The sequence below is a fragment of the Coturnix japonica genome, chromosome 8 (genome assembly GCF_001577835.2).
Source record: "Coturnix japonica isolate 7356 chromosome 8, Coturnix japonica 2.1, whole genome shotgun sequence".
Lineage (NCBI taxonomy): Eukaryota > Metazoa > Chordata > Aves > Galliformes > Phasianidae > Coturnix > Coturnix japonica.
Window position 1 is genome coordinate 8,404,089 of NC_029523.1, and position 72,089 is coordinate 8,476,177.

General features: G+C 37.8%; 1 long non-coding RNA gene across 1 annotated transcript; it reads right to left on the reverse strand.

The window, feature by feature from the left end:
* Positions 1–34,641: 34,641 nt before the first annotated feature.
* Positions 34,642–58,460, reverse strand: LOC107317315. The gene is made up of 5 exons (XR_001556818.2): positions 58,096–58,460; positions 39,061–39,152; positions 36,515–36,848; positions 36,240–36,334; positions 34,642–35,066 (listed from the first exon to the last, which is right to left on the reverse strand). It is a non-coding gene; the product is annotated as an uncharacterized LOC107317315 (long non-coding RNA).
* Positions 58,461–72,089: the final 13,629 nt, after the last annotated feature.

A 72,089-nucleotide genomic window follows, 5' to 3' on the forward strand; every position in this document is an offset into this window, starting at 1 on the left:
TGGAGACTGGAGAGGGGGTTCACATGTGGGTTAAAATTTCCAATAAAGAAAAAGAGAAAAGGAAAATTTCATTTGCTTCTTTTTCCTCCATGCCACTGGGAAACAGCTTAATGGTTCTGTACATGAGATTTTGTGTATTGGAACTTCATATAATGACATCAGCAGCATTGTTCTGTATGTGTGAAGTCTAGAACTGTTTTCATACAGTGTATCATCTGAAAGGCATTTTGGGTTATATATATATATATATATGTATATAGACATACAATTTTTTGATAGAAGAGATGATGCATTTTCTTAGAAAAGAAAAGCAAAACCATATAATGTGGTAATAAAATGGTGAAATTATTCTGCAGACTGCATTCTGTTCTTCCTTCCTTCTTTAGTGAGGATATTAGCTGAAAATACCTGAGTTTTGGGAGGATTATGGCAATTTGTATATGCAAGACATATTCTCTAACTTATTTTTTGTGCTGTGGATTTGAATATGTATTGGAGATGTAGTTACTACTTTATATTTGTCATAGAATTTTATACTGCAGGTAGCATTCAGATGTATTTCTTTAACATTTGCAACTGACCTGGAAACATCCATTTAAGGATTTAAGTTATTGCTAACATTCTTGTCCTTCAGAAGGGAAACAGTTCAATAATAGTATGGTCTTTTGTCTTGTTTAGGATGTATGCTGTTCACAGCAGTCTTAACAAATGCAGAGATTAACATTTCCAGTGCTGTAACATTTATAACTACAAGCACTATTCCCCAAAGATGAATATTAATTTTTATAATCATATGAAAATATTAAGCTTTTCAGTTTGAATAGCTTCCTTGAATTTTAACACAAATCCTGTTTTTTGTTTTTCCTAACGAGACTGCAACAAATATGGTACCCAAGGCTCTCCAGCAATGAACTGTTTTTTCCTCTTGGGCCATGGAGCTTTTTAATTTCTCCTTCTAATTGTATGTGGTCTCAACTTGTTTAGTTCTCCTACACTAAGAGAACTTCATTTTCCCCAAAGGTAAAGAATAATTTTAATTTCAGTAGTGAATATCCTTAAAAATCTGTGTTCTTGCATCAGTGAATCTCTGTGAAACCAAATCTAATAAAAACAGTACAAAAAACTGTTCACAAAAAACAAATGTGTTCCAGCCCACACACACTAATTGTACACAGTTCACTTCTCCACTTAAGGAAATGGGTGTAGTTTGATATTTGCACTGGACTGAAACTGGAAAAAATATCTGAAGAATTAAATGAGCAAAAGAACTGAGCTTTGATATTGCAAAGCACACTGTTGGAGTGGATTGAAAGTGCAATAAAAAGTGAGACCAAAGACCAGAGGGCAGGGGCTGATCTGCTTAAAAACATGCCACTTGGAAAATATCATATGAAAATGTGGACATAAAACATAAAGAGTAATTTTAAATGCCAGAATTATGATGGTGAGATTCTTTTTAATCCTGGTCATTTCCACATTCCTGATGACTGATACCTCCTCCACTGATATGACCTGCAGAGATGTGGACATGCCACTCTTACAACTTTTCTGTTTGGACAGAGTGGAGCTAGACTGAAATCCTGTCACTTCTGCTACACCTTAGTGAATCGGAAAAAAAATTTGATCTTCCCTCTCTGGTAGACAATATGAATCACCTTGCTACAGTCCAAAAAGACATTTTCCTGGAATGAAGCAATTCATAATAATCAATATGTTTCACCTCAGGACAGTGACTAGCAGTACTATGAAGGAAAGTATCCAAAGGAATTTTATTAGAATCAAGGAGCAGGACAAGCCAAAGTAATATGCTTTATACCAAAGAAAATGATTAAATAGTAATTACAGTAGTAATTGTTACTAGCAACTGCTATTTCATTTTGGTTGGAGTTGTTCCCATTATTTCACTGCTGTAGTGTACTTTGGAATAGGTTTTTCAAGGTGTATGTTTGTGGCCAAACACAGATATTTCCAAAAAATAAATGCTGATTTTAGTGGAGATATGAAATGAACATGAATATGATATGAAAAAATAAAATTATAAGAATTTGATATGAAAAAGAGTGTTTAAATTCATACATAATGTGGCATTTTCACAACGACTAACTAAATATTCTGCTCTTCCTAGGCACCGCCTGTGGTCAGTGCTGTAGATAATTCAGAAAAGAAGCTAAGTTTCAGCTATCAAGAAGGTGATTAGCACAATTCATCCTCTACATTTACTGTGGAGGACACAAAGAAAGATAAGCTTTGTCAGACAAAAGTTGGCCTTCAGGAATACTTTCTTAGCATATTTGCATGCATAAATTAAATTAACTCAGAAAGTTGCATGAATCTGAAATTTTCAATTATTAAAATGATGACTATGCCAAAAAGACAAGAAATTTCAGGAAACTGCAGCACAGGCTACTAGTATTTTGTAGGTTAAATGCAGGCTATTGAGCACCTTCCCATTTTTGCCACATGTCTGTCCATAAAATAGATGCTCCTAATTATTATAATAAACTTAGATAATGGAGGCCTTATTCCTACTTTTCAAATAATAAACAGTGTGGAAGAAAGGCAGTCAGAAAGCAAACACTGACAGCTCTGTACACATCAAGGCAGTTATAGTGACTGACCTGGATCTTATTTATTTAGTATTTATGATTCATATGCTGTACTTTCTACACATCCTTACAGAACTAAAAAATTATCAGTGCAAGTATAAATTTTAAGAGGAAAACACATAAAAACACTAATATTCAACGTATCAAAACCCAGAGATGTTGTATAAACTGCATAGACAATAACACAACATGGTACACTGAAAAAAGAAGGGCATTTCTGGAGATAGGTGATATTTAACATGTAAAAGGAAAGCAGAATTGGAAATAAAGGGTGATTTTCATGGGCACTCTTTCGTCAGGATCATTATTTTAGTGGCTGTATTTGTCTACTTGTATATCTTTGTCTATGAAAACAAAATAGAACTGGAAAATAACTAACATCAGTAGTGAAAACCCTTTATTTTTCAGATGTGGTCCTTCTTTTAGAATCTAGTTCATAGAAAATAATTTAAATTTTAATGAAATACCAACAATAAAAATATCAGCAGATAGATCACGGGGGAAAAGAAAATGGCTGGTACTTTCAAAATAGGATATAAATTGTTCCCATTTACAGCTTCATTTTTGCTGACACTATGTATTTTCTTAATGCAACTTATAAATGAACCAAATGCACATTTGTGGATATCTACAAAGTTTTGTGCAGCTAGATGGAGTTGGATGATTTTTAAGTTCAGTTAGTGTTAACCTTATTGCACAGAGTAGAACTAATGGTTATTCTCCATGCAGAATTTAAAGTTCATTAACTGTAGCAGCAAAATAATATGCCACTACAATTGCTGCTATGTTGGTAAAAATGCTAATATAAAGTGAGTATCTCATACCTGATGAATGATAGAAAAAAAAAAAGAACTGTGCATTGGATGACTCGTATTTGCAGCATTTTTACAGAGAAAAATGCACAAAGAAAAATCTCAGAAGCTTGTGGTATGTTATCTATATGCTTATAAGGCTACACATATGTGCCTCAGAGTTACTTAATTCCATAGTGATTCCTTGAACATGACAATGTGTAACAACTTCATTACAAGATGACCAAGTGGATAAATTTAGCAGAAGAAGGTGTTCATTTCCCCCAGGAAGCAGCTATAAATGCTTAGAATCTGTGGGTTATCTACTTAACCTTGTTCTCAAGGACATTTCAGACCTGGAAATAATACTTGATGTTGAATGTTATATAAAATTTTAAAGACATATGCTACTCGTTATAATTTAGCTCTCCCTTTAAAACTGCAAGATATCTTCAAGGCCCAGAGCTCTGCAGAATGTTGAAATCAATTGGATAATTACAGTGATCCATGAGTTGTCATAGTAAAGACTAAACAAAGATTAATTTCCTCTTCCTCAGTAAAGAAACACATACCTTGAAAGGGATAATGGATTTTCAACCTTCAGGGTGTAAGCTGCTGCTAACTAATAGGGTTTGGGAAGAAATATTCAGAGAGATACACTGCATCTTGGATAGTTACTGGCTCAATGCAGGAATTACAAGTTGCTTAGCCATTAGGAAAGCAGTTTGTGTAGCCACCTCTGCAATGTTTTTGCAGACTGCCTGGTTGCTGATTCCCTTGTGCAGAATTTCTTTACTTTCCTGTTAAAATTTCTTTCCCTTCCTTTCTTCTGCATTTAGAACCCATTAAGTACAGGAGTCTGTCCCCCATGAGTGGAGTTGGCAACTGAATCAGCTTCAGCACACTGCAGTAGGGGCAAAAGTTACACCCACTTCAGTGTCTTTTTTCAAAGTCTGCTTTTGAAAACATGTAGATATAGGCTCAAACCACAGAGCTGATAGGCACTTGTAAATACAGTGGAAGAAGTGAGAAATATCTAATTTGCAACACTCAAAAGGAGTACTTATAAGTTTAATCTCACCCCAGGTCAGTGCCAATCTTAGACTCCCCATGAGAATTTGGTCCTCCAGGTTCATTTCCCATACACCTTCTTCCAAAGGAGGCTCGTCATGCTGGAAGATCTTTGCATTTTTCCTAAAAATTACTCAGGCACTTATTTTTACCTGAGTAAATACATGAATTGGGAAGTCACCTCCTGCACAATGAGACTAGTCTAGTTATTTCAAAGGAAGCCACTTCAATTATTATTTTCCCTAACAGGTTCTATGTCTGCTTACATTTTAGGAATCAGTCTGATCTGTTTCCTCACCTACTCCTACTGAAACTGTGTCCCTCTTTTTTCCGCAGTTCTAATTAAAATAGCTATGTAAGTTTTGAAGAATAGTTTTTACGTGTGGATGATGTGTATGCACATGTCAGCAGTTCTATACATATTTATATAGTACATACAAAGAGTTAAGCCAATGTAGGTTTTAACTGTAGTTTTCTTTCTAAATGCTCTTTCGATCACCAATTGCCCCTTTCAGGAAGCAGAATTCCCATTTATGGATGGTGCCATTAAAATTAATTATCTGAAAACTGGTGCAAAATGTCTACAGGTATCGAAATAATAAAAAGTAATTGACTGAAGGTAGTCATAAAATATTTGAAGCAAAGGCCATTAATTCATGCTGGCTGAAACCTAGAATTGCATGCCTGAATTACCAAAATCCACGAGCTCTATGACAAATAATAGGTACTTGTAAAATAGCTGTCTCCTGTGAAAGCCACACATTTTCTCAGATTTGGACCCGTTTTGGAGGGCAGCAACCAGCAGTGCAGGAGGCTGGGTTCCTTCTGTAAGGCAGGTCCAGCAAGTCAGTGCTCTGACTTCAGGGGCTGACAAGATGAATGCCCACTCGTGGGCTCCAAGATGTGGGTACTTCAGGAACAAGTCATTCACGCTGCAGCCTCTTTTCAGATGCCTGAAGTAATTACTCTGCCTGTAACACGGGAGAAATCACAGAAAAATGCTGTAGAGAATCTAGCAGATTCTGAAAGAGAATTTCAAAGTGTTCTTTGTCATGGTCAGATCCATTTCTTAAGAGAAAAAGTAATGAGAAACTGGTGATTACATCTCAAATATGATTTAAGGAAGAAAAAAAGCATGAAGGGAAGAATCATAACTCTTTTTCTCTTCCTACATTCAAACAAAACAGTTCTAACATTGGGAAGATTTAAGCTTTCAGAGTAGATTTTCTGGAGATACATTTCTTGCTACTAAGTCTAGTTTAATAAACAATTAGCAAAATTACTTGTTACTGAAGAAGTACATTTGTATTCTGCTATAAGCTGTCAAAACTAACAAAGGCTGGCATCTACCAAGATGATGGAAAACAGAATTTATTCCCCTCCCCTAAGAAGAAAAATTCCACTTCACACTGAATTTTTGAAATATAAGAAAAGTAAAATCTAACTTCCAGTGCTGAAACCTGAATATTTTTAATATTTTGTTGCTGTAAATATGAGTATACATGAACAGATAAACGTGCACACACATCGTCCTATCCCAAAATATACAAATAAAAATAAAAAACAATAATAATAATTTAAAAATTAATTGAAATTCAACTTTTACCCTGGGATAGGAAGATCTTTCTGTACTAGACATAGTATAAATAACTTAAATTTAACTTAGGTTATTTGTATAATGATACTGCTGAATGATTTGCTGAATCTTAAAGCACTAGTATTATCTGGAGTTACGCAGTCACCACCTGATATTTTCAGACAATGATTTACAAAACCAGTTTTAAGAAGGCAATTGTAGTACCTGTAAGGCAAATTAGTTAACCATGGGAACTTGAACAGGTTTATGGATTCTCATAAGCTCAATAATGTAATAGTGGGAAAAGCAAAACTATGGCCATAGTGGTGTTGAAAGAGTCAGTAAATCTTCAGAATTTGAATACAGATGTTTCTGTGAAGACAAAGTAGTCTTGCATTTCAGGTTTTAGACTGGAACCAGCACAATCTGTAGGGTGATGGAAGACAAGCCACATCAGTGGCCTTACTTTGCTTTTGACAAAGTTGCGATGAGTATACTCACTGTATCATGTCATATATTGAAATTGTGTTTATAAAAATTCTGTGTGGGAAAGATGTTTAAATATTCTTTTTATATTGTTTTTATATAATTTTATATATCGTTTATCAATGTACTTGAGGGGCACAATAATGTCTGCAGTGCTACACTGGCAGTACAAAAGAGAATTATTCAGGGATTACTTTTTTCCCTATTGTTTATGTAATTGCATGTAATTAGAACTAAAAAGAAACCAAAACACTTTGAATGGACTGTTTTTGTTTTCAATGTTTAGATTTGTAATTATCAAAAACAGAAGGATTTCTTCTCTGATTCTCTTTTTAATTTTATTTTACTGCAGGAAATTTTATTCTTTTTCTGTCCACAAACCAAAAACTCTTATGGGGCATATATTTGAATCAGAGAACTGAAGGGAATCCATTCATGAAAGAGAAGAACATATTAATAAAACACTTTTTACTTTTCCTTGCTGCATTTATCTCTTTTCTATCTTCATAGCTGCAGTTCAGGATGTGTGTATTAAGCTCCTCTACTATTTCAGTATTTATTTTCTTACAGAGTGATGTGAACATCTATTTTCTTTTGCAGCTCTTTTGTACCTACCTTCTTCCTCACGCCCCAGTGTTTTCTGCTCCTTTCAGTTACTGAAGGGATAGTACGCTTTCTTGAACTTTTATGTAGCTTTAGTAATTTTTAACATACCCAAGTATTCTTGAGCACTGACATTGCTTCATTGGTACCCGTCAGCAGCTAAAAAACATGGCTCCATTTATTTATACCATTTCACCATAGATTTCCCTTGTGTATTCACACAAGGGAAGTGCAAAACTCATTTAATTTTTCCACTACATACTATTCACTTGTTATTAAGTTTCTCCCTAATCCCTTAGTGGGCTAATTATTTCAGTTTTCAGTCCTTTATCTACTTCCTTTTATATATTTATATATTCAAATAATCTTATATTGTTTTTAGTCACTCCCAAGGTAATCATTCCCTTTTTATTATGTTTTTATGTCACAGCATTTTTGAGATACTGATATCTATTCTGCTGTATTATTTCTTTCATTAATTTTCAGGGGTGTTCATTTACACAGCTCAGATATATTTCCTTCAATTATACCTCTTCCTCTCCTGTGCCTCTTTCCTCTGAGACAAGGTGTATTTTTTTTTTAGCTGACCCAGTGAAATTACAGTAAAATTAGGTGGGCACCAACTTCAGTAAAATTTTATTTCCCCATGTTGCCTGCCTGTCTTCCAGACTTACATCAGAGTATTCTTTTTCCTCTTTTCATAGTTAAAAAGACAGGTTAAAATGCTGAGTTAAAGTATTTCCAGGGCATACAGTCACAGAAAAAGCCAGGTGTCGGCAGGCCCATGCTGTCTTTCTACCCAGTGCCACTCCTGGGATCACCCTGTTCCATGAAATAACTTCTTTTTGTGTATTATCCTCCATCTGCTACACCTCTTGTATGTCTTCCAGGCAGTGCACTTTAAGTTTCTTATGACCACTGATGCAATGTACTCAGCATGTGCTTCTGCCTGCAATACCAAATTTGCTCCAATAAAATACAGAATAGAGTACATATATGACGCACATTCTCTGTTTTGCGTAGATCAGTAAAATTAGGAATTTCAAGATAACTCTGAAAAAATATCTTCCTACATGTTTATGATTTTATAAAAGTATAATTACATAGATAAAATCTGCATAGATTTTTTTTTTAATTTTTTTTTATGTTTTCACTGGAATTACATCTGAAATTTTATTGGAATTAAATTACTGGAATTACTGGAATTTATCTGAAAAGCTTTATTAATAAATAATATATTCCAGATAATCCTATTTTTCTTTCATTATATTTCAGTATTTAGAAAACCTAAACTGCAGATGGCTTAAGTCTGCCTTGATAATTGATCTCCAACATTAATCTCCTACTCATTCCTTTCCACCTAAGAAATATAAACAGTAAAGCAAATAAATTATGTTTCTTATTTTTCTTTTAATAACTCCATCTTTCCTAAGGTTTTCAGATTTGTAGGCTGTCTAATTTGAACTTTAAATAAACTAGACCACACACCTTAGAGATGGAGCAAAGTCTTCAAATGCTTTAGTAGATTACCATTAATTAGTCAGGATGGAACCTTAATCTCTACACAAGTGTTTTTTGGAACACTTCTGACATTCTGCGTAGGCAGATGTTGTCAGGGCTATTTTACTCTTTAGCTTATGAAAATCAGAACAAATAATAATCTTAGCCTTTGTTAAACAAGACTGATAAATATTTCTTAAAATACAGACATCATTCCTCCAGTTCATTCAGCATAGAGCCATAAGAATTTTTAATACTTCTCAAGGTAAGTCATCTGTATAGCAAAGGAAAATATCCCAACAGGATAATTGTGCTTACTACCTATATTAACATACCTGAAAAACATGTGATTCAGTGTTTAGATTCTGTATCCAGCACATGACAAAGACAAAACAAAGCAAAAATGTGGGAAAAGAAGCAAGATGATGACATTCAATGTGTCATTCAGTTCACTGATACAAAAAAAAAAAAAAATCACAGAATCACAGAATTGCAGGGGTTGGAAGGAACTTTAAGAGATCAAGTACAACTCCCCTGCTAAATATTTCCCCTACGATAGGTTGTAGACTGTCCAGACAGATCTTGAATATCTCCATAGAAGCAGGCTCCACAACCTCTCTGGCCAGCCTGTTCCAGTGCTTCATCACCCCTACCATAATGAAATACTTCCATATGTTAGTATGGAACTTCCTATTTTCAAGGTTTAGGCCATTACTCTTTGTCCTATAGCTACATACCCCTGAGCAGAGCATTACCTCTTCCATTTACCTCTCACCTCTCTTTAGACATTTAAAAACATTAATCAGACCTGCTTCATTCTTCTTTTCCCTAGACTGAACAGAGCCAGGTTACTCAGCCTTTCCTCATACGGGTGATGTTCCAGGCCCTTTATCATCTCTCTGGCCCATTGCTGGACTCTTTCTAGGTGATCCCTGTTTTTTGAACTGAGGAGCCTAGAACCGGACACACTATTCTAAACTTAGCCTCATCAGGGAAGAGGAGAGGTGCAACCATTGATGTTCAGTGACATTTCCTGACTCTTTCTGGAGAGCAAACTTGAATGGTATCACAGTGAGATGGTGTGTGGTGCTTCTGCAATGACACCATCATAACATCTGTGAAACACTGGGTCACCTCCACTCATACAAATTTATATGAGTGCAGCATGAAGGTTCTTAATCATTGCTGCCAAAAATGTATTGCCTCTAGAGTCTGGTAATTTTACCCCCGAACAACTGCTGAATCATTAAAAACAAGTAAAATATTTGGAAAAATAGCCTTGGCCATTATAGAGAGACAAAAATCACTGCTTGAATCTGGCTCATGTCAATGGTTTACAGGCCAGTTTGGCCTGGTTCTGTGACTAAAAGGGTGGGGGGACCCATGGAAACCTGTAAACCATTGATATCCACTAAGGCCTGTGCAAGACCACTCATCACCCTCAAGGGTAAGAGAAGGTCGACAACTCCTGCAACAAGCCCTGTTATTGCTTCAACCCCTGTAGCAGGCCCTGCAGGTACTCCAACTCCCATGACATCTCCTGCAATTTAAGCAGAAACCAACCCATGACAGTATCTGTAGCCCCTATGCACATGAAGAAACGGTGGATGTGAACAGGAAATTCTTTTCTACAGAGTGCTTGGCATGATGCTATGTTTTGATTCTAGGTGAAAAACAATGCTGAAAGCACACCAGTGTTTATAGTTGCTGTTAAGCAGCGCTGCACAGAGCCAAGGCCATTCTCAGAAAATGGCCCAAGGAACAGAGAGAGGACAGCTGACTTGCAGTGACCAAAGGAGTATTCCATGCCATATGACATCATGTGGAAGGAATTTTGAAGGGGTATGAGTGTGTCTCACTGTTTTCACTGCTCAGGGGCTAGCTGGGCATCAGCTGGGGAGTGGCGAGCAAGCAATTGCATCACTTGTTATACTCATTCATATGTATGCATATATAGCCATAACTATTACCCTTTTTCCTTTTCTCTGTTTCAATAAACAGTTTTATCTTAACTCACGACTTCTACTTTGTTGTTGTTTTTTCCCAATCTCTTCCCCAGCCCATATGGCAGGGGGGAAGAACCGTGTGATGCTCAGCCACCACAACTGCACTGCTGGATTGAGGACAGTAGGCACAATTCAGGTGTCACTTAATGTTTGAGACTTTGCAAATATTCTTAATTACTTAATTAATAAATGGGAGACGTACTGCAAAACTGCTGGCCTTTCAAGAAAAGTTTGGAGTAAATCAATCTCTTTGTATTGCAGCAATCTTCCCTCTTTTGGTAGTTTGAACCAGAGTCTGTGATATGACACACAAAGTAGGGTAAAACAGTTAAGCGCTACCAGGCAGACATCGGGAGAGTACCACAAAGAATCTAGGTGTAATTGGTAACAACTGCAGAGCCACAAGTCCCTCTCAGTTGCCAGTGTATTGCTTTGCAGCAATTGAAATAATGTATCAGATTGAGAGAGACAAATAACAACAAAATGCGGAGCCTGAGGGCCAGAAAGGGCTGCCCTTCTGGCAGATTGATCAGCTGGGTCATTTCCTCTTTCGACAACACTATAAGTGTCTGACATTTAACAACAGATAAAGAAAAGGGGTTTGTAAATAGCTTTGCAACAACTGTTCTTAATAGGGGAATCTGTAGAGCTGTTTCCAAAGCTGACTAAAATCATGTACAACACCAAGGGCGTAGTTGGTGTAAGTAGCTGCAGATTCACCTGAGCCAGAATAACACACATATAATGCAAAGGCTCAGCAAAGAATTGGGGGATGGCTTGTTGCAGAGCAGAGATGGGCTGCCAAACAAATACGTGCATATTTTCATTAAAAGTGGAACACAACAAAAACATATAATCTGAGGGTGAGTGTGAGGTATATTCTGTTTTATTCCCTTTTCTGTTAGTTGCAATGATCAATAGGAGTTCTGAGTTTATTTCAAACAGAGGCTAAGATGATGGGACTCAAATGCTACTTAGTGTATGTAGATTTACATTAGCTATATTTTTAATGGAGTAAACCAGGTCAGAGTCATAGCAACTTATTACATTTTATTTTTTTTTTAAATTGTTTAGGACCCCACAAATAAATCATAACTTCTGTGAATATATATGTTTATTGCTTTTGAATTATTTGGTGAATTTTTCCAGGTATGGAAGAGCTGCATTGGATGATAAGCAAGAAAATGTTAGTCTCATTCCTAGGAGAAAATACACAAATGCAGGTAAGCCACAACTCTCAATAACACTAACTGGCCCTAAAAACACAGCCTGCCCTAGAATACATTCCCCTAGAAAACCTTCAAAGGACTATTTCTGGATTTCTAATGGCCAGATTTTTGAAGTGATTGATGGTAGAAGGGACTGAGTGACATGTGATCTTCAAGAAATGTCATAGTAAATATTTAGAAAGCCGGATTTTTGCAGGAGTGTCTAAATTGGTTGAGATCAAAATGTAATATATTTAAATTGAAAAACATGATCTGCCTTGAAGGCACTGGCAGGACTGTCACATGCAATTGTGTATTTGTGAGTTCCAAACCAAGCTTCACTTATGTGAGTTTAGAATCTCATGCATTTTCTGGAAGAATATAAAACATTCTACATACATTGAGGAAAGAGAATTACAGATTGACTTGTTAGATAGTATAATGCATAATTCTACCTGTTTAATTGACTCACGTGGCAAAATAAAATAAAATAATATAAAATACAATACAATACAATACAATACAATACAATATAATAAAACAGAGCATTTTTATGTTTTTCTAGAGGAACAAGCCCTCTCTTATATCTGTGGTTACAGAATATCACGGTAGATGAAACTGGAAGTTTGCCTCAGGTCAATATGTAATTTCAAAACACCAGAAGGTGATGCATGTAATTAACTTTCTGCTCTTTCGCTGGTGTTTTCCCCTGTCTCCTTTCTGTTAATAATTAATAAAACCAAAAAATCCTGCCTCAGTTCCATGTTTAGGAAAGCCTTCTGATATATATTTTTTTTAATCTTCTAGTTATGCAAACATATTTAATTATTTATTTGCTTATTTTCACAGGAAATCCAAGAGAGATGCAAATCTTGTTTGCAGGGTTATCATGTCAACAGGAGTAGAAAGATTCATCATTAAGGGAATAGGAATAGAATACAAACTTACCAGTAATGGATGAATAGTTTAGGTTACGATCTGAAAGCTTAATAGTTTGCTATTTGGGAAGCTGTAAACTACCACTTTTAATACTGTGAGAGAAGAATGCTGCTACAGTACATGGATGTGACTGCGATCAACTTCACAAATGTGATTCTATTCTATTGGTCAAGCAACCTGAATCCTAGTGGTTAGTGTGGTAACCTGCTGTCTCTACTCAGCTATGAAAATAAATGATCTCCACCCAAAAACACACTCACTGTCTCTGTGGATGATTTTGTTTCCACCAGTTCAGCACCTGTGGGACAGGAAAGAGATGAAGGGATGTTGCAGAAGGCAAGTTCTTTGGGAATCTGCCAACCATCAGCTGGATACTTTGGCATTAGTCTTCAGACATTCAGATGTAAGTAGCCTATTTTAGCCTCATAGGCTTCAGAAGAACATAGGATTTGGAGCTTGATAGCAAGGTCTTTCATATTGTAGGTTGGATTAGAGAAAAGCAAATACAACAATAACAATAACAAAACAACAAAACACAACAAGAAGAGCAAAACAAGAACAACAAACAACTACATCGCTTACAGCTTATCATCCTATCCTACTCCACCATGTGATGTCATGCTTCATCATGTACTGTCAGAGAGTTTATGTGTGATATTAATGAGTGCTCCATGCTGCTCTGACACACAGGGAAATTCCCTCTTCATTTCATTTCATTTCATTTCATTTCATTTCAGTTTCTTTGTAATACTGGTATTACAGCTATCATTCTTTCAAAATACACCAAGTGCTGTACATTTACTGCTTATCTTCCCACATACATTTACAGTTCTGATTCTGACCTAAGAAAAAAACATTAATTCAATCATTTAAAAAAAAAAAGATTACCAACCCTCCCCAAATCTCAAATGAGATCCTGATCCATGCTTCAAACAAGAATTTGATCTGTGCTCTTCAAGTACTTCATTCTAATCATACAGTTGTAATAATAACATGCTGTAGGGTCTTTAATCAGATGCTGTATTTATACAATGAGACAACTGCAAACACTTTTTACCATTAAAAATACAGAAAATACATAGTGGTTCCTCAAGACTTCACTTGAGTATGGGCTATGAATTGGATATGGGTCAGAAAATCAGAGTGTAGACAATGTCAGCTGCACCTAACAGCCTGTGACTCCAATACCGGCATTTGATACTAAACTGGAAATCAGGTGCAGTACATAGAAATAAGTTGTTTAATGATTCTGGATTAAGACACACCCAGGAGGAAATTGTGTTGGTTCATTGTGTTGGTTCTTTAGGAGTAAATATAATGAGATAAAGAAAAAGAAAAACAGATTTTGACTACAAAACTAATGGCCATCTTTCCCAATGCCAATGATGTACTACAAAGTATTTCCAATATGGAATGAGAAGATTAAACTCTCTGCATTGTGTATTATTGATGTTTGTTTGTGTGCTATGAACCTTTATGAAAGCAACATCTGCTCCCATTTGTATGTTAATTTTTTTTGGCATTTAAAATTTGGCTTTAAAAAAATATTCTCTCTGCTTTCCCTTAGAGTGAGAAACTGAGATATGCTACAGATATATGCATATAGATATGCTATATGAAACAGGTGCTCCACAGAGCTATGAGAGCATCTGAGTTAAATCAGAAATAAAATCATCTCGGAGGAGTAAATTCAGTCACCACAGAATGTGAGTGTCAAATGCCAAGCTACAGCACGCTAATACAATTTGAACTCATATTGCCAGATCAAGTATCTTCATGTATTTCTTGTTTGTGTTTTATTTGTGAGATTATTATTTTCATTTTCCTTCTAGTGTTCTATATTCCCTCTCAAGACAGACGTTTCAAAGGCAAAGGAACCTTCTGATTCCTACATCCTGCACTGCTGATTTCCCCCAAATCTGAGCCATGCTGCTGACTACACTAAAGAGAAAATACATCAGAAAACTGGCTTGTTGCTAAAAAGTATACAGTGATGCTGCAGGGCTCATTTCCACAAGTTCATGAACATCAAAAGAACACAGATAAATTTAGGTTCAAATTGATCTCCATAAGTCATCTGTCGATATCAAGTTGCATTTCTGATGTATCCAGAGGTGGTGATTTCACAGTATCCCCAGACGAATGGAGTTTGACTGCTCACACAAAGAAATTTTCCTTTTCCCCATTTCTATTTACAATTTCCCATTTTCCATTTGTGTTCACTGCTTCTTCTCCTATTGTCTTTCACATTCGGGAATATTCAACCTCTTGTCTAAACTTTCCCATTAGGTAGTCTCTTGGCTGAGCAAATACAAACTGCAGACCCTCCTTGCACAGCATAGTTTCCAGATCACTAATAGCTATTATGGGCCACCACAGCATCAGTCTCATCAAGAATCTCATGAACCAGTGAGCCCAGAATTGAGCATTACACTACAGATGCAATTGAACGGCTTCATCTGTGTCAAATTCTTTGTCAGGTGCTGTGTGGCAGACACTTAATCCATGCTGCTCTTATCTGTGATAAACACCCTCTACACTGGATGAGATTTCTCTTGTTTAACTAATGCTTTTTGGCAGCTAACACTGTTTAAGAGCTCTAAAATCTTCATTATTTTTTTTAATTACAGGACAAATAGTCAAATCCACAAGACCCGGTTGCTTCTTCTATTATATTGCAGAGTTGTCATCACTCCTGTGCTCGTAGCTCCTATGCACAGAGTAGCAGTCTTAGAGCCCAAATGTGAGGACATTCCAAGACCACAAGTCAGAAAGACCGTTCCAAGTGGTTTCATGTTATTTCTCATTAAGGAAAGAAAAAAGAAAGATCAGTTTTCAGCAATAAAGGGGAAATTAGATGTCTTTATAACTCTCAGCATCTTATCACATAATAACAGAGTCATAAAATATCCCAAGTTGGAAGGGACCCATAAGGATCACTGAGTCCAACTCCTGAAATAACACTGATGTCATTTGCTGTCCACTGAACTATTATTAACATGCAATTATTTACTTCAGGGTGACAAGATGGGTTCTCAAGGAGCAGTTTTTCCCCACTACAAGTAGGTTATCGGGCATGCCAGCCAGACCCCTCAGTGAAAGTTTTGTAATCTTCATTCTCCCCACTTTTTAATTTTTTTTATTTTTTTTTTAGATTTGTTTGTTCTGCTTCATTTCCTTGTATATTTTTATTTGTTTGTTTTTATTTATTTATTGTTGTCGATGATGTTGCTTAAATTCTCATGGACACCAGTTTATAAGGTTGTATGTACACTGCTGATTCAGAGACATGACCGACCTTGCCCTTAAATCAGTGCCAGCCTGTTTAAATGCCATGGCACAGGGAAAGCTTTCAAAAGTAAGAAAGGTCCAGCTATTTGATTTGAACTCTACCGCTCTCTCCTTCTTCCAGAAATTCACTTTCTAGGATACTAAAGAGGCACAATTATGCAGCTGAAATGGGTGAATAGGGGAATTAGTGGAAATTTGATTCTGTGAAAGTCACTCATTTTCAAAAAAACTAACTGACAAAAAGGAATCTCCTCCCCTTTTATGCATTAACTTTTTTTAATTAAAATGAATTCAGTCAGTTTGTGAGAAAGAAAACTATTCAGGCAGTGCTCTGAATTCTTAGTGCTAAGAATAGTTATGAACAGCTTGAGATCTAAATCTTTTTAGAAAATCAACGTTTCTCAGGTTGATATAAAATAAACACTTCAGAGAAAAAATGGTTTATCACTTTCACTGCCATCAGAACACATCTGATATTCTTACTGGCAGATAAATTGTGGAGCTACTAGAATTGTTATTGTGTTCTGTATGTATGTATAAAGGTGTACCAATTTCCTAACTCCCCTCCAAAGATACAACACACTAATTCTTATTTATTTATTTATCTATTTACAAAAGCACATCAGAGGTGGCTCAAAATTAGCTAAGAGGACTCACCAAGGTTTGCCATTGGCATCCAAAAGTCAGTGAACATTTTCATTAAATGCTTTCTTAGTTAACCACTAAAATTATTATGCATGGCCTGAACACCTTCAGGAACACATTCAGGGGTTGTTACACCTGTTATCTGCAATAGGTGTATAACAAATGGCCAGCTGGAAATACATAGTTCACTGATACTACACACCATGATAATCAGTTATCTCCACGATGATTTACCGTGGCAGGTCACTGTTGTGTTTGGCTGGTGATATTTGTCACAGAGAGCTTGAAACACCAGCAGCTCTAGTATTTTGGTGGGTAGCATCAAAGCATAAGCTTCTGTGAGATATTAGGAGCTGTAGTTATAAGTAATTTAAGTGAAAAATCTGTAAGTTCACTGTCTGGCTGAACAGTTCTGCTACTATGTTTGCAGCCAGGTAAGCTAATTTAGCATGCTAAAAAACCAACAAGTCAAGGTTCCTTCTAACTATTATTTAAAGAACAGCATCGGTGTACTTCCATCATCAAGGACAGAGGTCTGACACCTCCAAGAATATTTATCCCTTCTTTGATCAGGTAGTACACAGTGCACAATGTAAATCAACGCCTGTTCACAGACCACTCAGTATTTTCAGCGCAAAACCTCCAAACATGGGAACAACAAGTTTTCAGTGTTCTAACTTGTAGCTGAGAGCTCAGTATTGAGAAACTGATCATTTTTATTTTCAGTATTTGCAGTTAATTGCATTCTCTTGCACACTCAGGGGCATCCACATGCGTTTTTAACATAGCATTGCACTGAAAAAGAAGTTGAGTAATAATTAGGGAGGACCCGTACTGTACTTGTGACTCGCCATGTCTTTATGCTTTGTTATATCTTCTGCAATGTCTAATCTAGGGATAAAAATGTTTTTGTAGAAGCAGAGTTTACACAAAATAACAAAATACTGTACTCCTGATTGCCTGTTGATTATAAATTCAAATTCAAAATAAATGGAACAAGTCTTTGGATGATGTTTTCCAGGGGTTGTGGATTTGCTAAAATTGTTTTAAATCAGTCCTTCATTGCTCCTACAAAGACAACATGCAGTGTTGCCAAAGCAGGAAATTCTTGAGTGTGAAACTGGTGATACATGCCTACAGCATTATGCTGCAGATCCTGGGCTACTCTACTTTATCTAGATTGTTGAGGTGCTTGTCTACTAATGGAAAGTACCCATTAATCATGAAATCTGCTTTATATCCATGTGCTCTAGAAGTAGCAACTTATTTCATTTTAATTGACTTCTGCTCTTTGATCTGTTAAAAGTCACATTTTCCAAATTTAATCTGCTGCCCTGAGGTCTAGAAATACATTCCAAACCAAAAGGATGTCTGGATTCTTCCATATAAACCAGAAGGCTTTCAATTAAAAAGTGTGAAGTAGCTTGAGACTAACAATAAAACCATAAGCTTTGGTAACACAGAGGCATCTCAGAAAGAAGGATATGCATAAACCCAATATAAAAATGCACCAGTGTCATTAAATGGCAAGGTAAATGGGGTATTTAAGAAAAAGCATAATTGCTGTGTAGCAACTTTTAAGAGAACACAATGAGAAAAATGTGAAAGAAAACCCTGAAGCCATCAAGGTCAGTGCAGAAGGAGGAAATTTAGGAGTTCCATGTGAGGAGCAGAAGTTCTCTGAAGCCAAAGAGAGGGCCATGCGTGGAGCAGGCTATCATCCTGCAGCCCACTGAGGACAATGTCAAAGCAGGTATCCACTCTGCAGACTAAGGGGGAGCTCATGCCAGCAGAAATTAAAGTCCATGTGGGGGCCCAAGCTGGAACTAACTGCTTCTGAAGGACTGCAGCTCATGGAATAGATCCACAGTGGAGCAGAGGAAAACTGAGGACGAAGGAATGGCAAAAAATAGTTAATATGAAGTGACTGTCATGTCATCAGGAATGGATGAGTGAAGCTGAGTATGGGAGGAAGAGGGGCTGAGGAAAGGTGGTTTTACCATTCTATTCCAATTTTGTTTGGCAAGAAATCAAATTAATCTCTAGAGAATCATAGAATGGCTTGACTTGGAAAAGGCATTAAAGACCATGTATTTACAACCCCTCTGCTACGGACAGGGTTTCTACCCACCAGATCAGACTTCACAAAACCCTTCCCCTTCCAGCCTCAAGCTCCTCCAGGGATAGGGCAGCCACAGTTTCTTTAGACAATTAGTGAGTAACCTCATTGTCTTTATCTTGACCACAAGCAGCTGTGTGGGCAGCTAGCCAAGGTCAACCTATCACAATCTTCAATTTTCCTTTTCTAGGGAGTGACAAATTTTAACCTAGCTAAAACACTGAGCATCTGGTTAGTATTATACATGTGATCATTGCTGTGTATGGTTTCTGCTTTATTCCTTATTTTCCTGTGATGAGCCTTGATTATGCAAGTATCATGTAAGGCTGAGTCACCTGCAGATGGGATTGGAGGTGTTTGGTTTTGTTTGCTTATTTTTTAATGGTTACCTGTGTTACATAGCTACTGTCAGCTGGACTATGTCACCTATCACTCAATCTCCTTCCATGAGTAATCCATCTTGAAAGACCTCAGTTGCTTTAAATTAAATTATAAGAAAATATAAAGGTTCCATATATTTGTATTATATTTATAATGTAAGATAGCATTTTAATACAGAAAATAAAAGAATGAGAGATGAGAAAAGGAGAAAGATAGGCTGCCTTTGTTCTCAAACTGCTGTTATTTTGAAGTGCTGTCCCTGATTTTTCACACCATCCAGTGCTGCAAGATGCAAATTGTCTATGATACAGTTTCATGGAACTTACACTATAACCATTTTGTTTGTTTTAATCTGAATTTTCTCATTTTACATCCTTTTTACGATGTTTTTACTTATACATGACATTTCATAACAGATCCAAAAAATTCTTCCAGAGATGATTCTGTAGTGTGAATTTTAAACTTCCATGAATATTGCACAGTTCATAGAATGCTCTCCCTCAGTTTGTAGTACAGAAACTGTGGCCCTTTGGCAATGTTTTTTTAATAGTCATTTCTATAAAACATCTAAATGATTTTTTGAAGCTCATTTAATGAAATACACAGGTTTCTAAGGATGTTACCTTTCAATGAATCTGCTTCATTCATCCGTGGTTGAATTGACCACAAAGAAATAACATTCAGCCTTCCGAACATATCTTTTCCTGTGAGCTGTTGGTCATAATTTTTATTTATTTTCATTTTTTATTTTTGCAGAGCGATTTCAGTCAATGTCTTTATGACCTAAATTAACACCGCACTTGCTTGTATATCACTCATGCACTTTTCCAAATGCTAATAGATATTCTTTTAACTGCCCTCTGTCTCCATTTCAGAGTTTTAAATGAGACAAAGTTTTTGCTGCAAAGTATTTAAGTTAGAGAAGATTGCTAAGAAATCAATCTGCAAGCTGTGTAATATTGTTTGCTAGATTTCACTTATCAGTTGATGCTTCCAATCCTCCTCTAATGTCAATGAATGACACTGTGTAGCATCCTTAAAAGTTAAAAACACAGAAAGAAGAAAACCAACTCTGCACTTTAATTATGTCAATAACATGCAAGTCTTTTTTCCTTCCCTTAGATTTAATTATTTTTGAGCAAGTAGTGAATTGTCACGGCTTTCTATCGAGCTTCTAGATTCAAAATGAATGCTCTTCACTGGATGAAATTACATTTGAGATTTGCTATCATCTCCATGAGTTCGTTTCTGACTAGGAATCAAAATACAAAAATTTGCAAGAAAAACAGCACAATATTCCATGTTAATGCTGATCAGTATGGCATGTGGTTTTCCTACCTTGGACACATTCCACTCATCATTATTCCTATGGCACCTTTCCAATTTCATCACTGCCTGGACCTGAATACTAGTCCTGTATACTCTCAAAGGGAATGGACCACTCTACTTCTTGTTTATGGCTAGTTCAAATGGAGAGTGTTCAAAATAAGACACTGTCCTTCAGAACAGCCGAACAGACAAGGACATCATTATAATTCTTATTTTTCCATACACTAAAACAATGCAATATCTTTCATTTTAACACAGTCTATGTCTGTGTATATCATAACCAAATAGCAGTGATTACTCCATAAAGCCAGGTGTGTTTTCCCTTGCCAAAAACTATTTGCTCATAAATACCCTAGAAGACAGACAAAGATGGAGCGCATGTTTCAGCATCAAATGGAAATTCACTGCTTCCTTCTAAAATGCAATTTCCAGCAACAAGAGGCGCTGAGATTTTTTCCAGACTCCTGTACTTTCATGTTTGTCACAGCAAGATGTTTCCAAGATGTCACCACATTTTGCCTAAAAAGCCATTATTGCAAGGGATGCCAGCCACATGCTGGAAGAATCTGCATCACTGCAAGAGATTAATGTGTTGTGGTTTGTTGCTTTTTTTCACTTGGTGGGAGTGTTGTGGGATTTTTTGTTCTTGTTTTTGTTATAAGCTATTTGCAGAACAGATTTTTAAGAAATATACTTCTATGTGTAGTGAATACCTCTCCCTATTATTTTCCCTTCCTTTCATTCTTAATTCTATATTGGTTTAATATTCAACATACTAAGCATTTCACACATTAGAAATCTGTTCGGCTACTCAGTGATGATACAAATCTATTATCTTCCATTAGCTGTCAGTTCACTTAAGAGAAATGAAACAAATGAATGCGAGCATCTAGCTTTTCTGTTGCAATCACATGACAGAAACTACAACTCATGAAATAAAAAGATATTGCTATGCATTGATCTCCGGTACAGATGACAGCGTGCTACATTTCTCAAGTCTAATATCTAACTTTGTCATATTTAAGGAAAACAATGTCCATTAAATTTTTTAACTTGAAACATCTGCCGGTACAACATAGGCTCCTCTTTCCATTCACAATTTTTGGCAAGTATTAAAAAAAAAATTAGGTAGGGAGCACTATTATTTTTGATAAGCACAAACTCCCAGAACACTGTTGCCTGAATGAAGAAGTCTACAGATCTGTTTCTAATAACTGAAGAGATCATTTTACATGCAAAGAGCCAGGAAGGATCATGTTATATCTTGAACGAAGAACCGCTAAATTGGAGGTCAGATTTTTCCAATGTCAATATATTCAATGTAAATTTTCATTCTTTTCATAAACTTTATCAGAAGAATGAACAGTGGCTCATCTTGTGTGCTAGGGAAAAAATACCATTGTCTCCCATAATTGGAGTAAGAATTGTAATAATGTGAAAGATTATTTTGACCTTTTCATTATTCATAATTTTGTCTGAGTGATCATACATTTTCTGCTTGAAAACTTATTATAACTAGTGCTTATGACGCCTAGTAAAATATACCACACTTTTATTTGTGAGAAAAAGTACTAAATATGTTAATAATAATGAGCTCTATTGGCATATGACCAGCGTTTCGGATTTCACTCACAGCTGTAAGTCTTGCATATTTTTTCTGCTTTTGGAGACTGATCCTGTTGATCCATTCTGTATTGTCCAGTAAGGCTGTTGGGTAGGCATTCCAGTTTGTACTAATACATTCTAATAAGACATGAGTAACTACATTTGGTTGTTGCAATCATTACATCAGACAGCAGCAACTTTTAAAATAAAAATAAATTTAAAACTCCAAATTAAGCACTTTAAAAAAAAAAAAAGTAGAGATGAGAAAAATCTGTTAAACTGTGATGCCTTAGTAGAATGGAGACTCTCAAAGTATGGGCTATAACAGTGGACAAATATTAGCACGCTTATATGAGAAGTAATAAATTCTAATTGCAAAGTATAAGACTAGTGAATTTAAAATTATTTTCTGTTATATTCGGAAGTAGTCCCTAATTTTCCTCATGTGTAAGACATAGAAATCTTCATGCAGTTTGCTAGGGATGTGAGTGTAAATTGTTATTATTATAATATTATCTACTCATTATAATAATTCCTTTTTTTTTCTTTTTTTTTTTTTTTTTTTAAAAAAAAAAAAAGGAAAACAAAAAAAAAAAAAAAAAAGAAAAGAAAAAATAAAAAAGAAAACAAATAAGCAAGGATCTCTTTCCATCCCCACCCCTTTCCCACTAAGGCTGGCTGCCTTACACTTTGCACAGCTGGAGCAAATGATTTTCTGTGGTAGAACTGATGGCCATTCTGGGTCAAGCCTGAAGACCTACAGCACTAATCTACTTTACAGCAGGATTCCAATAGTAGTTGTACAACTCTGAATTGTACTGTTTGACTGATAATGAGATAATCTGTAACAGTGAAAGTAATAGCATTGCAGCCTGTTCAAGTTCTAAAACTGGAATAAAAATGACTTTACTGAACAGTTGTGTTTCTATACTAAAGAAAATACATTCTGTTCAAAACATGTTATAAAGGTATTTTGTTCCTATTTTAGTTCTCTCACAGTTAGACTGCAGGCAAACCCCATTTTCTTGCAAATGGAGTTATACAGCATGTTTTGTTTTGTTGGTTTTCTTTTTTTTCCCCTTTGCTACTGTCATTCCTCATTTGCACCAGAAATCTTATTTCCATTTCTTTCCATCCAGCAGGGCAGTGTTATTTATTATTTTGCTTCCTGCCGATTATTGATTCAGCTCCACAGAATAGATTACAGTTGCCAGGTGAATTATTTTTTCCTCTGGGAACAGAGAAAATCTTTATAAAAAGAAAGTGTTTAGTGAGCTTGTCTACCAGTCCTTTCAGTGTTGAGATTCAAGCAAGACCTATTCGGAAGTTTCAGACTCTTCTTGTTGTGCTTTATTTCCAGTGTACGTACTGATAGAGTCAGGAATGTATTTCATCTGCTAGCTGTAGCTGAGGCAATGTATATATTTATTAAGTAATATCTGATTTGGAGTGCTTTATTTTCCATCATAGAAAATTTTCAGCACTTAGCACTATTACATTTCATCATAAAACTTCTTTTGTATTTCATTTGGAAGCACATCTAGCTAAACTTCTAAAAATCGTTTTCATTTTTTCTTAAATGATTTTCATTATTTTATTACCACTCTAAAACGGCAGTCCTGTAAAAAGCCTTGGAAATTGTAATCATGTTGAAATCTTTGCTGTGATTGTGGAGGAGGGCAGATCTTGAGAAAAGGATTCAATATCAAAGGTTATTTAAAAATTCACTTCATCAAGTGTGCTGATACACATATTGAGTTTTGTCATAGCCTCCAGGAGCAAATTCAAGTCTGGTTTATGACTTAGGATAGGGTTAAGGTTTGAGGGAAGATGTGAGGAACACATTTTTTACTAGATTTTCCTTTGATGTTATTCTAGATAGTCATTGTCTTAAGTTGCATTTTGCTGTATCATGTTGAATGCGCTGCCACATAGTTGTAATTATAGCTATGATTTTGTAAACCGATCATGACTGGATACTGCCGAGCTCTGAAATTAGAAACAGGTTCACGAGGTCAAAGCCTTGGCACATCTTTCAATATATGGATGCATAATCACAGGCTGAAATAAAGACTAGAGGTTTAAGGGGTTCTCAGCAGTTAGGAAACCCACTTAAAATAACAGAATCATTCAGATAAAAACACTAAGATCATCTGGTTCAGCCATCAACCCATTGCCACCGCGCACATTAAGCCATGAGTCTCTGCCATACCTACACGTTTCTTGAACATCTCAAGGGTCGATGATGCCTCCACCTTGCTGTGCAGCTTCTGTCAATGCTTCATCACAATTTAGGAAAAGTAATTTTTCCTAATATCCAGTTTTCACTGGCTGAACACTTCATTGCTAGATGCTTGTGGATTCTTGAATTAGAAAAAAAAAAAGAAGTCTACATTGCTTTTTTTCATTTTTCAGATTTTACTATTTGCTGTTCACTGCATAGGTAGGGTATTTGGCCAGAATGAGAGCAGTAAAATACAGAAGAATCTTTTTGTAATGTTGAATGCTGCAAGACCATGAAAATTAGGAAGATATTTTATGACAGTTCAATCCTATTTTTCATTATATTCATCAATATGAGTACACAGATTCAGCAAATCCCTCTGAGTTTGTGTTCTAGCATGGATTTAGGAGATAATCAAACATCTAGTATAGGTCTGTAGATCTGGAGCATGATACAAAGTAGGATTAAATGCTAGGGCTATTACATCTAATGCCTCTGTAGACCAATTCATTGCTGTATGCTTCCAGAATTCCTGGGGCAGATAGATTAGTAGAGAAGGCAGTGATACCTCTCAGATCTGGGGAGCTTTGAAATTAGGTTAAAAAAATCCAGAGGTTGAAGTTTTTTTTCAGGCCTTTTTCAAAAGCTTCAGAGTTAGAAAATTACTTGCTGTAAACTGAAATATGTGGTTTTTAGTAACCTAACATTATAGATTAAGGGTTAGAGAGCTAGCTGGTAGCAAAAAGTTACCCTTCATTTTAGATTATCAGCAAAAATAAAGCATGTTTTAATTTAAAAAAAATGTGTAGCTATTTTATATATGTGCTGAAAAACCATAAGAGAAAAAAAAGGCTACTGATGATTATAGCCATATTTTATAATATTTCTACTGTATCATGGTGGACATTATCATTCACATTTGAGATCATTCTTTTCCCAGATGCCATTGGGTCCTGAAAAATTAGAAGTGGGCTGTACCAAAAAAGGATAATGCTTTACGTTGCCTCATGTTGTAGGTTAATATTGCTTGAATGTAATTCTAGGTGGATTAGTATTTGACAATCTAGTACTGCAGCAAGCCATTTACTACTGAATTTCTTACACCCACAGAAAAATGTTTTCATTAAAGAATAGATTAATTGTCACTTAGCAATGTTTCCCTGATGTAAAATCACTTTGGGGTTTAGATTTGAGTTGGATTTGCAGATTTAGAGCGATATATTTCTATTCTTCTATGGCCACATAATTAAGAAGTTGATTGGTGTTTGTATAGGCCAGTGCATCATGTTTTGTTTTAGCCTAGGCCCCTGTTACCTTTATAGAGCTGTATAGTGAACTTTGTGATTAGAATGTGACTCTCAAAATGAAATGTCCAAGAACTCAGCCCATGACTGCATTCTACACTGCCTGCAGAACAAAAAAGTGGGTAAAGGCAAAAAGAATCGGATTTCTTTTTGCTACCTTCAACATGGGGTTCTCACATTTTAACTGGATAGGTGTTTGCATTTGTGAACATGAAACCTCAGGAGCCCAGATGGCTTTTGGATTCTCCAGCAGAGGTAGAAAGAAGACTACTTTCTGGAGAGGCTTTATATTCTCTGTTCTTTTGTTATAATGTAGATCAAATTACAGCTGGGGTTTGGGACATTAAAGTTTCAAGAACTCAGTTTATTACTTGTTTTTGTACTTCCCACCCACTGACTTAGGACAGAGATATTATTCTGGAAGTGCTGAACTGAAGCCTTTGGGAAATAAACTTAAATAAGTGAAATTGTTCAATTTTCTTCAATTCCAGTTTGTATCATTGCTTGCAACAGGAAAAAGGTTATTAGAGATGGCGGTTTCTAGGTACATAAAACCATATGGTGCCTTTTAGTGTTACAGACAATGTGATGATTTTAATTAAGGATAGGATTTGGTATCTAAAATTAGATATTCTATTGGACCAGAAGAATACAGTCAAGAAAATATGCCAGGAGAATCCAGTACTTTATGTGGTCTTTTTGCTGAATGTGATAAAGGTTAGTGTTTTCGTCAGGAGCAGGGCTGAAGAACCTAAAGCTACTACAAGACACTATTCTACTGAACTTGTGAAGTCTCTGGGTAATTTGGTAAGCAGGAACAGCTTACCTTTCCTCCCTGAAGGGGCCCTCAAACCAGAATACCTAGAAATGAAGTTTAGGAAGAGGTTTAGCTAATCTGGGTCACTGACAGATTTTCCTGATGTGATGTGTTTGACCTCACTGCAGACAATTTTAACTGCCATACAATCAGAAATTACAGTAAAGGCCTTTTTGATGAACATGTTTATGTGAACCACCAGTGTGGGAAAAGTCTGTTGTTTCTTTAGTGATGTCTTATATTTAATTTCCTGTAGCCCACGGGCCACAAAACTACAAAGTAAGGTCATCAACATTATTTTATAAGCAAAAAATCCTTGCCTATATTTTCACCATTCAGCACAGAGATAGATGAAAACAGCATGTCTTTGAATGAAATTTATCTATGAATGTATGAGGCTGTGGAATCTCCTTCTGCATACCCCCTTTTGTGCATCTCCAGAGATATACAAAACCTGCCTGGATGCTTTCCTGTGAAACCTACTGTAGGGAACCTGCTGCTTTATCTGTGGGGTTGGACCAGACGATCTCCAGAAGTCCTTTCCAACCCTCATGATTCTGTGATTCTGTGAGAAAACAGGTACTGAACCTGAGTAAGAAGTAAGAATTCTCAGAATGAGAGTGAATTTGCTCTAGGATGAGCTGATTGTAGTTTGTGCTGTTGTAGCACCATTGCTTCAATTTTGCAAAAAAAAAATATCCTGTTCTGAGAGGGGCTCTGTTTGTTTGTTTGTTTGTTTGTTCATTTCTTTTGTGTGTGATTTGTTGTAGTTGAAAGCATTTGACTGTGTAGGAAAGGAGTGAAGGTCTGTAGAATGATTCATTTTGGAGAGAGATGAGGATCTTTCATATCTACCTTTTCTTCTTTTTTCTCATCTTCTGTGACCATACAGAAAGCTGTTCCTCTACCTGATTCACTGAGGTGAACAGTGAATTGACAAAACCTCAGACAAGAAGCACTTGTAAGATACAGATAGTATCAGGGAAGATACAGGAAAATGTGAGGTCTTTGGTCCAGATGTTTAGGAGATTAGGAGATTTAGGAGATATTCTTTAACTCACACACGCTCTACCTTATATCTCCATTCAGCTATTATGCTCATAAAATCATGCACAGTGTTATTATGAAATAATTGATCTTTAAATTAAGGACGTCAAGATTAAATGAATTGGAAAAAAATAATTTAATGTGACACTTTTCCAAAATTATGTTTTAATAATTTGAAAATCCATATTCTTGCATAGCATTTTATTTAACAGGTATACACTAAATCTACAACTTTATACTATTTTGTCAAATAAGAGCTGGAAATCTTTATCTTTTCTTCTCTACCAAATTAAAGGTTCATAAAATCTATCATGCATTAGAATGAACACTGGAAATATATTCCGTAAAAAGAAAAATTATGAAAGGTTTTTCGTAAGTATCAAATTCAAACACTCTGTATAAGCACAACTGAGTTTGTATCCATGCTCTGTCTGCTCTTTTTGCAATTTGACTTGAATTTGTCTAAAAATCTAACCTTTGAGTAGTTAGCATCACCAAGAGGCACCTGTCTAAAAGTATACGGGGCATATTTATGAGTACATTTTAGTCTATATTCAAATATTTTAAATTACATATGAATAGACCTTCATTTTGCACGCATTTCTCTTTTCAGGAACAGTGAGCCATTAAGTTTGTGGACATTTGGCCCCCCTCAGGTTTTCTGACAAGTTCATGAGCACTTTGGGGACCTAAAAGCATCACTGTGTGTGGCAGACATAGGGAACAGTCATCAACCTATGTGCAAACACATGTGCTGTCACTTCAGTGTTGTCAGAAAGTCACAGTTTTGTGCAATCTGCATGTAGTCTGCTTACTCTACAGAGTTCAAGTAAAAAGAGCCTAGAATTCCTAAATTGTGCCACTGTCCTTTGAAATTCAATGTACACGAATGTCTTTGATATTTTGCCAAAATGTATTATTATTTCTACTTCTAATGCTCATCATATTGACCTTTCTGTGTAGGAAGAGTCAGCTGACCATTCTTTGAGAGAAAACTGTATTGTTCAGTGCCGAACGGATTGTGCATTTATATTGCAAGCTACAAAAAGAATGTACTTAATATTTTTGTGTTGTTTATTTTGGCTTATTGAAATATATGAGTCTGCCAGTTGTTTGAATGAAAAGGAGAAAATAAAAAAGCAGAGGGTTTTGTTTTGGTTTACTTTCAGAGAAAGAAAAAAAAATGTAGTGAACAAAAAGAAACTTAGATCAGTATGAGAAACCACTAACATGTATTTTATCTATTCCCAAGTAATAGCAAACAAGTTTTGTGAATTATGTAAAATATGTCCTTTATCAAACTCTTAAATGTGATTTCAAATGGAATTGAAAGCTCAGAGAGTACTTGTCCCAGTACTTTTAAATATATTATGATGCTTCTGCAATACTGTGAATGGATAAGGGAACTTAGGCTTGACTTCATTTTTTTCAAATTATTTATTATATATTACATTTGACATAGAGCTATAGAGCCTTGTGACCATACAGATCACAGAATCCCCAAGTAAGGTAGAGGAATCAGATATCAGGTTCCCCAGATTCTCTTTACTGATTGTTCCTATGCTCAAGGTGACTGAAATTTGAGAGTGAAAATTGTACGATAGGATCTTGCTTTCTGAAATGACTTAAATTACTTAAATCTCAAAGAAAGTAAATGTTGCTCATAATAAATGAGTTTAAATAAAGTAATGGAAACCTCTCCAGTTAAATGTAGCACAGTAGGGAATGGATTCACACTCACAAGAAATACAACATCCTTTTACCAGGGGTGCTGACTTCCCTGTACCTGGGACCCCCAGAACAGGACACTACTGTAAATGTGGCCTTATCTGGGCTGTGTAGTGATGCAGAATAAGAAACCTGGATTCTGATTAAGCCATTAATGCCTCTATGATGGTAAGGACAAGAATCGTATCTTCCTCTCCCTTTGTTTCCACAACTGATGTAATTTCTGCTTATTCTTAGAAGAATAATTGGGTTTTGCAGTCTTGTTTTATAGGTGGCAAATAAAGCAAATGGGAGAACTGCTGTATAAAATCTGTTTCACTTCTACGAGAAATTTACTTATAATTTTGGGGTATACTCTGACCTTATCACACATAAAACCTTTTTATTTTTGGGTAGTTATACCCAAAGATTTGAGATGCAATTGTTTTATATGGATTTGCCCAAGAATTCTGAGTTTCTCTAGTAATTTTGTGGCCTTCATTTTTGTGAACTACGTGCTTCTAGTATTCAGTCTATGAAGGAACATTAATATGATCAAAGTTCTGAGAGCAAACAATGGCCTTTCCCAGCATCACATGGGACCTTCTGCCCCTGCATGAGGCCAGGGAGCTCAGCCCAGGCCCTCAGCCCCTGCCCCAGAAGAACATACCCACAAATTCCAGTTCTGAGTGAACATCTGCTTTGACATGTGTGGTCATAGGAGGCTAATGACCAGCCATCTGCAGCATGTTTGATACTAAGAGAAAGACCTCTGCCTGTCAGTCAGCTCCCAGAGTAACCAGTGAAAAGCCTTTCTGTGACTCTGGCAGAGATAGTGTTGCATTAGCTGAAAGTATCTTTGAAATTCCAAAGGTACTGCAGTTATATAAGCAAAATAAGCTGTAAGAACTAACAGAGAAGTTATTCAATCTGGTATTTGGTCTGAGGTAAAGGGAACTACAAATAAAGGAAATACAAAGGAAAAAAAGTTTAGAATTTTAAAGAACACATTCTCCTTTAAGAAAAGCTTCCACCTGTAGTAGAAATAGAACATCTTTCACATAATAAATAGATGTGAACATTTTTTTGCTTCCACTGTAAGCACGCAATCTGAACGAGTTTTCCATCGGGCTGCTTTCAATGAGCAGGGTGAGGTGTGCACAAAAGCTATGAAAAGAATCTAGGTACTGAAAGCTGAAAGAGAATGGATGAGAAATACTGATTCAAGGCACAGGTAGCAGCTTGGACCTACAGGGACAGATCGCGCTGGGCAGGACTGATTCCGTTCTGATAAAACTACATGACAGATCGAGGCAATGATGTACATGCACTGCTATAGAAGAGCAAATACAGTGATTAACAGGAAATCCTAATTGAGAATGAACTCTAAGTTGTATGGTTAGATCCTGTCTATGGTGTTGGAAAGAGAAGGAAAATCTGCAGAAATAATGATGTGTAAACTCAACAACATTATGTGGGAAAAAGTACAGATCACCTTCTTGAATCAAATCTTACCAAAATATGGTATTTGGGGCCCATGACTAAATGACTCAGCATTTTAAAAATATTTTGTATTTTCAATATATTTGAATATTGTTTGCTTTACAGAATTCCTGTGAAGTTACTCAGCTGTTATAGTAAAATAATAATAATAATATTTTTCCATGCCTCCTTTTCTTACATTATAAATAAACAATAAATCTGATACAGAGGTAAATAGTTTCTCTAGATCTGTGAGATTTTTCTTTCTGATAAAAACATTATAATTTTAAAATTACAGAATTCTCACTGATAAATGAAATGCACCAAACCTGTAAACTGCCTTTTTGTGCTGTACCCTTCGGATTATTACAACAGCATTTCATCTCCTAATTCCTATTATGTTAAGTATGTCTGAACAGTTTCTAAAAAACTACCTACAGTCTCAAGTATGAAGTTCTAACACAGTACATACAACTTACTGCTGTCTCCCATCCACTGCTTGGAAGATATGAAGAGTCACTTTTATATAAGCCAGAATAAATGTTCTGTGTTGCGCAAAGTAGCTGTGTTGTTCTGAGGTCCTTATGAGGCAGCCATTGTTGTGTAAAGCCACATAAAGTGCAGCTAATCTTCCAGGCAAAGTAAATAAAACAAGGCTTTGCAGACATCTGACTTGTAGGAAATGGACTTATGGCCACTGTTTTTATAAAATGAGCAAGCAAACAAACAAATAAAAAACCAACCAACTATATTACTGGAGAGAAAATTTAGGTTTAAATAACATCATCTCCTACTGGTTCTTCTTTGTATGTTAGATCCACCTCTCTGGTGACCTGCTACACTGCAGCCTAACCTTTCCTTATATGCAGCTCTTCAAGGAACAGATTAAGGGGCAAGGAAAGTGCGGCATTTGCTCCTGTCTGTGGGGTTCTTGTTAAGCAGGTAGCCAAATACTGCCTTTATTGCAAGGGTCAGTGTCTTTAAGTCTTGTCACTTTTCAGAGAGGTCTCCAGTATCTGTAGTCCTTAGATTTGAGATCATGATAGAAAATGACATTCAGAAATTAAGCTGAGCTTCTGGCTCTATTTCTTCTTGACCTGTTAAACTTTCCAGTGACTCAGTGTGAAGAGGAATCTTCAGTTAAAAGTTCTCATTGAGTCCTGCATGGCCAACAATTCAAGGGTCTGGCATCTTGGTCAACTGAATGCAGAGCCTGCGCTATGCTTCAAAAGTACTGATTCCTAAGCTAACTGTATTTAGTGTGCCCCCCCCACACATGCACACACATCTTGAATAAATGAATAGGAAAGTGGAATGCAGTATTTACCAGCTAAAACCAAACTTCTATTGGGATAGCCTGAAGCTCACTGGAGTTCTTCTGTTGCTCTTGTGAAACGATACCAAAATTTCAGACTGTGTTTTAGAGGGCAGGCGTCTGCTGAATCTGTAAATGAAATAAGTATCAACTAGAAAGGATAAAGGATGCAAAAGCACAGAACATTTTGAGATGAACATGCTGGTGAGGGAGAAAAAGATTGGTCTGGTGTTCTCTTGGATCTGCAGAAGTCATTTTCAAGGTTAATAAACTCATATGAAACATTATAGACTATGAGGTGCTGAGATACTGGTAGTGTGGGCTGTAGTATGGAGAAGTTTGCAGTTGTGTTGTATGGGATATAATGGGAGAAATTTTTCATCTACCAAATTGTCATTTGCAATGAGATATGCATCTCGTGTCCTGGCTGGGAGAGAAAAGGGAGAAAAAAAATGTGAGTAAATAGAGCTCACACCTTTCACTGGCACTGAAAGCTCATTTAAAAATAATTTAGAAAAATTCATTTTGAGAAAAGATTAAGGATCAACTCAAGCACTTTTGCAGAGGTTAAACCACTTCACTTTGGAATGATATTACCTCACACAGGCAGGCATTCAGCAAGGAAATGAAATATACTGGGATCGAAAGAACTCCAACAAGCAGATAGAAACCACAGCATTACATTGTTAAAAATACAGCTAAAATGAAAACTGTTATATGAGCAGTAGCAGTCATGCTCATCTTCTACTCTTATTAAAACATTCAGTATAAAAAATTAGCATAATGTCTTTTTAAAGGACAATTTCTTAAGCTTGCTTACCTTTGAACTTTTCTTCTTATTTTTTAACTATATAGATAATAACTGGCTAAACTATATGTATATTTTAAGCGTATCTTCTGGTAGGTGTTTTATATTTAACTTGCTAACATTTCTTTACATTGTGCATCTCATGCAGAAGTAGTTGGATCACTTTGTCTGGTTAAGATCTTTATCCTAAGTGGCACTGTACTATTTTATCAATAACATACCAGAGTTTTACTCTATATATTTTTGAAACTGTACATATTATTTATGTATGACAAACTTGCCTAATGAAGGGGAAAGAAAAAACATCGGTGTGCCAAAAGAAAACCCCCCGAAGACGTGACCACAGCTACAACAGGCCTAGACTCATGTCAAACTTAGTGCTTACAGTTCAGTCAGACTTGCCAATTTTTCCACTTGAGCCAACGTGACACAAAGCAGCTCATTTGTATTTTCCTAATTCCTTCATGCAGAAGGAGTGGGAGGAAAACAGATATTTCTCTGAGAAAACTGCAGCCTTGTGGAAACCACATTTTCACTTGAAATGTAGCCTGGTTCCCTGGAGCTGCAGTCAGTCAGGTTATCTGACCAACAGCTAATCACATTAAACACAAAGGCACAGCAAGGATCAGGTGAACAGCGGCAGGCAGCCGAGCTAAGGAGAGCTGCAGACACCAAGTGAGTCAGCCTGATGGTGACCCAAGGTGAAAGATTTACCTCAAGCAAAGACGTTTTCTCCACCTAGCAGCATGCAAAATAAAAGGAGTTACGACATACAAGGGCATAGGATATGTAGAAAGCTAAGGACATTAAGGAGTAGCATAAAGTCTATTTCACCAGCCATAAAGAGTGGGACTTCATATGGCTTGCTAAAAAGAAGGCCCGTGGGCAGGGAAAGAAAGAGGTGAAAATGGACTGGGGATGAAAAGTGTGGGAAAATAGTGAGAAAAAGTGAGAAAAAGTTATTGATAAACCAGGTGCTGCTTGGCTGAGGTGCCTGATCCCTGTGATCAATACTATATTCTCATTATATCCTATTTCCAACTATCTTCTGCATGGTTGTGCTCCTCATTCTGGATCTTTGGGTCCATGTGGGATGAGCAGGGATGTCTCCAGGTGATCACAAGACAGAAAGACTGTGGGGATAAGGGAACTAGTCATCTCCTTAATGAAGGCTACCATGTTGTTTAAGCACATCGTCCCCTTTGTAAATTCATGCAGACTACTTTCCTTGTCCTTTGTATTTTTGAAAGTGGTTTCCTGGTTTCTCAGTTACCTTCCCAGTATTGTACGTTAGGCTGACCTGTCCATAGTTGTCTGGATCTTTCCTCATGCCCTTCTTGAAGACAGGATTAAGATCTGCTTTTTTCCAGTCCTCTTTCCCTAGTTGCTGTGACCTTTCAAAGGATGTATTAAAATTAATTGTAGACAATTGTTAATAGAACACCGATTGAAGTGCAGAAACGTGGAAACCTATTTCCTTGTTAAAGTTATTCAAATCTAACAATCTCACTAATTTAGGGTGAGTATAATTAAGTTCTATCCAGCAAATGTTAGAGACCGTGTCCTTCCACTTACAGACATGAACTTTCTTTTCGTTCCTTCCACCCATTTTAAAGAGTGCTGTTTTCATAATTACTTCATTATTCTTTTCTATTTTGAGTAATGAACCCAAGTAAAAAATGAGGATGTAGTTCAATTACCTGAGCTAAAACTGGCAGAGGATGAAATCAAGGTAACAAAATGCTATCATTTTTAATGGAAGGGAAGAGAAGCTTCTTAAATGCCATTGCTGGACTTTTTATTGTGATGCACAAAGCTCTTCTAACAATTACATCTTAATAAATGAAAGCAATACACAAACAGATTCAGAATCAGAAGCCTTCTAAAAATAATAAAATATATGAAATACCTCAGCATCATTTAGAAAAATTAAAAGAGGTGATGAAAACTGTAGCTACAGTTATACATAAATTATATTCTTAAATATGGGGGATGAAGCACATAACAGAAGTTTTGCTACCTGATGCAACACTGACAGGCCATAGTAGGACCCAGCACTTGCCCAGTCCATGCTGGTATTGTCCTTTCTCACTTAAGAATGAGTCTGGAGCTTCTCTTTGTTCTTCACAGAGTCGGCGTGTTCTCTCTGGTGCATTTCAGCCACATTCAGATATTGTACTGCAAATGGGCTCAGAAACATCGTTCACTACAAAGAAAACGGATGATTATGAAATACTTTGGTAGAAAAAGTTATACAAAAATGTCATAGTCATGGAAATTGTGAATGGCAATACATCACTATTTTAAAATGGTATCTCATTCTCAAGATTAGCAGTGCTATATGCATACACACACACAGTTTGCCCAAGGTGAATATCCTTTTTTACACTGCTATGAATAGTTTGTTCTATCTCACGAAATTACTAGCATGATAGTTTCTAATGCTGACTATCTTTCAGCAAGAATGCCAAACCTAATCTCTAACATACGTGCTGATAAATGAGGGATGGCAAGGAGAGCTGGTAAGAAGACATTTGCTGAGATATCTATCCCATGCCATATGTGACTGAGGCTCTTCAGGCACAAACCCTTTCAGAGAGAACATACATAGTTTATCCTTACATCTTGTACTGATGTTGGCTCCAGGTGAGAGGAAAAGTACTGACTCTGCTTTGAGGCTCAGGCAAATATTCAGTTATCCTCTCCAGTACCTTGTTTTTCTCCCTCTGAGCCCTGGCTCTTTTGAAAGACGATCTGATAGTAACTGTACATAGCAGTTTTTCCACTCAGCTTCTGCCTGCTCCTCAGCTGCTGAACAGGCAACTGTGCCTGCACTGACTTGTGCAGCAGCTAATTCCAGGGGTGGAGAGAATTGCAGCAGTATGTAATTACTAACACAACAATAGAGTTATTCTTCTTCTCTATTAGCACTTGCAGCTTTATCCTCCCTTTTTAATCTCTTTCTTACACTAGCCTCTTTGTTACTGGCCCTGCAATTATAAAATTCAGTGATACAATTGTGGTGTTGCAGGAGATAAGCTGGAGTGCTGTATGGAAAAATTCCAAAGTGTAGCTTAAATGTGATGATCTAATGCAAGGGGAAAATCAAATACATGCAGAATAAAATAAACACAGTAAATTCAACTATGAAAATACTGAAAGTAAAACCAGCCTGTAAATACTTTTTTAAGTATACTGATTAAATAAGTATTTAATGCGCATCATTTAACCTAGTCAGATTCCTGTTGATATAAAGCTGTCACATTTTTCCCCCTACGATATCACTACAGTTTGGTATTTATTTATTATAGAGTAATTAAAGTGCATTTCATTATAATTAACCAAAATTCTTAATCATATACGTGGCACTGATATTTACCAGGTAATTTCTGCAGTCCCTTTTTCCAGCAGAAATTATCCATTACGCATTCTTCGTTGTACCACTGTCCCTGCTTTAAGATCACAGCAGAGTATCTGGATGAAAAAGAATAGGTCTTAGCTGTGGCCCTGATCAACAGGCAGGAACATGCTTCTGAATTCCTGTTGTGTTTGACTCTTCCAGATTCCCAGGGCTTCAGTAATACTAAACAAGATATATTCAACAGCCCGAAAGAAGAAGTGATCAGGCAAATCATGTAAATCTAAATCACTTACGCATATGAGGAATCTTTCGTGAGGATGGTCTGTCAGCTCCCGAAGATGTAGGGCAGGAATGTAAGGATCAGCCCTCTGGTAAAGAGGTTTAACTGAGGCAGGATGTTGGTCTGTGAAACCCTCTCCAAATGGTAATGGCTCAGAGAGAGGGTCAATAAGAGCAAGAACTTAGGAGGGAACAGCTATTAAGAAAAGGCATGCAGCAAGAGGAAATGTTAACGAGACAGTAAGTGCTATCAGCAGACATCAAAACCCCGTTTTCCTTCTGGCAAAGTGGAAGGGTCCTTTCTGAGGTCCCCAGGTGTACTGAGCTCGTGTGCTTTAGACAGAAGTTCTGCAAAAAATGAAATCCAGTTAGGATGTTAAAAAGCATTTTGTAATATACAGATATACAGGCCTCTTGTTGAGGGTTGCCTTGCCAGCTTAGATTTTAGGTCTTTAAAATACACATAGAGCTATGTCATTAGTTATCCGTGTATCTATTACAGAGTAGGGGAAAAAAACCTCCCTGAATAGCACTCTGCACTGAGAATTATTCTCTGAGAAAACAATACCTGCCTTGTGAAGATCCTAACAGGCAGAAGTGAGCCATGACTGAAGCTCATCGTTCTGCATTTAAAAAGAACCTTCCTTTTGTTTATGTGTCTGCTCCCTTGGCTCCACACCATCCTTCCAGAGACAAAGGAACAAATGTCATCCTGTCAACAATGGGGGAGGGCAAAACCCCATATAACTCTGCAGCCAGAGCTTCAGCATTAGTAACAAGGTTTGCAAAGTACTACCACTCAGAAATTCAAGGGCATGTCAGGAGTCAGCAGTGTGTTTGCCATTAATATCATAGACATTTATTTATTACACTTTCTTTGAAAGAAGGCTAACATTTTGAATTGTAAAAATTAATGGGAGAGTCCAGGAAGTCATTCCACAGCCCGGCTATAAAATATGCTGATGTTGTCAACAGGTCTCTAGCACATCATTGGCTGAGCGTGAGGAGCAAAAAGGAGAGAGAAAGAATTTAAAGAGCAGGTTTCTCTAGAGAATAATTTAACCATAAGGCTATTTGGCATGTGACACAATTCACTGACGGGTTTCAGGTATGTTTTGTTGCAGTTGGAGTAGAGACACACATACCAGGAAAAAAAAAAAAAAAAAAAAGGCATTTTAGTAGAAGCAGGAGACAAAAGAAATACTATAGGCTGACAAGGTCTCTTTATTACTTTTCATTCTACAGTTCACTATTCTCTTCAGTCTCTCTGAGGACACATATTTTCTTGGGTGTATTATAGATGCCCTGTCCAGATCAGTAGGATGGCAGTACTATTAAAGCTTCCCATAGAAGAGTGAAACAAATGCTTTTGGTGAGCACTTGATAAATCAGGACTTTTCTACAAGTTCTCTACAGTTTGGAGGACATCTTCAAAGGCCAGCAGCTACTTATGCTCAGCTTTAATTCACTTTAATAACACAGCTGCAAACACATTATATGCCTTGAAATGCATGGTTGGAAATCTAACTACAGTGGATAAAGCTATATCTTGCAGTTTACAGTTGGGCCACAAATAGAGGTAATTTACAACTACTTTTGAAACAGTTTAATCTTAGTGCAGAACACAAATACCTCGCATCTGGAGATTTATTAGCTACTTATAGTAAAATCTTAATGTTGAAACAGAAATATTAAATACAAGACTTCACTTTATCAAATGTTTAAACTTCTGGATCACAGATTTCTGAAAGCACTAAACTTTTGGTGCATCCATACATTTAAATTCCATCAACTCTGCATTCCTAGCATGTACATATTGTAATGATTTATTGTTACTAGGTACATACTGTTTTTGACAGTCTTGGCAGAAGGGAATACATATAAAGCAAGACAGCCAACACAGAATAATGAGAATTCACACTAGAAAAAACCATCTTGCTTTCTCCAGTTCTCTCCTTATTCTTCCTCCTTTCTATAGCTGACACTTAAACTATGGTTTATAAGCAGGCATTATCTTTCATCGGATTTGACCAATTTTCTATATACTACCACTCAAAGAAGGCAGAAATCGAAAGGTTTTGTGAAATCTCAGATGTTTTCCAATCCACAGCAAGAATTTTGTGCTGATACAGAGAAATGCTGCTTTTCCTTTAAAAAGGCTTTAAAACATCCAACAACATCTCAGTGACTCCTTTACCTGGTATTTAATCTTAATTTATCCCCTAAAGTCTATCATATCCTGGTGTGATTCTCTACTGAAAATTTTAATAAGGTTTCAAACTTATAAAAAAACGGCACCATGAATAGCTGGAATGGGAAAGCAAAATTTATCAGGGAGAATTACAGCATCCATTATAGAACAGAAGTTATGCGTAGTATTAAATAGTTTCTTACACTGCATAAAGAGATAATATCTTTAAGGAATGACAAAACAGAATCACTCATCTGATCTTAGTACAGCATTTTGTGAAAAAGAAAACAACTGTAAGAAATGAATGGGAGAATTACAGAATGTTCAAGGTTGAAAGAGAACCTCCAGAGATCATCTTGTCCAACTTACAGTAGATGACCCAGGAAAATGTTCATTTCTTCATGGCTTTTGAAGATCTCCAAGGAGAGAAAATCCACCAGCTCCATCCAGTCCCCCATCACCTGCACAATTACAAAATATTTCCTGATATTCAGGCTGTGTCTTCTGTGAATCAGTTTCTGCTCATTGTTTCTTATCTTGGTTCCAACTAAATGAGCATGGCTCCAGCTTATTTGCACTATCCATTCATATATTTGTACACCTACTGATGAAATCACTCACAGCCTCCTATTCTTCATAAAATGGCCTGGGTTGAAAAGGACCACAATGATCATCTAGTTTCAAGCCCCCTGCTACGTGCAGGGTCACCAACCACCAGCCCAGGCTGCCCAGAGCCACATCCATCCTGGCCTTCAATGCCTGCAGGGATGGGGTATCCACAGCCTCCTTGGGCAACCTGTTCCAGTGCGTTACAACCCTCTGGGTGAAAAACCTTCTCCTGATATCTAACCTAAACCTCACCTGTCTCAGTTTAAAACCATTCCCCCCTGTCCTATCACCATCCACCCTTGTAAACAGGCGTTCTCCATCCTGTTTAAACGCTCCTTTCAGGTTTTGGAACATAATGGAAACATATCTTACCGAACCAGTATTAGGCACAAAATTCACTTATTTCACTGTTGGAAGTAGCAATGTATGCATTGTGCTAATTAAGAATTGGGAAGTTGAAAAAACAATAAGCAGCTCTGCAGTGTAATTGCCACCACATTACTGATTATATGGGTCAGAAAAATGTACTTTGTAGGAACCTTTCATTAGCAAAAATGGGACATTCTTTGTGTAGTATTAAGAATCTGTTTTCATACTCTTATAAATGTCCATTGAACATGTTCCTGTTGTCTTTGCTCATTTGCAGTTTTGTCTGTTGAGTAGATCGAGTCATTCTCATGTACAACTGAATTTATTAGTACTGCACTTTTCAGCTACAGTTCCAGAAATGCAACTGTTATCTCCAATTTATGACCTCTTTTGTTGTTCAGCCACGTGCTACCATAGAATACCATGTCCCCTCAATGAAATCAACAGCAGAATAATTTTAATTATTTGGAAAATAGAAGAGTCCCTAAAGTAAAAATAAAACCACCCATTTAAATCTGAATAGCATTCTTTGTTAAAAAACATAGCTTTCATTAAAAAAAATAAGTAGCATAAATCTCAAGTACACACAGTATACAAAGAGATGTAACCAACCAGATAATAAGGACATAAAAGATGGAAGTCACAAAACTAAATGTCTTCTTTTGTTTTCCATCTTCCCTCTTAAAAATAAGACAAAACAAAAATCAAAGGCAACACAGAAAATGCTGTTAAAAATTGAAATGAGTTATAAAGAAAATATTTTCTTCTTGAGATATTCTCATAGGGATAGAAAAGGGAAAACATGGGCTTTCAAGGTGATATTGATGGAAATACTTGTTCTGTCATCATGCTTCCTTAGAGTGTGTGGAGAATTTGGTGTTCATTATAATAGTAATATTTTTTGGTATTTTAGATTAAAAAAAGGAGAGACAAAGGAGTGCATGAACAAAAAAGGAAAGGGTACACCTCACGTCCCGGCCGGCCCCGGGCCAGGAGCTCCGGGGGAGTTGGAAGGGCAGAGAGCGAGCAGGCGGTTTTATCAGAGAAAACTCAATGGCAACAATCTGAGGAGGAACAGGAATTGACTAAATGTAACCAAATCAAACAAAACCAGAGAGACAAGAGCACCTAAAGTACAAGTCAAACCACAACAGTGCGAGAGAAGCATGTGCTTTTCTCCATGGCAAGCTGAGACGGACAGAGGAAGAGAGAGACAGAGCGGCTGGGGTCCGGTCCAGAGTCCCACCCCGCTTCTTCTCGGAGCCAAGTCCTCTGGGGATGCCGCCCCTCCATTCTGGGAACCCAAAATGCCCCAAAAGGCGGTGACACGGAACCAGGACATGAAGTCTCTGACTGCCACTGTTCTGCATGGTGTTCTGATGAGGAATACCAACAGAAAGCACAAAACCACAACAAATTGGAAAGGGACCTTAAAGATCATCTAATTCCAACCAGCTGCCATGGGCTGGTTGCCACTCACTAGATCAGGCTGCCCAGGGCCCCATACAGCCTCTCCTTGAACACCTCCAAGGATGTGGCTAATGGCCACATTATCTTCTTAGAGGAGCTCTGATTCCTTTGGGATGATTCACAGGTTTATCACTGCTGCTTCCTAAAGTGACAGTGTTCCCTGGATCTTCTCTGTCACTCAGAAGTACATACCACTCCCCTTCCCCATCGAATCTTATTTAAAGCTCAGTTAATAAGTCCAGGCAGCTTGTCACCCCAGACGTAGAAAGGTGGATGCTGATGTGGCTGATAATAGAGAGCTTTCTCAACATACTGATATTTGGAAGAAGTTCTTAAGTAACTTCTGGCTATGTTGAGACAGTTACAAGACTCCTCAGAAGTACAAGAATGTTTTTAGGGTTTTTATTTGTCCTTTTCGCATTAGAAGCCTTGCAGTCAAGATTCAGTCAGATTATATGCCAGAGAGCAATTCTTTCAGCCATAAGGAAGGATGAAAAACAATAAGTTATTAATGGAGCTACTAGAGATTTAGTGTCGCTTTAGAAGATTTAGACGGGTCTGTGAAGCATTAGAGAAAAGAAGGTGGATAAGCAGAAGTGTGAGATATTGTGAGGCCTTTTTGAAGTCTACTTTCAAGGATAGTATATCTGCAACAACACAAGGTGGGTGTCATCTAGCTGGAAAGCAGCATTGTAGCATCTTGACTGCCCTGGAGGAGAAGTTACAGTTACACAGTCCTCAGTCATGAGAAGGTCAAATATGGTGGTGCTTGGTTTTTATTTCTCAATTCATTTCACACCCTCTTATTTATTTTTTCTAGCTAATGTATTTTCTGATTAATGCTGACGGTGATCCATTCAAAGAAAAGGAGGGAAGGCACAACAAAAAGTGACTGAGCTGAGAAAAACTTAGAGAGAGATACATTCTGGGAAGGAGAAGGAAGAACTCAGCTGATGGTTCTCCAGCTTCTTTATGAGAAAGTAGGGCATGAAAGATTTTATGAAAATGATGCACCATAAATGCGATATTAGCACCGAAATGCACTTTCTGGGGTGCATTTTTTCTTGACTATACACAGCTTAAGCCTAGAAAGACTAAAATCCCTCTTTATGAGTACTATTTCCTTGCAATAAAATATTCTCAGTTGAACAGTGAAGTACACATACCCTGTTTGTCTAAAAAATGTCTTCCTTTGGTCTGCTAAAACCTAGTTTAATACCGTTCATTTATGAAAGCAGTGAGACAATTTTTCATAACATGCTAATTTATAACAACCTATTAAGTTGCACCACTGGATCCCTTCTGTGCTTAGGCACAAATTGATAGATAGAAAACACGATATTGGATTTCATTTCTTTCTATTCAGTCGCAACACATTTACAATTCCGTGAATTGTGAAGTAGATGTAAATAAGTTTCCCCTTTGCATATAAGTAAGCACTTTGCTGTAGATTTCTTCGCTGATTGAATGTAAATGTATAGCATTATCGTGTTATGAATTGTAATTTCTGCCCACACTCTTAGATCATCAGTTTTAAAATATATCAGAACACACTGTTGTAGAATAAACAGTATGACTCCATTTGAGGCTGTCTTGCTCCTCTGGGTGCTGAAAGTATCACAAAGTGCTCAGAATTTAGTTGGTTGCCTCCCTTTAGAGGAGAGAATAAACTGAGATTCCTTCTCTCTGCCTCTGGGATTAGGCTAAATCCAATTGCATCTTTCAAAACAAATACAGCTGCTGGTTAAACAACCTTTATGATGTATGAAAAAGTAAGAGGTTTGATTTCTTCATGTCTTACCAAACGCTGTTAAAATGCAGATGCCTTAAAGGTCTCTAATCTTCTATCCTTACACATATAGAAAACTCCTATAAAAGCCAGAAGACAACTGCTGACAACTAATGTGGACCCTTCCCCCTCTGATATCTAATACAATAAATGTGAAGGGAAGTTATTTTCTAGGTCATCTTAATTCCTAAATGAAGAGCAAAGAAAATGATAATTAAATTGATCTGCCCTTGTCATCTAAGTATTTGCATTACTGACTTTCTGTTCAGCTTAAGTAAAATCAAGATCATCCTTGGTCAATCCTGTTGACATACTTGTTGACTCCTCTACTAATCATAATTAATGAAAATTGCAAGACATCAAAGTCATTTATAAGAGCCCTTCTTAACAAGGGCAAAATATATATATAGAAGGCAACAAGTGTATCACTTGCAAAAATCACAATGTTAATTGTTAAATTCATTTTGGCTTTGAATGGTACATAATGAATGAGGTCAGAGAGATGCAGAACACTGACTGCCAAAATGCAAGTGTCCAGTATATTTGCAAGAAGGGCAGGAAAGAGAACTGGGGAGAGTACAAAGAGAACAAACCTTTCAGTTTCAAATTAATCCTAGGGAAGGCTATGGAGAACATATTCTTCACAACTCTTCTTCTTCATGTGTTTCCAGGAATGCACAGAACTGTTCAAGTCTGGAAAGAGCCAGCATGGATAATAGAAGGGTTAACCAAGCCTGATTACTTTTTGTGGGGAAACTCTGCATCTCAATGAAAAAGCAGCAGATGTCACTTCTGTTGGTCTTGGACTGGTCTTTGAAAGAAAAAGAAGTCTTCAAAAGAAGTCTCCCATGAATAGAGGGATCCTTCCTTTCTCTTTGGCCCTTGTGAGATTATGTCTGTAGTACTGTGCCTACTTTGGGGCACTTTTTTAATGCCTACTATGAGACAGACTTGTTCATACTACAGCAAATGCAGCAATAATTAGGATGCTGCCCTAATACCTATATGAAGTATAAAAATAAGCTGAGATAATTCATTCTTTTCAGCCTGAAGAAGACTCAGAGAAGGCTTTAGATCTGTCCACAGCTACCTGAAGGGAAGGTGTAAAGAAGTCAGAAAACAGCTCTTCTCAGAACTTCACGACAATAAAAAAAGTAGACAACAGTCACAAACTGGAACATGAGGAATTTTGATTAAATATAAGGAAATGTGTTTGCCACATATGTGGATGAATTGGCATGGGTTTCTTATAGGCATCTCTGAAGAAAACCGCATGTTAGCTGGAAAAGGACCTTGACAACCTGCTGTAACTGTAGTCGCTTTAACAGAGAGATTGGTCTAGATAACCTCTGAAGAACCCTCTCAACCTAGAATATTACTCTGTGTCTTCAAGATACAGCAGCATACTTGCTAAGTTTTATGATTTTTCCCGGATAGAGGAGAAAATAAAGGAAAAGGGTGAAATTTGTTATGTCACACGTGTCTGGGTTACCAGTTCTTTGACATTACCTTTCAGTCATTAGCCAGAGGCCATTATTTCTGCTTGTCTGAGTACCCTTGATGTGTATAAGAAAAAAAAAAAAAGAATAAAGTGTCTAAAATGTTTTTCCAATGAGAAAATTTGATGATAGAATGTCTCCTCAAACTGTCCTTGTCCTGTTTTCTCTTTCCTATTAACTTGCTAAATTCTCTCTGTCTTGATTTTTTTAAAAAATTATTTTGTTTTAAATCATCTATAACTTTTTCCAGCATGCATTCAGATTTACCAGATGAATTTCCTAGTCCTGCAACATGGTATAAGGGGGAAGATTTTCGCCTTTTCTCTTTTCTTACATGATTCAGAGCAACATAGGAACTCCTGTGTTACAACAGCAAGGTCATGTCTTGATGAGAGAGGTCAGAGAGATGAGAGAGGCCTCTGAAAAAAGAAAAACTCACTAAACAGATCAACAGCTGAAAAAAAGTTTTCAAAGGAAAGGTAAATTCATAAGTGTTGCAAACCTTGAAGGCTCCTAACTTTATTTAATATTCTGCCAACTTTAATCTGTCTTGTACATTTATAAGCAACTGCCTGTTACAGAATCATATTTTCCATCCCACTAACACTATTAGCAGAATAAAAAGCAAAACCTAAAGTTAAAACTCTTCTTCCTTGATCTGTACAAACACCCTGAAAGCTGGTGACACTTGGATTAAAGTATGTGTCTACAACAAGTTAAAATTACACTTTTTAGGAGAGATTTTCAGGGGACCTGATTAACTTTGAATGACAGCTTTGAGTCTTTGCCTAATGGGAAGTTGATAGTAAATAAGTCTCTTTAAGCCTGACAGAAACTGTAAGTTAGCAGAAGTTTTAACAATTATATTCACTATGTTGCCAGAATGCATGTGGAGCAGTCTGTGATGCAACTGGACCCATTTTCAGTTATGTCAGCAAATATTTTAAGATTAAATATCTATTTAGTGATGACTAAAAGTATTCTAACACTTTACCTCTATGCACAAAATCATTCCCTTGATGGGAAGAATATCTAGCAGTAGCTCATCTTATAAAGTACTAGAGACTGCCATTAAAGAGTAACACTAAAATGCAATTTAATTTTGTAGCTGCAGAACAATAAGTTAAAAAAAAAATAAAAATCAAGGGAATATATATATAACTATATATTACTATTCCTGTGCCATTAAAGCAGAAGTTTCATAACCACTGGCAAGAATCATAGAATGGCCTGGGTTGAAAAGGACCACAATGCTCAATCAGTTACAACCCCCTGCTGTGTGCAGGGTCGCCAACCACAAGACCAGGCTGCCCAGAGCCACATCCAGCCTGGCCTTCAATGCCTGCAGGAATGGGGCGTCCACAGCCTCCTTAGGCAACCTGTTCCAGTGCATCACCACCCTCTGCGTGTGAAAAACTTCCTCCTAACATCCAAACTAAACCTCCCCTGTCTCAGTTTAAACCAGAAAGAATAAATAATATTTTTATATTTTGGAAATGGACTTATTTATGTGTTTTCATTAAATTTTTCACAAAAGTTTCCATTGCCAAAAAAGTCTGAATCCTTTTATAACACATTAGAGAAGAGAGCTTGATTTGCAATTAGAAAGCATAGCTAAAAATACTGCATACAGATAAAATCATGTGTTCACATATATTGGTAAGTTTATTTTCATTTTGTGTCTGCTGTGTGCAACCTAACACTTATTGTTATCTGTATAACCGTGGTTTTTATTGCTGCCATAAGGGATATATGATAAACATATTTTGGGAACAGGAGAAGCCATCCACAAGACAGTCTTTGTTGACAGTACAGAAGTATTTCTAGGATACTGAGTAGAAATGTGTAAACACAGCTGAAAGAGCTGGAAGAGAACTCACATTTTGCATCTATATCTGTAAAATAAATCTGCCATTTATGTGTTTGGCATACCTTATGCTATCTTACATCTCCTAGAAGAAAGATTAGAAAATGCAATTATTCAATTATTGCCTTTCTGCTGGGGAGAGCGAGGAATTGTTCAGAAACTGTCAAGAAGGTTGAAGGGGGAGGGAAAAAAAAAAAAAAAGGAGGAAAAAAAGTTGCTAAGTCTCCGTTTTACTTTAGTATAAAATTCTGCTGCAGTACATAAATTGGCAAATACTTGTACTACCTTATTAGTACAAATGGTTGTTGTCTGATTTAATATATCAGGATATCAATAAACCTGGTATACCTAGTCTCTGCTTAGATTGATATAAACAACGGGAATGCACTACCTCATTCCTGCATGCTGTAATTAAAGAGCTTTCTAAAGTTATTTATGTATGTCTGCATGGGAGCATATTAACAAGAACAAGAATATAATTAAATAAGTCTCTTTTTCCTTTCTTTTTTTCTCAGCTGTTTACAAGGGAAGCTAAGAATGAAAAATTGCTTTTTTTTTCTTTTTTTTTCCCCCAGAAATATTCTCCTGAATGTAAAATAAAGCCAGTTTCTTCAGACAGCCCACAGATATTTCTTCACTAGAATCTCTAGTGATTCTTGTGAATCTCTAGTGATTCTATGTGTCTCCTTATTTATGTATGTGTAAAATATACAAATAGCTGCCATAAATAAAATGTGCATGTAGAAGCCAGATGTTGATCCATATTTTGCTCACTCTGAATTTACTTGTTTCTGTAGTCTGATAAACAATGATACATTCACATTGATGTAGATTTTAATGTGACTCTTCATTTACCATTTCCACATTTTAACCTTACCCTTCACTCAGAATGTGAGGGTGATGTCAGACTCTTATGAAGATAAGTCTAAAATGGCAAAATTTTCTTGAGGAGTCTCCCTACATTTAAAGGAAAATAAAGCCTGCTGAATATGGCTGAGTTTAAATCTATCTGTCACTGAAATATAGCCAGCTGAAATGTATTTGTTTGATAGATTTAGGCATGGCTGCACAGCTCACTGTAAAGGTTGAAGTTGTTTGGAGAATACCAAACAGCAGATATTTATGGTGTAGAGCCTGGCAACTTTGGGAATATGAATGCTTCAGGCAAACTGATACTAAACATCTACACTTAGCACTTTCCAGCATTAGAAAATATACACTGGATACCATTCCACTTCTGGGCAACCAAAATGATTAGCTATGTCCCATTTTGTATCAAGTGCTCCTGGTTTATACCTAGGGCAGTCTTCCACCACAAGCTCTATTTGTGGAGTGACCCTGAAGTCTGAGCCTTGCAGCACCTTATTGCCTGAAAATCCAACCATAGTTTATAACCTTCCCACCCCACTGAGGCACAGTGTCGCATTAGTATCTTCTTCTGAATATAAAGATAGGGACAAAAGAGGATTATTTTAACGTAAGAAAATATTGTCTCAATCACAGCACTGGAAAGACAAGATGAGAGTGGCATTTGGATATCTTCACACTGCCTTTTGAATCAGCAAACACACCAGATGACTTCTGAAATCTTCAAGCACTCAGAGACTAAATTGGCAGATTCTGCACTAGGACACCTGATTCTTCTCAAAGGATAGATAGGATGCCTGTGTTCTCTCTTGCCTCCCTGTTCTAATTCTCCATTTTCTATGAGATTTACAATTTCTCCTCACCCATTTCTCAGAGCTGAATTATAAAATGAAAACGTAGAAGTCTACATAATTCCTTTTCTTGTACTTATTAGGATCAGATTTCATAGGATCACAGGATCACTCAGGCTGGAATGGACCTTGGAAAGTTTTGCACTCCTTCCAAAAGCAGGACAGCTTTGGCATCAGACCAGGTTGCTCAGGGCTTGATCCTGTCATGTCTCGAAAACGCTGGAGGATGGAAATTGTACCACCTCTGTGGGCAGACTGTGCCACTGCTGAAATCCTCTTAGGGAAAAAGCTATTCCTTGTACTCTGCAGAAGCATCCTGTTTGTTTATGACCAATAAAAAGCAATGCCTATTAGCTTCCAGTCATGTGCAATGGTAAGTGACCTGCCTACATTTCATGCCTTTCATTCCTCCCCTGCAGACAAGGCTGCCTTTTTTCAGTCTCCCTGAAGCTTTCTCCTACCTCAGGCTCATCAAGTCCCACCCCCATGGCTTCTCCTCCTAGGACTGCTACTCCAATCTTGACTGCCCTGCGGTTCCCCACTGACCTTACATTAGGTTGTCAATGTCCAAAACTGGAGACAGTGTCATGATGTGTTCTAATATGTGCTCACCAGAGAGGAATAAACCCCTCTGTCCCTCATCTCCTGTCTATGCCTCTTTTCAGGCCACACAGGATGCTACTGGCCTTGGTGCCGCCAGCACACACTGCTCTTCCAGCTTGCCTAGGTAGCATCTGGGACCCCCATGTCCTGCACCCTCGTCATGAGAGCCAGGCAATCATCCATGAATGTCTGGGGACTCCCCGGGCAGAATCACTGCTGCCCAAAGGGATGAGCAGCTCAGATAAACCTCAGTAGACTTTCTGTGGTATTCTGAACTTCACTGCCTAATATGCAGTAAACCTCCCCAGACATCAAATCAGGTCAGCAGATGGAGCATCCATTCCCTGCAGGAGCGAGTCTCCAATAGCTTCCACGCTGCTTATTTGACAAACATTCTGTGAATATTCAACTGGGGCTCAGCTGGCTCTGACATCTGCCCTGAAGGAGGCTGTCTTCCTCATCTGCATATTAATCTGTCTGTAACTGCAGACCTGGAGGTAGAAAACCCTTAGATGAATTATCAACAAATCATGACTTTCCAGTCTCTGCCACCTCAGGAACTTCCATCTATGGATTATCAATTGTTTATAGCTTTTAAAAAAAAAAAAAAAAAAAAAAAAAAAGAATATGAAGCTAAAAAATCAGAAAAATTACTTAAAATACTCTAGGTTTGATAAACATGGCTTTCCTGTGCTAATGAAGGTTACACTGTTAAGGGGTATTAACATAACAGACATTTCAACTCTTCCTATAATCAGTTTCCCGTGGCAGGTGATGACAATCTTATCCAATTATAACACTTGTAAGTAGATAATTACTGTATGTTCAAGAGGAGAAAAGACACATACATTTTTGCTAAGTATGCATGTCTCTCACAAGAGATCTACCCAGTTGAGAAGAGATTCCAGAAACTACATATGTTTCGAATAAATACATACAAAACAAAGAGTAACAAGAACTTATTTTGTTTGGTCTTGTTACCAAGGAGTTGAGATTAGAAGAGGTTCATTCATGTGGCTGAGTTTCTTTTGATACTCAGCGTAGAAGAAAGTTCACCAGTATGTATCAGTGTTCACTTGTAATGCCACAGTAGTGTCTTTTTTTTTTTTTAATTTTTATTTTTTTTAAGCTGTAGAAATCAATCAGATATATTTATTAAAAAAAAGTGTTATTAAGAGACTGAAATGCACTGCTGAGTGACTAAGCTGTGGAAAAAAAAAAGTCTGTTGTGAAAATGCTCCTATAATAAGGTCATTAAATCATGGTGGGGCATATATTCTGTGAGTTTTAAGGCACATGGAAAGCTCAGCTTCTGGTTTTGTTTCTTTGCTATTATTTGTATTAGTTATCTAGTAGATTTTTCTCTGCCTGCAGCCTTCTCATTACTTGCTTGCCTTGTCGTCAAAACTGGTATTTCTGTTGAGAATGATGAAGTAAAGGGTTCTTTTCCTGCCATTATTTTTGTTTGCTTTTTTTTTTTTTTTTTAATGAATCGATGTAGGTATAGCAAGGGAAAAACAACCATAGCAACAAAACAACAAGAAAACCACATTTATTTGCCAAGCAGCCTATTTTCCTTTCAGCAGGAAGCCCACAAATATTCTGTAATTCAGGAATGTGCTATGTGTGAGGGTACTCATCAGAACTTACAAGATAAATATCCTTCTGTATTGAACGCTAACGTAACTAACATAGTAAAGATTTTGACCAACAAAAATGAAATAAAATTTAAAGAAATGGTGCTAACTGCTCTAAGCATCAATAGTGAAGATGACTGGCGAAGTACCGCAAGACCACAATTCACTCATTTAGTCAAGATATCATCAGCTTCAAATCTGAAGCCTGAAGGACACTACCAGAACCATCAGTTTCATTACGAGAGTCTTTATTTGTTTTTCTTATAAGGCAGACAAAGGATATCCCTTTGGATAGCACAGCACATTATTCACAGTCATACTCTTTATTAGAGAGATTAAGTGCTGGTATTTCTTTCCTCCAAGAAAAATAAATATGTTTTAGTTGGGCACTCTCTAAATCTGCCTTCAGAAAAAGCTTATAAATAAACAAATAAATACATTAACATTTTCCACGGTTTTATTACACATACTTGGATGAGCCTCTTGGCACGTGCCCAACAGATAAAAATGCACTTTTGTGTTTTATGTCTGAAAATCTGCTTTTTCATAAACCTTGACCTTGGCCTTAAAACTTCCAAAACTGAGCAAAAGCATAACAAGCTTTTTCAGGAAAGCAGAAGAAATATAGCATAATGACTTTGCAATTTTCACAGCCTCAGCTAATCTAAGCCTTGAAAAATGCTTCATTGAATTGAATAAAGCAGATTGTGAAAAACACTGACATTCATCATAGTGCTGGTTACACTGCGACAGTCCAAATGGACATCACGCCAGAAAGCTGACCCAAATGAGTCTAAAATAACAGTAAAAAGATATGAAACCCCACATTTATTTTATTTTAAAACCTGAGAACTCTTCCAAGAGCTGGGTTGTCTCATTCACAGTACTCAGTTTCTGTAGTAATAACTTTTTCATTAAAGCAGTAGTTCAGCAGACCTTAAATAAGTGCTTTTACTGAAAATACAAGGATTAATCCTTTTTGCTGTTACTTTCAATATTCCTTGTTAAAGAGCCACCCATATATGACATTTATAAATGTGTGTACACTAAGTATTAATTCAAACTAAGCCCTGAAGTGAAGAATGTTAAGGCCTTTGAATTAAGCTATTTAATTCCCTTCCTCATCTAATTGCCGAGACTATTATTTAATGTCTCTTGTTTTTCTCTCTATTAATCTGTTTGCTTTACTAAATTGCATCCCATATTTCAACTCAGAAATAGTACAAATGAAAAGGAAAGCAAGGGATTTACAGCATTTAAATGCATTTACTCAGAAGACGGAAATTGTGGCTGAAGAAACATCCAGTTTATAGGGTACCTGTCACAAACAATCATCTGTAAGTTAGGAAAGAGCCAAAAAAAGTCAGTGGAGTGAGGGGACTAATAATAAAGTGGAGAACAAGTAGGGCCCCAAGCTACATTTGGTTCCAGCAAATGTTGGACCTTTAACAGCTCTGGCTAGGGTTGGAAGTTGCCAAGTCCAGTCTTGCTGGTGGCCTGGAAAAGACAAACTGCTGAAGCCAAAAAGACATGTGAAAATGTTAAGCTGTGCTTAACATTTAAATTGTACGCACAGTTTTCTCATCATCATTCCCTCCTTCCCTTCCTTCCTTCCCTCCTCCCTCCCTCCCGTCCCTCCATCCTTTCCTCCTCCCTCCCTCCCTCCCTCCCTTCTCTCCTCCTCCCTCCCTCCCTCCCTCCCTCCTCCCCTCCTCCCTCCCTCCCTTCCATCCTTCCTCCTTCCTTCCTTCCTTCCTTCCTTCCTTCCTTCCTTCCTTCCTTCCTTCCTTCCTCTCTCCGTCCCTCCTTTCTCTCTCTCTTTCTTTCTTTCTTTCTTTCTTTCTTTCTTTCTTTCTTTCTTTCTTTCTTTCTTTCTTTCTTTCTTTCTTTCTTTCTTTTATAATAGATATCAACTGGCCTACACTACAGTGTACAACTACAGAAAGCATTCTGAAAAGTATTCAAAAGCTCTTATCTAAAAGTGTTTTCTACCCGGGTCTTGCACTTTGAAAATTATTGCTTGCGTTTAACATGTAGTGCCATTGTCTTTTTTTCTTTTTCCATTCCTCTGAAGTAAAGATGCAGAGCAGAAAGGTTATGTGGAATAAAAAAAAAATGAATCTTGCACATTCAGTACATATGTAGTGTAGCTCCAATGCTGTTGATAGCATGCTGTATCAGCCTGCTTCAGAAAATATAGCTGACTGATGACAGGAACTGTAGAGATTCTGCATGTTCTTCAGGTAGTGCAGGTTGCTATTCCAAACCAGGCAAGGTGGTGCTTAAATTTTTTATGTTGCTTTATGTTGTACTTTGGACTCCACATTCACCCAAGAATTAGTCCAAGGCTTTAATGTAGAGTGCAAGGACTGATTTCAGTATTACTTTGAGTCTCTACACAAGGAACACACCAATGTTTGAAGTTCATGTTGTTCCCAGTGCTACTAGAGTATTCCATGATACGTATAACAAAGAACTGCATCCTTTCTGAAAATCAGTTCTGTTTTCCTGAAAGAGCCGCCAGTTCATCAGTAACTGTGCAGCTACCCAGAAAGCAGGCTTATGCTTAGTATTGAACACCTTCTAACAGATGGCAAGTTTGAATTGTTTTCTTCTCATCCACACCTGTTGAAAAGAGGTCAGATACTTCCTATTGCTCCAGTGACAGCCATGGGGGCAGGAGGGGATGATGCTGTGTTAGGCTTAAGGATTACCAAGACGTGTGCCTGTGCAAACAGACAAGAAGTAGTAATTTACAGAAAGGGTTATACAGTGGTCATCACCCTCTTCCCAAGGGCTGTATGATAAATAGCCATGATCATCTCATTTCAGTAGGATCTCCAAGTCTCAAAATTTTCATGTACTGGTCTTATCTATCCTATCTCAGTAATAATAAGGTTCTTTTGCAGGAAAAGAATCCTCGTGTGCCACAAGAATTAGTTTTTCTCCTTAAGCATCATGCCATCTAAAATATTCATTGTGTAGGACAAAATTTTGCCTCTTATTGGCTTTAAAAATAGACAAACAGCAGCAACATAAAAGCTTTGCAGGAATGGTAATGAAGTGCAATCTACACTTTCTTGGTTTTTCTCCAAGCAGCCTATTACATTCAAAAGTTCCTGTCTGTATAGGTCTCAGTAGACCTAGGCTTTACTTTAAAGACATGTCTCTGGGTCCAACTAAGATCTTCTCTATATTCTTTAGAGATTATAGTCTTGCATCCATAAGCATGTAGAAGACCATATTCACATGTGAAATATAATTACACGAAACAAATCTAGTCCGCTGCATACCAAACCATACAATTTACCTGCAAATAGAAAACCCTATGAAATAAAGTTAGAAACCGGTTGAGTATATGCTGAGTGGAACTACATGGTTTCTTGAACTTGTTTAATTCATTTAAGAAAAACTCAGACAGTGGCTGAGTTTACCGGAGTGACATAGAAGGGCTTTATCACTATTGACTTGAATTAAGAGAATGCACAATGAGGTTTTTCAAATGAGTTAGGTGTGGTTCAACAGCAAGTATCTGAAAGTCTGTTATCTGTATTGACTACAACACTACAGAATGTTATAAAATTAATTACATTCTGCTCAGCCTAACAAAGATTTCCTCATTTAGAAATATAATTACCTATCTTCGATGTTTTCAGCCAGAAGTGTTTCTTTTTACAGTGTATAACAACTGGGTTTTCTAGTAGTCATTTAAATCCCTCAACTCCTTCTTTTCCTTGTGAACACTGTCTGATATTTTAGGTGACTTCTGTTATTTTTAAACAAAAGGTACTTAATGCCACTATACACAAAATACAGCCTGACTAACAAAGCAAGAAACCACCAAATGACAGCATGTTGTGGGTTGCTCTGTAATATACTAGGATAGCATGAATAGTGTTCTCCTCCATAAAAAATTTAAAGCAGAAAGAAAACATTTTTCAGGAACAAAATTATAAGCTTCTCCTGTACATAGTCATTCAAAGAGACTCAAATAGTATGCCATGACAGCACTGACTGCAACATTACAAAACCATGACATAGTAAAATTGAAATCCTTAAGATATTTGCCATGGTTTTCCAGGAAAACATTTTTCAAGGAATTAGTATCATTATCAATTATCATTATTATTTTCAATTTAAAATTACTTTAGGGAAGCTCAAATGTTGTTCCTATACACAGGAAACACACAAATACCGGTAGAGAAATATTTACTAAACATTTTCAAGAGTACTGTATGGCGTCCATCTTTTGTGGACAAGTCAGTTATCCAAATCATGGCAGTCTTGCCATCTTGTTCATGCCTCCTCTACCAGCAAGGCAACAAAGAGTTGAGAAATACTGAATGAGGACAAATAATGTGTTTTGTTACTATTATCTTTCTTTTCCTTAGGCACTATTCTATCTCCTTGATGGTATCAGAGATCATCACTCTCCAGAGCTATTAATCTGGCATGTATATTGACAATGTGTGACTGTAAGAAATGAACTTTCTTCCCTATTGCCTTATAGTCCAAACACAAAAGAAATACTGAGATACTCAAGCTTTAGTGACAATGTAATAAGAAAGGAAAGGTACGAGAAATGACGATTCAAGTCATATCAGGGAGAGATGCTGATACTCAAGGCACTGTTCAGGCTGCAAAACTACAGAATTTGGATGTTTAGATTACAGATAGCTCATTAAACAAGGTATTACTTTGTTCCAATATATATATGTATATATTTTTAATAAAACACATTACTAAACATTGTTGAGTCAGTGAAATGAGTGTAACACAACTGTGGCTTTGCAGTTCCTCCCAAGTGTATAGACAATTATTTAAAATAAATCTGTAAAATGAACAAAGGCTGTCTGTTACACAGACACAATATGTCAAAGCAAATAACATAAATCTTTGTCTCAGAGAAGCATTTTTTACAATAAAATCCTTTAAGTCCATCATGGTAGTGTATATAGAGACAACATTATTATACTGCTGATTACTTTCACAAATACAGTATCTAAATATGTATAGACATTGAATGTTTTCATGAAGTGTTATACCTGTATAGCACTTTATCTAAGTATTTGTGAAATTTCATTTCATTTTCAGGAATAAATCAATTTCTACATGTATCAACATTATTCACAATGCAAGAGCTTTGTATCCTTTGAAGTACATCCACATAGTCAAAAATATAGCATATGGCTTGCATAAGCAAGGGATAGTTTTGACAACTGCATATTTACATAACTGCATATTTACATAAGAATTTTTTATTGTCCTTTATGTTACTTCCTTGATTTACTGTCTGGAGTAGGTTGACCTTTCAGGGGTTTAATTGTGCATTCAAAGACTGTGTGTGATTGACCTCTAGTGTCTGTTGAAGAGGTCCATATGCTACCTCTGGAGAAAGGGATAGTGGTTGTAAGGGGGCCCATAAGGCTGCTTGCAGTGAGTGGGCACAATGGGGTCATATGGGTGCAGGTGAGATGCATGCATAGTGTGGGTACTAGTAAGGGCTGTGCTGTCTGTGTGAGACTTAGGGTACTTACTATACATATACATAGGTACAGACAAGTGCCAGCTGGGAATATATGCTCCCTGGGTAGCACAGACTATCTAAGCACAGATTGGGTCTATCTGCTTGGAGCACAGACAAATCTAAGACTGTCAAATAAGTGAGAATGGGATGTGTTGGTAATTTTGTCTTTGGAAGTATCAGTACTTGAAGGGCTAAAGACCACCTAAAAAGGAATTTAGGAGAATCGCTCTGATACCTATCTGAAAAGCCAGCTTCAGGAGAGTTTCATTTTTCTTGGCCTCTTTTGTAACCTTCTGCAAAGTCAATACAAAAAACAGTCTGCCAGGTTTTCCTAAATGAATCCCTCCCTGAAATAAACTGAGGATTGTCTCTACATGGAGCAGATCAAAGTCTGTACTGTTGTGAGATGTATTTCAGTAAGGTTGTAACATGTCTCTAAAGGAAAAGTAGGAGAGGATATATTCCACAGTACTAGAAGAATAAAAATGCCTAAACATGTTCACACAATTAAATCTCACCCTTCTGTTTGTCAAAGTGCAGGGAACCTTAGATCTTTTTATTTCCACTCCACAAAATGTATACAACATCCAGAATCACCATCCAGGGCAGAACCTTAGTCCTCCTTATCTGAAGCAAGAAATTCCTTTGAGCATTGCTCATTCCACTGGACCATTTTAAAACATTCATTTAGCATTGGAAGTTTACTGTTCAAGACTCTGTTCCTGGAACATTTAAACCTTAATTTCACAGTTCGATATTTTTCATCTCTGTGCTTCTGGCACAATAGACCAAGCTCATGATATCCATCTCACTGATGTAAATTTGCAGTAACACAGTTGAAGTCACTGGAAATAATAAGTACAGCAAAAATAAGTATCTTATCAACATCTTACTTATGTGGACTGCTGAGTCTCTGGAGAAACTTTTTCAGCTAGTTATTAAAAAGCAGCCTAACGGTGAGCAGATGAAGCTTTGCTTCGAGTTGCTGAGCTCCGATAGCTTCCACTCCAGTGCCTTTTGTTGTTCAAATTCCTTAGTAGTGGGATTCTTTAGGGCACACAGCACCTTTTGGTAGTCAGCATTGAAGTCAGCGCTCGCATTTTCAATGGCTGGCTGTTGAAATACAAGAGCTCCTGCCTGCTCATTATCAACCTGTTTTTTCAGCGAGTTCTTAAGCCTATCCAGAAATGTCATATACGGTTCTTGGGACTGTTGCTTAATACTAACAAAAGAATGTCTTTGCTCTCCAGCCTCTGGTACAGCTCGGAGAGCACGCACTGCCAAATGCAATTAGCACCTGTAGAGCTGGGGTGGAGAAATCTCCCTCCCCCATCAAGGCATTCACATCTACAGCCCAAAGCGGGTTTCTCTGCGGCTGCAACACGTTTTCAGTTGCCTGAATTCGTGCCGACCTGTGGGGGTAGATGTAACTGTGAGCAAGTCACTAAAGGGCTTATCAGAGTCTTTGGTAGACCTTATCACTGTGAAACCCTGGAAGACCAGAGTGTGAGACAAGAGCAAGCAGTGTCTGTTTGCTTCTAAGGGTAGACAGGAGGTTCCATTGATATGCACTGTTAATCCTGTTATTCTTAAGAAACCTTTCATCCCCTATCACCTTTGTTTGGGAGAAGCTGGGACCAATTAACTGATTAGAGAAACTGTTAGAGGAACAGGAATGTCTTGTTTGTAAGTGAATGGTATATAAGATGCATGCTGACCACAATAAACATCACACTACGCTGATGGGACAAGAAACTAAGAGAGCTCTCTAACTCGACTGAGCACGGACACCGACCGGGGGTTCGATTCCCACACAATGTCCTGCAGGACACTTTACGTCAAAGTCTCCCATCGCGGCTCTTGTCCCGGGGCCTCAATGACAAGAAAAGCCTTCAACATATCCGCGTCTCCAGCTTTCCTGGCCTCCCCCTGCATAAAAGCCCATAAAAGTATCATGCGGATTGGGAGAAACAGATCCAGCTTTTCCTTCAGGTCTATTGGGACAGAACGAAAAGGGTCGTCAGGACCTTTGGGAGAGGAGGCGGCGAGGACCCCCCGCGGCGGTGGTAATGAAGGAGCTGATGGCACAGCGGGTGAGCCCGACGAGAAGCCAGTGGCTCCTTCACCCTCAGATGAATCGGGGGCAGCCAATGATGAGCCTGTATGTCTGACTTTGTAAGACTTCAGAATTTTTTCTCAAGGTTCTTAGCAACCCGGATGCCATCCCATCACCTCTAGTGGATGTGTCCCACAATTTTACAAAGACATTTTTCGGTCCAGATGTCATTTTGTTCCCCATGGTATGCAATCACTTACCTTCGTCCAGCGAAAGGCAATCGGAGCAGCTGGGGATGATAAGACTTCTCTCAGTCTTGATCTTCTTTCAGAAGGACAGGGTTTCTTCCAGCCCGACTCTGCCAGAGCTACTTTTCAGCTCTCTCTTTTTAGACGGAGCCTCTCTGCACGGCACTTCTCTCAGCCCTGCGCTTCTGACCGGTCAACCTTTCGTACCCCTGTTAGGGCACCATTTGTGGCAAGAGGGCTCCGCGCTCTCTTAGGCGTGCGGCGAGAGGCTAAAACTCCCTCTCTGATGCAGAACAAAGGACGAAGGACCTTAATTGTAGGTGCTTACAGCCTTTAATACCCGCCCAACAACTGGTTACATGTAGGAGCGTCTTGTGTGTGTTTAGGTCTGGCTCAAGTTACTGCTGAGCTTTTTTACTCATTAGGAAGATAATGACTCCCTTTATCTCACAGTAAAACACCAAAAGAGAAAGTAAACGCTGTAACACCTGCACCAGAAGCATGCTGAGTTCTGGTAGCCCTCTGAAAGTACAGTGTCAACAAAAAAAGGGAAATGAACGAAGATAAATGATGTTAAGATTCACAAGAGCACCATGTGTTATACGAAGTGAATTCAGATTCAGTATCCCGCCCAAAGTAACACGAAAGAAAATTGTTTTTAAGAACTCCGAATATTGTAAGAGAAAAAATATTTTCCTCTTCTATCACTATGTGAAAGTGTTGAGTGGAAACTGCAGCACACTGAGGATTTTGGTTTGTGCAGTTGAATTTTAGGTTGTTTATGTCTTCTATCATATATGCATATCAGATAGAGTATAAAACATTATCAGGTATCATATGTAGCGATACATGGATTGTCCAGTTTGTTGAGATACTAGATCACAGATTCAGCTATCCAATAGAGAAGATCACAAGCTCAGATGGTGTTAAGCTTTTATTGCCAGTTGGCAACCACTGAAAATATGAATTCCTTACTCATATATACTGTGTGTTGAAATCCCTTCGTTACTGAAGTAGATAGGGCTCACTGGTGCCATATGTGTTGCACTGCTACATGTAGAGCTAAATTTCAAAAGCCAGAGAGGAGTCAGTCCCAATTACTCATGTTAAAGGAGCTGAAGTTCTGCTTTTTCACCTGAGACAGGGGGACAGCCCATGTTTTGTGTGCAGTTTGTGTGCAGTGCAATGCACAGAGATGGCATTTCTTTGAGCTGGTTTCAGTGGTGTTCAGCCTCTCGTGTATTATTCACAACTCTGACTGTAGAGTGGGACAAGGACTGATCTGCTGACACAGAATTCCCAAATCTCCCTATGGTATATGTCTGAATGACAGCAAGTTGAAGTTGTTGCAGTGAGGATGGCTATGATGGGACCTAAGTAGTCTACAAGGGAACCCTTAAAACAATTTGCAAAACCAACCAAACAAAGGCGGCATTTCCTAGAACTCACAGAATCATAGAACGCTTTGGGTTGGAAGGAACCTTAAGGATCATTTAGATGGTGACTGTAGATTTTTACCAGTGATTTTTCAAAATACACTGTTCTTTCTCTCATGTTAGGAGCTTCTGATACTGATTGAGCCTATAGATGACACCACTTTTGAAAATAATACTGATAATAACAATTCTGGCCATAAGAGCTATTGAGTAGGTTGACATATGAATTAGGTTTTTGCATTTGTGCTTACTTGTGGTAGGTTTAATAGAGAAATAAATAAAATAATAGCGGAAATGAATATAAAGTAGATGAATACCTGGTTTGACTCACTTTACTCCTGAGTTCCTTTGTTTCTTGGTGTATCAAAAAAGAAATATGGCTGTATATACAACAGAGCCAGTGGTCAAAAAGAAGTCCAGGGGTTAAAGTAGAAGGAATTTACTTTTCAACAGCTACAGCATGCAGAGGTGTCAGAGCTGTGCCAGCAATGGAAAAATTCGTGCAATTAAAATTTTCCCCAGGCATCTCAGAATGTCACTTGTGATTTCCACTGAAGATTACCCATCAGTTAACAGAGATTTGCTTTTTAATAGGCCTGTATTGCACCTGCCATATCCTGGCTCCCCAGTCTCTGAAGCATCGGCAAAAGAGAGAAGACAGATATCTAGAGGGATTTAATCTTAATACATTACAGGAAGGGCATGCAAAGCAACAATTAATGTTTAAAAGACAAAAATTACTCGCACTGAAACAAACTGATGAGGAAGAGGCAATGGGACCTGGGGAGTAACTAATGAACAAGATTAATTAGTCACAGCAGAAAGATCTGAAGCTCCAGTGAACTCAGAGGAAAGCTTTAATTCTGTTGACTTTTGTTGGTCCTGGGAACAGCCCAAGGAGACCACAAGTAGAAAATCTAGCAGAAAGTCTACGTAGTCAGGTTTGCTTTTGTTTTCGTTTTTGTTTTTTTAATGACAAAGTAACGTGTGTTGAGGGGAAACTGTAAACAGCTGGACAAGGTAACTGGAGGGCAGTGCAATGCAGGAGGCTGACAAGCACATAGCATGGTAACACTGGCTAACAGCAGGACTCAGTGCACTCATCATCCACTATCAAACTACTTGGTTTTGTTGCTCTCAGTGGTGCTGCTCTTGTTTGTTTGCTTTTAGGGAGTGAAAGAAAGAAATAATTAAACTGAGAAGCAAAGGATGGTTTTGTCTAGACTTGCAATGATGTAGAAAATCTGACTCTCACCAGGCCTGGTGTGCTGCAGAGTGTACAGACATCCAGTAAGAGGTATTTTTTGCTTTAGAAGGCTTAAATTGAGGAAAGGAAACCAAAGGTGAAAGAGAAACAAGGACACTGGAATGAGGACATGCCAAACTGCAGGAGCTCAGAAGAAGGCTTTCAGGAGTGTGGGTGGTAGTGTTGTTACTCCTCAGGCATCTAAACACCATGCAGCCCATTGCTCATCCCCACTTCCTAGTGAAGGAGAGAATCAAAAATAAAAAGAAGTAAATCTCGTAGGCTGGGATAAAGACTATATATTATGACAGAAAAGGAAGGGAGAATAATAATAGCAGTGATAAAGTTATATGTAAAACAAGTTCCAACTTAACAGTTTTGTAGGGATTTTTTTTAATAGTTTTATGATTCCACATGGTATATCCCTTTGTCCAGTTGAGGTCAGCTGTTCTGGTTTCATCTCCTCCCAGCTCCTTGTGCACACCCAACCCCCTCGCTATCTGGACAGGAGAAGCTGAAATGTCCTTGGCTCTATACAGCACTGCTCAGCTACGGATGAAACAGTAGTGTGTTATCAATATCATTTTCCTTCTGAAGCGAAAGCACATCATCATACCAGACACTCTGAGGAAAATTAAGTCTATCCCAGGTGAATGTCACTGTTCCAAGTGTAGAATTTTGCAGGTCACCATTTACCATATCAGAAAGAGCATAATACAACTGAATTCACATTCACAGGTGTTAGTTGATGTTTTTCTACAATATCAACCCACGACAAGGCAAACAGTTTGGTACTTTAATATCTGATGGCAGCAAGGATGAACGAGAGTAAAGGTGACAGTAGGTACCAGAGAGAGAGCTGTCCAGTTGGACAAAAAGCCTGTACTTCATAGTAAGCAGAATGGAAACCAATAACAGAGCCAAATGAAAGAAAAGCGCAACAAATCATATTATTCAGGCAAAGGAGAAGGAAAGGCAGGAAATGAGAGTGGATGAGGGAAAAATGAGAGGATTAAGACTGGAATAGGAAAGGTTAGGTAACACTACATCCAATAATCTAATAATTCCTGAATAAACAATGCAGCATTTAAAGACAATTTTTGAAACCAATTGCACTGATTGCTTCTTACATCTAGGCATCTAGAAAGCATGCGTCACTACAGTTTCCTAACAAGCAAACTATTAGTAAAAGTACATTTATTCCATCAGTGTGGGCAGGTACTAATATATTGCTTCTGTCTCATAGATGGACAAATAGAAGCTGAGCACACTATTCTGTCTGCAGCCCAAAGAAAGCTAATATTTCACAATAAAATGCTCTGAAAGCTGGAAAATGCTTCCACTGTTAATTATTACCTATTACATATAGGATGATTGGTAACTACTATAATTAAACAGAGATATTATACTAACAAAATAGTGGTTTTCTTCTATCAAATGACATTGTATATAATATGCTTGTTCTTGCTCCTCAACTCCAGCTGAACATTGCTTTCCTGTCCAGCATAATCTAAACAAAACATTTCTAGTTAAATCTTGCCTCACCCATTGGATTCCACTAGCACAGTTCTTTAGAACTTGGGTAAAGCTTGTTACTATATTCAGTTTCTTACTCTGCTATTCAATTGACCTGTATTTTGGTAATGTTTGACTGATAGATTTTTGGCCCCTCTTGGCTTAAAATCTTTTGATTTTGTCTCCTGTGGCTTTGCAATTTCTTTGGCAGTTTCAGCATGCAGTGTTTGGCCTTGTGAGATGAACACATAAGACACGACCCGAGGAATCAGGAGCTGTGCCTTTCCTCAAAGGCTTAACTTCCTCTCTGTTCTTTTGGTGGCCTCCTTCACAGATCTAATACTTGAGCCAATGTTTTCCTTCTTATTGTGAAGTGTCAAATTCTTTTGGATTTCTTAAGAGAAAGACAAATTGAACTTGTTTGAAGTTTGTTAGAACCTTCTCAGGCTCTATGATAGTTTTGTTCATATGCTCAAATAACTTATCTTTCTCTGCCTGCTTCCTAACAGTAGGACTCTGCTTGCTCAGACTGCTATATAAGTCTGAGAATGTGTTGTATGTATGATAATGTGTACGTGTTCCTTCCTGTTCTCATGGAACATATGTCTTTCCAACTCCCAGATGATTTGGCTCCAGAGAGTTACGCCGTGCAAATGGCAATGTCACTGCGAATAGTAGTCTCTAATGTAGTCTCTACTTTTAATAAAACTGAGGGAATCCAGGAATTCTGTAAGTGGCAAAGCATCTCCGGGATTGCCCCCAGATTTCACATTATCTTACTTACTTTTACACTAATTCTGTAGTGAATGATGGCATTTATCCTTCATTCTTCCCCTTCCATGATGTCTAATCTCTCAGCCTGTAGCTGTTGTTTGGATGTTGTGTTGAGGGATATGATTTAACTGGGAAGTATTGGTGATGGTTGGACTGAATGATCTTCTAGGTCTTTTCCAACCTTGATAATTCTGTGATTCTGTTCACTGAGTCCTTAGCTTAGAGGAAGGCTTTCGGGAGATGTCACTGTGGCATTCCAATAGTTGAAGGAAGTGTATAAACAGGAGGTGGAATGGATGTTTATGAGAGTGAATAGTGACAGGACAAAGGGAATGGTTTTAAACTGAGACAGGGGAGGTTTAGGTTAGATATCAGGAGAAGGTTTTTCACCCAGAGGGTGGTGACGCACTGGAACAGGTTGCCCAAGGAGGCTGTGGATGCCCCATTCCTGCAGGCATTCAAGGCCAGGCTGGATGTGGCTCTGGGCAGCCTGGTCTGCTGGTTGATGACCCTGCACATAGCAGGGGGTTGGAACTGGATGAGCACTGTGGTCCTTTTCAGCCCAGGCCATTCTGTGACTCTGTGTTTCTATGATCCTTGATTTATGTGCATAACAATAAAGTTATTTAGAAAAGACATTTAAAATAGTGATGTTCAGATAGTATTGGTATAAGAATAAATATTTAAAATTTTATCTCTTCAGTGCTACTCTGTGTTGTAGTGTCTGTGATATATTGCTGTTCCTTCTGCACTGTGACAGTTTATCTATTATAGTGGCAAAATTTAATAAAAGCATGTACATTAACATTATGACATAATTTCCTGGCTGCTAGACAGGAGGTATTTTGAATGTTAAACTGTGTTTGATATGTTAATATATGATCTGAGTGCTAAATGGGGCTCTATTAACATCACTTAAACATTTTCCAGTTTTCCTGTTAAGTCAGAATAGAGTGAAAAAGGTTAAAACTGGAAAAAATTTAAAAAATAAAAAAAATAGGAGTCATTTGATATACTTTCATAGAAATACAGTTGTTGTGGTTAGTGGATGCCTATGAGAAAATCAAACAAGCAGTGGCAAATATTAATGCTATAAGGACCAGTGGTGATGAGTTCAAGCGCGGTAGCATTCCACTCAATGTATAAACAGCCCCAGAGGCAAATTCCACCTCTTCTGAGTGACCTTCATCTCAACTAAGAGCAAATTGCTTCTTTTCATCTAGTTGCATCTACTTTGTTTCTATATTACTTGCAAACTGTTTTGTAACCAAAACTCTTGTTTTGAGTTAGTAAAATCCAGATATGAGGAATTTATGTGCCTCTCCTCCTCTAGAGGGTTCCAGGTAATGCCAAAATGCAAGTAACAATAATGCTAATTAAAAGAAAAAAAACACATACATATGTAGGTGGAAATACAACTGTTTACATGAGCATAGAAAATCACAGCTGTTTTTACAGAACTAGATTACTGCAGATTCCTAATTGTTTATAAATCTACAGGATAACCAATTAAGTGGCAGTGGTATCTACTCTGTAAACCAAGGAGAGCAAATACTGTACAGTAAGGCTCTAATGTAGAAATAGAAAACCTTTAAATAAATCTTTGCTAAGCCTGAGTACTAGGTAAATTTCAGTGGTGGCAGCTGTATGCAATCTCATCTTTTTAATTACTTCTTGCATATGCAATGATTAAATAAATAAATATGGTTAAGTTCTAGCACAGTTTTAGTCTGCCCTCAGAAGCATTCAGGTCCAGGATCTGAGCATTTGAATAATCCAAATAGCAAAATACAGGAAATTAGTGATTCAACTTTGTTCAGACGATACTTTAACTAGAAGTTGAATCGTTCAGACAATTTCAACTGGATTTTTAAATTTTCCTACCTATGCTTCAACTTCTGGTGAAGTCATAAGCAGAGCACAGGATGGTTTTTATAAATCAAGAAGGCAGGTGAATCTGCCTTCCATCCATAGTCACTGAGATAATAATTTCCCTTCTTGCTCTTGGAATTATTTGGAGATGATATCCCCAAAACCATTCAGCAAAGATGAAGTCTATTAATGTCCTAGTTAGAATAATAATATACCCCACTATATTTACTGGTGGCACTCAAACTACCTCACTAAGAACAGTCAGAGAACTTCTCTTGTCTGAAGATCCCTTCCTTGTTTAGCTGCAGTATTAGAAACCACTCTTCAGTTACATGCCAGAGACTTAATGACAGCATCAGCACTTTAAAAGGGCAGCTAAACTGGTATTTATTTAAAAAATAAATCTTTGTTTATTTTTTAAAGAAAATGTTTAGGGGTTTTCAGAGTCAGGATGTGGATGTCAGAGTCTTCAGCTACTCTATCTTGGGACATAATGCAAATACACAGGACTTTAAATTAGTTCTCCCTGTAGGTTGCAAATGATTTATTGCTGTGCGGGGTTCATTTTGCAAAATAGGTAAGATTAGGAATGTTAGTTCAGTAAAATTAAGGTGATGGGGCATAGGGAGGGTGTCTGAATTTAACTAGTGTCCCCCAAGGGTCTGTACTGGGACCAACAATGTTCAGTATCTTTGAGAATGACATGGACAGTGGGATTAAGTTTTGGATGAAAACAAGCCAAGTGGTGTAGATTTGGAAAACAAGCCAAAGAGATTTGGACAGACTTAAGAAGTGGCCTCATATTAAATGAGTAAGATTCAACAAGGCCAAGTGTAAGGTACTGCACTGGATTGTGGCAACCTCAGACATCTGTATAGGCTGGCAGCTGAATGCATTGAGAGCAGCCATGTGGAACTGAGGGGTAGAGATGGATGAAGTACTTATCATGAGCTAGGAATGACTGTTTGCAGACTGGAAAGCCAGTCAGTCATACCTTGGGCTGCAACAAAATAATTACAGCTAGCAGGTCAAGAGAGGTGATCTTTCCTCTCAATTCCACTCTTGTGCAATCCCACTTGCAATGCTCCATTCACCTCTAGAGCTACCAGTACAAATGCATAGGTCAGACAAGGACCAGATACAATTAGAGGGCTGGAATATCGCTTCTATAAAGGAAGGCTAAAAGAGATGGGGTTATTCAGACTGAAGAAGTGAAGGCTATAGAGATGCCTTATAGTAATCATCCAGTACAGTAGGGTGATGAGGCATTGGAACAGGCTGCCCAGATCTATTTTGCACATCCTGTTATTGGAGGTCTTCGAGGTCAGGTTGAAAGAGGCTTTGGGCAACCTAGATCTAGTAAAAGTAGCCTATGACCATGGCAAGAGGTTTGGAAATGGAATCAAAGAATCATAGGTTATATGAGATAACTCATGGATTCTAAACTAGATGTTCTTTAAAGGTCCCTTCCAACCCAAGCCATTCTATCATTCTATAGCTCCCATAAAAAACACTAATTTTTTTACAATTAGTCACTGGAACAAGGAATATATAATATAAGGAAATATAAGCAGGTGTACTCAAATTCATGTATGTCTAAGTGAAAAGTCAGAATAACTAATATCTTGAACAGTAGTCTCAGTGGATAAAAGCTGAGCCTTCCAAAAAAGTATGATTTGAATGTTTCTGGTCAGCCTTCACTGTGAGCTGATGTGTTAAAGCACTTGACTATGGGAATGTTTTAACTACTGTATACAGTATTTTCGAGCTGATGGAGAATTAGATCTTGGTTTGTTATCACCACAGCAAAGACAGCACAAATTGCATGAAAGAAGATGGTATCAGATGTAAATGAAGATGGGAAATAAACAAAATGGATAACTCCAAGAGAAAAAATATTCAGAGTAATCGATAAATTATTGCAGAAATGGACAAGAAAGAAAATTTTGATAATCAAATAGAGCATCCATACTAAAACTCTTTCAATACAAAAACTGCTGAAATAATTTCTTCCCTCAAACAAGAAAGGTAAAATATTTTTGACTAACTATTGGATATTAGGTCTCCCAGATTTATTTTACTTTTGTATGCAGAATATGTGGTGAAATATATTGATTTCAGCAAAGCACTTCATATGAAGTCACATTCTAAAATTATTGGTTAGGATGAAGACAGTAGAGGCTATTGCAACTATTTTAAGGTAGATATAAAAACAGCTAAGAAAAGTCTTTTATGGCTCAGCAGTAAAAGATTATTTTTAAGAGAAACTTAGGATTTATTTTGCTATTCTCATTAATGCAAGAATGAATAAATAAAATCACAATCAAATAAATACCTCCCCACTGTAAGGGTAGAACAAGTCCGAGAGTGCCTCCTTAGACTGAATGAGTATAAGTCTATGGGGCCAGATGGCGTGCATCCCAAGGTCCTGAAGGAGCTGGCTGAGGTGGTTGCTGAGCCGCTCTCCATCATATTTGAGAAGTTCATGGCTTCAGTGAGGTCCGGCGATGATTGGAGGAACGGGTCACGTCACTTCCCATTCACAAGAAGGGGAGCAGGGAGGACCCGGGGTAACCTACAGGCCGGTGATGTCTCAACCTCCGTGCCTGGGAAAGATTTATGGAGGCAGATCCTTCCTGGACAACATGCTTGATCACATAAAGAACGAGCACGTGATCCGAGACAGCCAGCCATGGGCTTCACCGGGGAAGGTCATGCTTAATAAATCTTGTGGCCTTCTTATGATGGAGTGACGGCGCTGGTGGACAAAGGAAGCCGCACCGATGTCATTTACCTGGACCTGAGCAAGGACCTTTGAGCATGGTCGCCCCAATCACAAATCCTCATCTCCAAACCTTGGAGGGAGGTGGATTTCGATGGTGGACAACTAGATGCGATAAGCAATTGGTTGAACAGGCCGCAGACAGAGCGGTGGTGGTCAATGGCTTATGTACCAGGTGGAAGCCCGGGTTAACGAGGAGCGTGTTCCCTCAAGGGTCTGTCTTGGGACCGGTGCTCTTTAACATCTTTAATTAATTACATCGATGAGGAATGGAGTTGCACCCTCAGCAAGTTTGCTGAATGACACCAAGGCTGAGTGGTGCAGGTCGATAACGCGTGGAGGAAACGGGATGCCATTCAGAGGAACCTTGACAGGCATTGGAAAGTGGGCTCGGCGTGAAACCTAATGAGGTTCAACACGGCAAAGTGCGAAGCGTTTGCACTTGGCCGGAAGAACCCCAGGGCACCTGTACAGGCTGGGAGGAGTTGTCTTGAGAGCAGCTCGGCAGAGAAAGACCCTAGGGGTGCCTGATAGACGAGAAAACTGTAATCATGAGGCAGCAGTGCGCTCTGGCCAGCCCGGGAAAGGCAAAATGGGATCTGGGGCTCCATCAGAGAGGTGGTCAGCAGGGATAGGGAAGGTGCATTGTCCCTCTCTACTCTGCTCTTGTGAGGCCCCATTCTGGAGTACTGTGTCCAGGTGTGGAGCCCTCAGTACAAGAAAGATATGGGAGATTTTAAGAAGACCACAAGCAGGGTCCAGAGGAAGGGCCACAAGATGATCAAGCGGGGCTGGAGCACCTCCCCGAGACACATGAGGACAGGCGCTGAGAGCAGGTAACCTGAGCGTACTTGTTCGCCTGCGAAAGAGAGAAGGTTGCGAGGTGACCTCATTTGCAGCCTTTCAATTACCTGAGCGGAACTTTACTCCCAGGAGGGGAATAAACTCTTCGAAAAAAGGCTGATAAAACAGCAGGAACTAGGGGGAAATGGTTTTAAGTTAAAAGAGGGAAGATTTAGGTTGGACGTTAGGGGGAAGTTCTTTACTAAGAGGTTAGGTCCTGGAACAGGCTGCCCAGGGAGGTTGTGGATGCCCCGTCCTTGGAGGTGTTCAAGACCAGGTTGGACGGGGCTCTGGGCAACCTGATCTAGTAAAGGTGTATGTCTGGTGGCCCTGCTAGGCAGGGGGGTTGGAACTACATGATCCTTGAGGTCCCTTCCAACCCGGGTCATTCTGTGATTCTGTTTCTGTGATTCTGTGATTCTGTGAAATAAAAGAGTAAGAGCATGCAGAAGCACTGTAACTAATTCTATGACAATCTGATTAATTTAGGAAGGAGATTGTCTGATAATAAATTTCTCTAGGACAGCAGATCCCAAGATAGTCTCTTCCAGTGCCATGTTGTGAAGGCTCCCTGTATTTCGCCTAATACAACAATTTTGCTAAATTTAAATCTTCAATGAGAGGTAGCAACCAATTCACAGTATCATTCATTCACAGAAAGAAGGCTAAGATTGGAAGGGACCTCCAGATTTCATTTGATTGAATTCTTGTTCATGCTGTGGCAACCAGAGCAGGTTGCTCAGGACCACAGCTTTAGATGATCTCCAAGGATGGTGACTCCATAACCCAACAGCCTCTCTGCAGAGTCAACTCAATTGTTTTGTCACTCTCACAGCACATAAGTGCTTCTTGGTACTGGGGGACCCAGAACTGCACACAGTTCTCCAGATGTGGCTTTACCAGTTCTGAGTAGAGCAGAGAGATCTTACCTTGACCTCCCATCAAGACTTGGCCTAATGCAGCCAAAAATACCAATAACCTTTTCAGTGGCAAGGGAATGCTGCTGACATGTTCAACCTGGTGCCAGTCAGAACCCCTAGACCCTTTCCTGCAAAGCTGTTTCCCATTTGAGTACCCCATCATGTCCTTCTGCTTGGGATTGCTTCCCACCAAGTGCAAGATTTGAATTGTTTTATTCATGTCTCAGGCATCCAGAGCCAAGCAGTGATATAGTGAGGGAAATGCACCAAGAAGGCATGGGCGCACACAGTCCAGCTGTGCGTACTGTTGACCCTTCCAGGCAGATGGTGGAAGATGACCTAGCAGTTGCACTATTCCCATAGGATCTAGCTTGGTGATTGTGGACTAGCAAATAACATTTCCAAAAGTCAAATTAATGTTTTTGGGCACTTAGAGGAGGCAAGGGGATTTTTTGCTGTTTTTGTTTCTTTCTTTTCATTTTTACCAGCTTCATCTGAACACGCTCTTATTGCTATGACAAATGCATCATCTTTACATCTGAGTTATAGTATGATATTCAAATGAAACACAACTTCTGAAGTCCTGTTCCATGAAAGCACATGTATTTTTATGAGCTTGTCCCATGTTTATCAGTGTAGTAAAACAGCCTCCACAGGGACTTTTATTTTTCTTTTATAAACATGCCAGATGATTTTTTAAGGAGCTTTCACATTAGGTTCACCTGACAGAGCACTGCCAGAAAAATTTGTGATTTGTTTCCTTTGACAAGTTCATTTTAGCACACTCTGACAACAGAATACCACTAATAAATTGTTAATAATAAATTAATTATATAATTAATCCTTTCTGTTATTTATAAAAACATTTTTCCCTCTATATTTCAACTCAGGCTTCAGCTATTTCATTCTCTGTTCAGTTATACCTTAGCAACAATGTGGAGGAAAAAAAGATTGTTTTTTGTTGTTTTTTTTTAAGATGTAGTATTAGTAGTCTGTTTTCTCTCGTAGGGACACCAAACATCTGGCTTCGAAGATAATAGCAGTAACAATTATTTGCATCATAGCCCACACTAGCATGATAGCTGAAAGCAGCTGTTATTATCTCTCAGTCTCCTACGCTGCCTCTGTTGAGACAGTGGCTGAAATACTCTGCCACCTCTCTGATAATAAACTGTATGAAATGCAGGTGACCCAACACTTAAGAAAATTGGTTGCAAGGTGATCATTTGTATTTATTCATCATAAGTAAATGAATCAGGCTGGATCAATCTAAATAAATAATTAAAAGCAAATATTTAAGTACTGCTTCTCCAAAGAGAAATGCAAATTCATAATAAATTGTCTTAGCAGACCATCAGCTGCTCAGAGACTTTGCCTGTGGATAGAAATCGTTACCTCAGAAGAACAGAGGTAATAATGAGTCAAATTGTTCTTACTCATTATCATGAGAAAGATCCACAGGGCGAACAACTCAGATATGCATAGTTTATTCAAGTCACGGCTCTACTACTTTTATGAATATGATCAAACATAAGATGCTTGCATGAAGGTAGTTAGAGGAGTGCTACTTCCCCAGGCAGAGGATGCAGCTGCAGGAAGGAGCTGCTACCAAACAGTCTACTATCCTGCTCAAATGTCAGCATCCTTTTGGGTGTCATTGAGGTCTCTGAGCAGCTTTCATCCCATGTCAGCATACACTTAGGGCTCAATACTGCATAGAGTTACACTCATCTTCTTCATAGCTGTTCAGTGTTCCTTCTTCAGTTTCTATGAAAAGGCAAGGAATCACAGAATCACAGAATCACAGAATTGTAGGGGTTGGAAGGGACCTCTAGAGATCATTGAGTCCAACCCACCTGCCAAAGCAGGCTCCCTACACCACGTCACACAGGTAGGCGTCCAGGTGGGTCTTAAATATCTCCAGAGAAAAAGACTCCACCACCTCCCTGGGCAGCCTGTTCCAGTGCTCCGTCACCCTCACTGTAAAGAAGTTCTTCCGCACATTCGTGCGGAACTTCCTATGCTGTACTTTCATCCCATTACCCCTAGTTCTATCCCCACGCACTACTGAAAAGAGACCAGCCTCACCACTATGGCACCCACACCTCAGGTACTTATAAACCTGGATCAAGTCCCCTCTCAGCCTTCTTTTCTCAAGGCTAAACAGACCCAGTTCCCTCAGTCTCTCCTCATAGGGGAGATGCTCCAGGCCCTTCACCATCTTAGTCAAACAGATTAGAAAACATGGATAAGTTTGATTTAATACTGCATTTGAGATGGTACTGATCTTAACTTAACCTGCCTGAGAGACAGAGCATCACCTTAATTTATTTTGACTAGGAAAGATTTATTATATATATAAAGTAGATATTAATATATTTGTCTAGAAAAAAACTGCAGGCAGGAAATGGCAGTGAAAAAATTCCAGGTGGGAGAAACAACTGCTTTATTACTGTCTCCTAATCTTCCCACTGTCTTCCTCCCCAAAAACTCCAGTCCTGATACAACACTCCATCAAACATAGAATGAAATTTTTGTCAGGTTTACCACCAAATAGATACTGCCATCACTTTTTTCGACTGCTGCTGGATGCCCTCCCTTTAAAAGGACACACAAGG